Raw genomic sequence first — 72,089 nt, 5'->3', positions numbered from 1 at the left:
ACACCTTTGACACTATTTGAATCATCATCCATACTCCTACATGGGCAGGTCCATGGCTAACCAATGCCGCATACCTAAAAAGGTTTGAGGGTAATACCATTTTGCCATCTGATGCCCTATACAACCCATCCTGTTGAGTGATACCATATTTTACCCAACGACATTTTTCCTTCTGTGTTGTTAATGTTTGCATTACTTTTAGTGTCTCTAAGTCTAAGAGGTGTCTGGGCTCTAAATCATTGTCATGTAAAAGCAAATCATTTTCTTGAGCTGCCTTTTTTGCAGCCATATCAGCAAGGGCATTTCCCCTGGAGACAGGATCTTTTCTGTTGGTATGTGCGGAACATTTACATATCGCTATCTGAAGTGGTAGTTGCACTGCATCTAACAATTGTAAAATTAAATCTCTGTGATTTATTGGTTTGCCTGTCACAGTAACCATTCCCCTATTCTTCCATTGTTGAGCGAAAACATGTACAGTGGAGAAAGCATATTGACTATCTGTATAAATTGTCACTTTTTTACCCTCCTCTAAGGTACAAGCTCGAGTCAAAGTCACCAACTCAGCTGCTTGTGCAGAATAAATGTTTGACAATCCTTTTGCCTCCAAAACTTTAGTTTCTGTGGTGACTGCATACCCTACTAGTGTTTTTCCTACAGTGTCTTTCTTTGCTGATCTGTCTACAAACAAAACGAGATCAGAATCTACCAACGGGATATCCGTTAAATCTGGTCGGGGAGGCACTTTGTCATGAATGCTCTCTAAACAAACGTGTGGAGTACCTTCTTCTGGAGTCGGCAAAAGTGTCGCCGGATTAAGAGTAGTACATCTTTCTATGGTCATATGAGGCTGTGTCAGCAGCACTGTCATACATGACAAATGTCGACTAGGAGATAAAAAGGTTATCTTATCTTGCGAAAGTATAGTAGCTACTGAATGTGGAACCCGCAATTGTAATGGGTGAAACAAAACTAATGATGCTGAGGCTTGTACTGCCATGGTGACTGCCACTACAGCTTGAACACAATGCGGCAATGCCCTTGCAACAGGATCTAATCTGGAGGAGTAGAAAGCTATCGGTCTCTGTTTATCCCCATGTACTTGTACCAGAACCGAAGTCATATATCCTCCCTTACAATCAACCATTTGTACAAACGGCTTAGAATAGTTCGGAAAACCCAAAACAGAGGATCCTGCTATCAATTGCTTAATTCTATTAAATGCCTGTATTGCCTTATTTGTCCACTGTATATTATTTTTAGCTGCCATGGGAGTGTCATAGATTAGTGCGGTCAATGGCCCTACTTCCTCAGCATAGTTAGGGATCCAACTTCTACAAAAATTAGTCACACCTAAAAAGGACATCATCTCCTGCTTAGTTGTGGGCATAGGTGCCTCAAGAATTGCTTGTTTTCTTTTGTTCTCCAATTGTCTACCTGCCTGCGAAATTAAATAACCCAAGTACTTTACTTGTGCTTTCCACAATTGTAACTTTTCTTTATTTACCTTGTGTCCTTGCTCAGCTAAAAAACTAAGAAGGGCAAGGGTATCCCTTCTACAACTTTCTTGCGTAGGTGAGGCCAACAAAATATCATCTACATACAACAGAACCTGGCTTCCCTCTGGGGGAACAAACTGAGCTAAATTCGCAGCCATTTCTTGTGCGAATATTGTCGGACTCTCACAATAACCCTGTGGCAATCTGGTGTAGGTGTATCTTTTACCTTGATAAGTGAATGCAAACCAAAATCTACTCTCCTTATGTAGTGGTATGGAGAAAAAAGCATTGCTTATATCTATGACAGAAAAATATCTGTTCTGCGGTAGTAAATCATTAAGTAGTGTATAGGGGTCAGGGATCACCGGTGCTCTTGGGATCATAGCCGAATTAACTGCTTGTAAATCCTGAACCAACCTCCATGACCCATCTGATTTCTTTACAGGAAACAACGGAGTATTGCAGGGCAAATCTGGACATTCAACAAGAATTCCTACCTGTTTTAGCTGCTCAATAATTGGCTTAATTCCTTCCTCTGCTTGTTTACTTAGCGGGTATTGGTGCTTACGAGGTCTAAAACCTGACTTTGGAGTTATACAAACTTCACCTGCTGTTTTCATCGGTCCCACATCCCCTTTACCTTTTGACCATAAATCTACAGGTAAGGCACTTAACTCACTATCTTCCTCTTGAGTTAGCAGGATTTGTCATGCCATTTCTGTTTTGTCATCCCTGAGGTGCACACTTGGTTGTGCCCAAGTCACCCAATTTAATCTTTGTACCTGGATCTATTGATCTTTCAATTGACTTTTGGACATTGTGTCCCAATTCGTTACCTTTTTCACCAAATCTACCCATGTGTCCCCACCGCTTTAGTAATTGAAATATGTGGGCTATAACCTGAGCGATATAAAGAACTCATTTCCTTGGTCAAAGTACAGGTCACTACTGTATTAACTTGCGTATCCCAAAACATATCATTCAAAATTATCCTTGCACGTTTGTGCTTAAAGAATTCTTTTTCAAATTCTTTATCTGGTCCAGGGGCCTTTCTGTAGAACATTGTACAATTGTATAAAAAGAGAAGTGTTGTACAATGTTTTTTATTCTGAGGAAGGCTGTCGTAGTGAGAGCCGAAAAGCGCTTCAATAAATCTGTTTAACTACTTGTTCATCTCCCTGGTGTTCCTGTGTCGACTACTGTGGATTTTTTTTGTATTTTTGGAGTTGTTTGTGGATTCTATTATTACTTGTTTCATGGCGTCCAATCCATCTTCAGCCGACAACTTGAACAATACAGGTGGTTTATTATTTGAATCCGGTGCACCGGGTAAAGTGTCTTACACTGACTCTGTTACTGACTTAGAGCCCGTAAATTTTGGACTCTTGTTAACTAAAATTGATGCACTATGCAAACGTCTTGACATTGTCGACGTCAACCAGCGATCTTTTAAGGAATTTATTGACTCTAGGACTAATGCGGTTATCCCAGCTAGCTCTAACGCTAGTTTCTTCAATGGACAGCTAGGTGCTAGTTCCGACGTTAGAACTAGTGACGAAACTACGCCACCTCCAGGGCAAAGGTCACCAACTCCTGTTGTTTCATCAGCCAACACTACCGATACTGCACTTCGCAGTGGAATAAACGGAGCATCTAACGGTGCATCAGTTGTTGGCATTAATGATTCAAACAATGGTACTGGAAGTTTTAACCGGGAGCACAGTTCTGTCAGAACAACAGTAAACTCGCCAAATATATCTGGAATTATTAAGGATTGTTTCTCGTTTGGCAACAATACATCTGGACTTGTCCGTTCCTGCATTGTGAACGGAAACAAAAGCCAAGACAACATTAATAGCCCTGATATTGTAAGTAATTTAAAAGCACTAGATAACTCTTTATTAAAATTAAAAAAGACACAATTAGAGATTGCTTACTTTAAAGAGTGTCTTAATGTTAATATCATACCAAAAGGGCTGCGTAGAACGCAATACCCTACAGGGCTGATAAATCAGTCACCATTTCACAAAGAACTGATACAATTATTTGAAAAACAAGGTGCTGATTTACTTAATTTAATGATTAAACATTATTCTGTCTTTGTTTCTGAACTGACTGAAACAGTGTTGGATTTGGACAAACAAGTTACGCAGAATGCAGAATTTTTCAGATACAAATATGACTACTCTAGGTCTATCTCCAGTATTGACAAGTATTTACTTAAACTTCAATCTAACAAATCTAAAAAACTGGAGAGAGACATTAAAGCCTATAAGGAAGGCACTGCTTATCCTGTGCCTTCCCCAGCTCAAGCATGGCATTGACTACCCTTAACTAATTCTGTTGTTAAAGCAACGAACTATGTATGTAATGTATGTAATACTTGTCCTTCTGAAGATCTTTTGAATAATGACACTGTAATGTGTGATAACCAGATTGTTAATAATGATGAGTTTAATGACAATTTTGAGGATGTTGAAGCAGAATACCCCACTCTTAGAAGAAGTGAAAGACTTCAAAACACTGGGAACAACAACCATTACACTAATCAGGGTCATAATTGTAATTTTGGGGCAGCTTCTAGTACATCCTCTAACTCTGGGTTTAATGGGGCAAGACCGAAACAACAAAGGAACACACATAAATTTAACACTAGATCTAAAAATTTTCATTAGAGGAGGCAACTGGTTTTAGTGAACTATCAAGTCACCCAGTTTCCCCCTCCTCTGACATCATAGACACTTTTGATGTTAGTATAGACTCGGTGGTAGTTGCTGAACCTGAATTGTTAAGGGTTGATTCAGAGACTTTGGAAGAGGAAATAAAACCTGTTATAATGCTCAATGATAAAAATGATTTTAAAGTTTATAATTTTTCTTCTTGTATATTGCCTAATGATCTTGTTGATTTATTGTCTAAGGGGACTACATATGTCCCATATACTAAACTTAATGTTACTTCTGTGATTATGGATTTAAAAAAATTCACTAGAAAGTTGAATTTTCAATATTTAATGGGCAATATCAACAATGTAGGCCCTACTAATAAGTACAGACTACCTAGTACATTTAACCCACCACTTCACCCTAGCATACAGACTTTTGAAAATGTATGTGAATTGGATTTGAGATTCCTAGTTAAAACAAAGAAACAGTTATTTAACAATCAAGATGAACTAGAGTTGATTAAATTTGTCCACTCACAAAAAATTAGACTGTGTAAACCTGATAAGGGGGGTGGGATGGTCATCTTTGACATCGATGACTATAATCACAGGATACAAGCTTTACTTGAAGGTGATGCTTATGCCATAAGTTCCAGGTCAGAGGTAAACTCCGCCTATGGTTTAATAAAATCTTGCATTAATGATTTATTTATTGAGGGATATATAGACAGTGAACTCTTAAATTATCTAACTACTTCATTTCCTGTTTACCCTAGTCTTTTTGGAATCCCGAAGATTCACAAAGACTTACATGAACCACCTATGAGACCATTGGTGGATGGTAGAGGCTCACCATTATATGTATGTGCAAAAGTAATAGATGTTTCATTACAGAAAATAGTCATCCAAGAAAAGCAAATTTGCAAAGATTCCTGGGCCTTCCTGAGTGAGATTAATAAATTGAATTTTGACAGTGATAATAACTTTTTAACTGTGGACGTCAAGGATTTGTACACCTGTATACCCCACGATGTTGCCATCAAATGGGTTACTTTGATGATGTACAAATATAAACTCCCAAAAAAAGAAATTTATATAGTTTCTGAATTGTTAGATCTTGTCCTCTCTTACAATTTCTTTATGTTTGAATCTTTATTCTACAAACAAAAAAGAGGAATAGCCATGGGATCACCGTGTGGAGGTAGCGTAGCCAATTTGGTCATGGCCTTTTGGGAATCTGATTTAGTATTTAAATCTGATTTGTACCAGCAATTAGTTATTTTTTATACTCGGTTCCTTGATGACATTTTTTTTGTTAATCAAAGGCGACGACCAAACTGCATCTAACTTGGTGAGTTTTTTCAATGAGTCGACTGATTTCCTTGAGTTTACACACACATATGACCATTTAGCTATTCCCTATTTGGATATTATGTTATCTAAAAATTTTGATTTAAATTGTTATGTTTCTAGTATCTATTGTAAGAAAACATACTCCAACTCCTTCCTCCACTTTTCAAGTTGTCACCCATTCCATCAGAAGAAAGCTGTTTTAAAAGGACAATTGGTTAGAGCGGCCCAGATTGTAACTCTCAAAAATTAATTCGACAATGAATGTCTATATTTAAAATCAGCCTTTTTGAAGAGAGATTACCCGGTTGAGCTCATTGATGAGATCATAGCCGAGGTCAACTTAAAAAGAGAAATCAACTATTTTAGGCCTTTATTGGCTATTCATCGTACTGGTCCTATAGAAGACTCAGACAACTTGGAGAGTGGAAGAATTGACCATTCTCTTTTGGAGTCAAGGTTTGCTACTGTTGAGGCCATTGAACTAAGTGACCTGTCAAATAGAGGTTTAAATATGAGCTCTCTCCCCGAAATTCAACCTAATACTTCAACTCAATTTTTAAACAGTGTTGTGTCATTCACCACTGTTTATACTAAACTGAGTTCAGAATGTATTAATATTTTGAATAAAAATTGGAATTTACTGAAAAATAATACTTCTCTAATAAAAGAACTCGGCCACAAACCGAATGCCACCTTTAAGCGTGGATTGAACTTAAAAGACTCTTTGAAATTTCAGCCAGATTCACTGAGAAAATCAATAGGGATGTTCAAGTGTGAGGCATGTAATATGTGCAAACACGTAATGACTAGTAGCACATTCACTTTGGATAATGTTTTATACAAATTAAATGGTAAATTTAATTGTAACTCTAAGGGGATTATTTATTTGGCTAAATGTGTACTATGCACTGCCTTCTACGTCGGTAAAACCGAGCGTAGGCTCAGAGACAGGATATATGAACACATCTATGCTGTTAACCACCAAAAGACTGAGAATGCACTAGCAAAACATATCTTGAGCTTCCCCGACCATCATTTTAAATTCATGATTATTGATGCATTAAAAATTGATCCTAGAGGAGGACCTTATTCATTAAAGTTGCTTGAACTGGAATTAAAATGGCAAATTAAATTGAACGCAGGTAATTACCCAGGCTTAAATGAAGCTTCATCAATAGGAGTCTTATTAAAATTAAAGAATTTGGTGACATAATAATAAGGGCTGATTTAATATTTAATTTAAATTAACATTTTTGAATTTATATTATAAATGAATTGGTGAATAAATCAATATCAAAATTCAGAGCTTTCTTATTTTTGAACTTTTTGGAATTTATTGAAATCTATTTTATTCACATACATATACAACATTTATTGATTCTCATTGGGCATTAATATTTAACTCTTGAATTTGGTTAAGTATATATACATGTTAAAGGAAGTTTGATTGGCAAACAATTAATTATACATGATAGGTGTTTATACATTTAGTTATTACATTGAAGTTTAATATTCATAACTTACAGCATTTAGGTTTTAAAATATATATAAAAAAGTAGCCTTTATATTTGTATTCATATATATAATATTGTATTGATATTATTGAGTTTTAAATATAGGTTGAAGTTTTTGACGATTTTATTATACAACTGGGTTTAGGTTATAGTGCATCAGTTTTTGTAGTTTTTGTAGTTTCTGTATTTTTTAGTTGATAGGTATACCCTTTTGGTTTGTATGTCTTTAAGAAGATGTTGAAGGTTTTAGTTTTATTGATCTTAATTAATTGAATTATTGTTTAATTTTTGCGCCTTTTCTTGTATAAAAAGAGAAGTGTTGTACAATGTTTTTTATTCTGAGGAAGGCTGTCGTAGTGAGAGCCGAAAAGCGCTTCAATAAATCTGTGTAACTACTTGTTCATCTACCTGGTGTTCCTGTGTCGACTACTGTGGATTTTTTTTTTGTATTTTTACAATGTAAGTGCGCCGCAACCTGTGGTGACCCGCTCCTAGATTTACTTAAAGCTAGGTTGATCAAATCTGTATCAACCCTCCCCGGCCCGTTTGAAATCAAGCCCTGGCTATACCAGTAAAACAAGTCTTGTACTCCTTGTACCACCAAGCCATCCGCTAACCTTTGCACCTCAATGCCTTTAGGTGTGGGAATTGCCGCTATTCCTAACAAATGCATCAAATCTCTTCCCAGCAAATTAACTGGACAAACCTTCGATATAATTACCCTACACCTAACAGTCTGGTTTGTTTGTGGATCTGTGAACAATAGAGGATGAGACAGTGGTTCCTTATACATTTTCCGGTTTGCCGCTTTCACAAGGACAAACTCATCTGTTTTGCAGTTTGGAGACAGAACTGCTGGACCCAAAAGTGTACGCAATGCACCTGAATCACATAAAAACTCCACTTTCTGTCCCTCAACCAAAAACTCTATCATGGGTTTTTGATCTAGATGCATAGCAATACCCAAATTTGCCAGGTTTATGACTTTACAGTCACAATCCCGCCCTTCCTTCTCAGTGTTCTGACATTCATCGCAGAGAGTGTCTGCCTCATCATCATCACAATCATTCTCACTTTCTTCTTCTCTACAATAATCACAATAATGAATTTGGCACCTTCCTTTACTATCATAGAGTCATGCGGAGCCCTTGTTCGTAAGCTGTGGGGGGTGTTGCCACTCTTCACAGTCGGCAGCGAAGTGCCTACGTCTACCGCACTTAAAACATTCTCCACGTTTTAACCTCCCCTCATATTCCTCCAAATGTCCACCCGGTTTATTTAACATGTCCCATTTCGGGACCCCATGTTTTTTTACGCCACCACGGCACCCTTGCCCCCTTTGGTCCTGTACCAAGAATATACCACCATCATCCCCTACTGCTAACACTTGTACTTTCTTTTTCTTTTTTAAATTTAAATGTCACTCAGCATGCCGTGCATATTCAAACAAAGGTTGCAGTCTACATGTTCTATGATCTACCATATGCTTAGTTATAAAACTACTTATCAGAGCCCTTCAACCCTTAAGAAAAGCATTTTTCAATTGCTGTTCATGCGGACTATCATTGGTCTGATCCTGCAGAATCATCATTCCACAATGGTTATTGAACACTTCTGTCAATCTTACAATATAGTGATCTACAGATTCATCATCATTTTGGATGCACTGATTTATTACTGTCCAATCTGCACTTGGACACCACTTATCAGAAATTCTCTTTAACAGATCAGTGACTCGCATGTCTAACACCCCAGAATTATGCTTTAATGTAGTGCCGTCATCTGCCCTACATGTCCAAGTACCACAAACTAAGTGCCAATCTGGACCCAGGATTTGTCGCACTACTTGTTCTACTTCCAAACCATTTAGATGATAACTTAAACGCATACCAACTATGTCCTCAGAAAACTTTTGAAAATTAACCTTGGGATGAGGAATACCATCTGTAGCTCGTTTTATATCCTCTCTAGCCCAGGGACAATAAACTAAAATAGTTGGCTCTTGTCCAACATCCCCTGCTTGTGGGTTTGCAACTTGTATTAAGGGAAGAGCTTCTGAGTAGTCAGAAAGTTTAATGACCCAACATCCTTGCCCTGCTGGTCCTGATCTTAACTGCATAGGTTGGTCTACCTGTTGCAAAGCAACCTTGGGTACTACAGGAATTTGTGGGTAAATTGGAGGGGTCACAACATTTCCTTGAGAAGCCAATAACCCACCCTGCTGTACAGATCCCACATCTTCAGACTGATATTGAGGAGGTTCCGCCGGAACGGCAGCAGCAATTTCCCCATACGGTGGGGCAGTTGCCTGCCTTTGTACTGCACAAACTGTATGCTCATCCTCCTTATCTAAAAATAAAGCTACTTCTCCACTTGGCACCAGTGATCCCTTTTGATTTATTTTTTTTCTTTTTCCTGGCACTGTTTTTCTTTTATAGCTCATTTATTTGCCTCTTCTAACCATTTTTGTGCTTGGGGAAATCCCAATTGTCTTTGCTTTTTAGTTCTAGTTCCTGCATCTCTTTTCAAATCTCTAACCAATTTTGCACAGGCATTCTTATTCAGGGTACCATCAAAATCATATTTCAACTTCCACTTTTTCAGAAATTTAACATTATTTTTGTTTAAACCTTTCATATACTTAGCATCAACATTTAAACAGACATTACTCTCACACTTGCAGCAACTCGAACCCATGTTTCCCCTAGACTTCTTATTTTTAGGACTGTATCAAAGTTACTTTACAGGGCTTACTGTAAAATGGGGCTATCTTAATGGGTGATCCTAACAAAAGAATCTTAACAAGTAATCCTACCCACCCTTAACTAAAAATAAAACCCTTGTCGACAAGATTAAATTAAATTAAAAGAAAATTTAGCTTTCATCCTACCTGAACCAGATGAGACTCCATTTCCCCCTTTTGGTTCAGAAACCGTCCCTCAGATAGGGATCAGAGAGCAGCCGGCCTCCTCTCAATGACAAATCAGTTGGAGGGCTTTCAATCGAGGGAATCTTAAGATGAGAAACCCTCACCTGCACAGGTTTTTCGGTCTCTCTGTCGGTCTTATCCGTATCTTCGTAGAGGTTTCCGGTCCAAAGGACCAAAATGTCAGAAGAAAAATTCAGCCGAGTCACATCTGCCTCAGGTGATGAAAAACTTCTTTATTAGCAGCTAACCAGATTACACAACATGTTGGCCAAGATGATCTCCTCTGGTCAACTTGTTTACTGACATCAACTTTTATACTGCAAACAAAACAACTTTTTGTTACATTTCTGACCGTTGACAGTTGGCTATGAAAAACACCTGTGATAAACATGTTTATCACAAATCACCTCAAACCAACAGTTAGTACAGAATGTTCAAGAAGTACAGAATGTTCAACAATGGTAGCTCAAAATTTCCAGGACACACAGCCTGCTTCAGTAAATTAACTCTTACTCGCCGTGCGTACTTATCCCAGGCTTCACTAAGCTATAACCAAATCTCTTTATTCTGAAAAGCAGAAAACAGTTATTATTCAGGTTCATAAGCAATGCTGCATTTTGTTCACAGATGAGGCCCACCTTTGATAGGCATATCCCAACAAATAACATCTTCACTTTGCAAGAAGAAGAAAAAGACAAATAACAGTATGTTTTTAAAACTTTTTCTCTTAACAGTTGGTACCCGAGTAGTTTTCCCAGTTACTGGCAGGGTAGTTGAAATCACCCAGTATTAGGGTGTTTGGTTGTATCTTAATATTTTCCAGTATGTTTAGAAAGGTGTAATGAGAATCTTGGGGCATGGTGGGGGATCTGTAGCAAGCTAAAATTTGGATTGCAGTCTTACCTAGTGTTAGTTGCACCTGGAGAATTTCAGATGCATTGTGTTGGGCAACTAGCCTGGAGGTGTGAATATCCTTGGTGAATATAGACACTCCTATACCTTTAGTGTTTCAGTCTTGGTTTTGTGGCCGAAAAGTGTGGTAAGAGTTGTAGCCTGGTATTGCAGGGGTGCTCTCTGGAGCCTTGAACCAGGTTTCGGTTACTGCACAGATATCGATGTTCTCCATTTTTAGGAGTGCCTTGAGAGAGTGCATTTTGAGGTTTAGACTTTTAGCATTGAGTAGCATTACCTACAGATTTTGCATGCTTGTGTCTGTTATGGTGGTGGTTTTATCCTTTAAACCTTGCCTAAAAATGGCACTATAGGGGTGGCAAGAGCTTTAGCCAGTAACCTGAATCCCAGGGGTGACAGGTGCAGACCATCTCTGGCAAAGCATCGTGGTTTGTCGATCATGTCTTCCCAGGCAGACAGATACTGGATCCCCTTTGAATGACACGAGAAGCTTAGCCAATTGTTGAAGTCAATCATTTTGTCCTTATACTGTGGTATCATTCTGTGCAAAGGCAGAATGCTACTCAGGGCTAGGGTCATATCTGCCTGGGCCACATGATCCAAGAGCTCTTCCATGTCTCTTTTCATGTAGTCCAGGGAGGTACATCTCAAGTCATTCACTCCAGCATGGGCAATGACAGAGTCGTATTTGTACTTGTTGTGGAGTGATTTGAGTGCATGGGTTATGTGGCGGATCCTGGCACCCAACAGGCAGCTGACTGTAATTTTCTCCTTGTTCAGCCTGTTGAGTGGGACATCAGTGTGCCTGACTATAGAGTCACCTATGACTAAAGTGTTGGGTACATTGTTTTGCCTTAGGGGCTGTTGTTGGGTGGCACACTGGTGTTGTGAGCTATGTGTCACTTTGGTTGTGACTGGTGTTTGTTTGCTTTTCAGCTTTGGAGGTCCTTGTTGCTTAGGCAGGTTAACGTTAAGGGCCTCCGTATATGTGGGTTTAGTGTTGCTATGTGTGGGTGTTGATGGTGTGGGTTTTGAAGGGCTATGAGTTGCTTGAGGTATAGTGCAGGTGTTAACCTTCTCCTCTTGACTGTCTAACACAATCTTGGCCGGAGAGAGCTTTGCTTCCAGTCTGGCTATGTAAGTGCATCTCTCGCAGGTTGTAGTGTTGGGTGTTAGGAGGAGAGGATTGTCTGTGTACATGAGGCAGTTGCTGCATTGCCCGAGTATGCCCAGATTCACCAGGTGGACAGGAGAAATCACCAGAAGCTGACCCTTGGACATGCCTGTTTAGGTGCTTTTTTTGTAAAGTTTAAGAGCTGTTTTCCCTTACCTTTGCAAGGTACTTTGCAATTATAGGCTGTTTAGTGCCTACGATTAATTTCTCCTTATTGACAAGGACAGTTGAGTGTTTGTATCAGTTTCAGGCTTCCTAGTGTTTTCCAGCAGGTTCTAGAGCAAGTGCTAGTCACAGGGGTTCAGATTTTAGTGTTACTACTGAGAAACCAGCTAGTTCTAAGGGAAGATTTGAAGAGCAGACTTTCTGGCACCTGGAATAGTTTAACTGTAGCCTTGCAGTGCTGCATGATGTGAAAAATGTGCAAACACATGCGTTTTTAAGCCAGAAGGTTGAAAGGGATAGAATCAGCCCAAAAAGGCTAATAAAATTACAATTTCAGAGCTGGAAACCACTCCTCTAGCGTTAGGCAATACAATGCTCACCAGTCCCACTGGTAAGCAATAGGACTTCCCTCTACCACAGCAAGGTCTGGATAGCTCTGAATACAGAAAATAAAGTCCTGAGACAAGCAAAGCCTGGGATATGGACTGGCTAGGAAAGGTGGGAAATGAGCAAACAAGGTAGTATTTTTTTTTTGTTGAAACAGGCTAAAGAATGCAATAATACAGTAAATAAACACAGAAAAGGCTAACACACTTGAGTGTGTAGTCCTAAACAGTAAATGCAATTAAAACTCTACAAATTAGCAATTTAAAACTTTTTAAATGAAGCAAGGCAAGTACACAACTGAAAAATGATTTAAGAGGCAGTAATACAGCAGAATAAGTAGCTAGTCTACATATACAGAGGAGTCTATATATACATACACATCCCTGTGTTCCTAACAGATACTAAGCAGTGAAATGTGAACATTTCATCTGCTCATGATTCACTATTTCAAGAAGTTGGCTCATGTGTTGAAATGCTGATGTAAAATGAAATGATCATATCATGGAAAACAGTCTATAGAGTTGAACTGAGCTAACAATATTCTTTTGCTTAGTATAGTTTTATAACAACTGGGCAGAATTTACTATCATGATTATTAAACATAAAATATGTCAAGGTAAACTTTAATTTCATCCGTAAAAATGCGTGCCTTTATACTGAGATTGGCATATTTGTAGGAAAACGTACTGGACTACAATGAGATGTGATTAAAAAATGGTAACATAGCAGCACATCTAAACACATGCAAATCACAGTGTACTTTATACTGGGAAGTGAAGAACTGAGTTGCCATAAAATGAACGGCACGTGGCAGGTAGATGTAAGAACAGAACAGCCTGCAGTAAAAAAGAAATGGACATTGGCAAGTAGAATTCCAGTGAAGCAAGCAAAAGCACAGTATCATCGTGGGAAAGACATTGCTGGACTGAGAGATTACTGTTTTAATGTCAGCTAAAATTTTCACTACGTAATTCGCTATGCACTACAAAATTGCTCTTTTAAACTTTAATGCACTGAACAATGTTGTGCTAAAGAACTGATTTATATTTTAATGCACTGATGAATTGCTGTTTGGCTGTCACTAAAATTATTTCACCCCTAAACTGTTGTTTATACTTGCAGAGTTGCACTGCACTGCAAAATTATTAGTTACCATAAGTATTGCACTAAGAGATTTCTGTTTCACTGTCAGCAAATGTTATGCTACTGACATTGTCCTCTGCTTGTACTGCTACAACCTCTGACAACTGTCAACATTGTTGTTTTTGACCTTTTCCTTGTTAATGTTAAGGACCAATTAACTCACCAAAGTAATGAAGTCATGACAGCTTTGGTAGATAAGTTTATGATATTTAGGACAGCTGTCCACATCAGAACTATATCTCTGAGTAGTAGCTTTTTGCTTGCCTTTAGACTGGTTGCACTTCAATTGTTATCCCTGAGTTGCAGAATGTTAAGGTACCAAGTAACTTTCACACAAGACAGTTCAGCAGAAAATAACAATCTCCTTTATTGCACAGAAAGACATATACATGGGAAAGTTGGAAATTTAACAAAACTTTTTAATCTGTTTTTGCATGGGTGGAAACAAGCCCTCTACAAAAGCTGCTGACAGCCCGCTGGCTGATGCACCTTCCATATTCTCTGAATATCATTAGAACATTTCAAATGCATCTATAATTCATTGCATACATGCATCGATAGATTTATTCTGTCTTAGTACAATAGCTTTTATTCTTGCCCAGTAATGTGCTGTGGTAATGGTTTTTAAAAGTTGTATTTTTTCTAGCAGCTTGAAAACTATCATCTCTTTGTTTTGAAATATTGTCTCCTGGGTTAGATTTTTCCAGTATTTTCCTATAAACAATGGGATGTGTGGAGGATTTAAGTATGACTCAGCTCTTTGATGGTAGGGTTTTTCAACTGTACATGTCTTTGTAAGATTTTTTCATACTTTGCTAAGTGGGTTTGAATGAGAGGGAGCAGATCTACAATGGTATGAAAATGCACTGTAGTCCATGGTCGCACTACTATTACAGTAGGTTTAGCCCACTATTTCTATCTGTTGTGGTGTTTTGTAAAGGGTGCATCTGTGTAGAAGGTATATCAGAATCAGTAGAAGAGTCCGAGTGTCTCTTCTCCTGTAGGTTGAATTGCAGGGCATGTCCCTGATATTCCTCTCCATCAATAATGATTGGAAATTTTGCGTAATAATGTGCTTAATTTTACCCAAAGTCTTATTTTTTGATGACCAGCTTTTGTTATAAAATCTTTTTACCCCCCCCCCCCCATATTTATGTTTGCGATACAGTTGTTTTTGTTTATTAGCTATATACATTAATGTTTGGTCTGAGGGTATTACAGTTTGATATTGTTGATGCAATCTAGTGTTATGACCCAACCCATCAGGGAGACTGGAAAGTGCTAGAAGTAACTTGGGCTGTATCTGGGGAAGTGGTAGTTGTTTCTGCCCAACTCTCCTCCACCATCCCACTTGCAGAGGGAGAACTGTCAGCTTCTTGAGGCACAGGCGGGATATATGGTTAAGGGGGTGCAGAAGGTAATGGATGCCAGTCATCATAGGATGAGTCCACCTGCACGAGTGATATTTTCTCTAACTGTCTTAAAGGATACATATCCCAGGAATGGGACCTTTCTTCTGCACAGTTTTGTAAAGTGTTAACTGTTCTATTAGCTGTCTGCAGCTGTGTCTTTTAACTTAGCTGAGTTATAATTTAACTTCTAACAACAGATTCATTTTCTTTATTTTTAGATTTTTCTTGCCAGTCATTAAAAACTTACCCCACTATTTCAGTTTATATTTCAGATTTTATAAAAGTTTCTTATCCAAAAGTACCTTTTTCCAGAAACTGTAAAGTGATATAATTTCTCATGATTTCAGACAATTTTACCAAGTAATTATAGCGGGCTTTAGGCACCAGCGAACCCTGCAGTTGCTGGAGACCCTCTGTTCCTGGGAGGCTTCCGATCTCAGAAAGTTATATTAAACAGATATTGTATAACATGTCCGTCAAACCAACAAAAGCTAGTACCGCAATCCTGTATACTTACTAAACCAGGTGGCAAATAATAACTTTGATTTATATTTCCTCTAAAATTCAAATATATTCTTGTTATATTAACAGTGTTTTATCAAGTAAGTGGCTTCACAAATCCATTTAATATTTTACGACTGACATAGTGCCCCTAGTTTAGTTAAACCCTACTGGTGAACATTTTCTCCAGTAAAATGAACAGCATAGGCAGCTTTTGGTAACTATAGTACTCATGGCTGCAGAGCTCCCTTATTCATCCTTAACTGTGTGGGACCCCCATAAAAGCTGTTGCTAGTTGTGGAAAAACGAGGAAAAAATGTACCAATTTCCTGATTATGCTCTTTTGCCATAACAGGCTGTGATATGACCGCTTTAGGATAAAGCTGATAATAAACATAAATAAGGTAAGCACTAGAGATCAGCAGCCCAGAGTGACTGATCTCAGTGCACACCTTGGATTTTAAAAAGAAATTATGTTTCTGATCTTCAAGGATGGTTTTCTCTTTCAGACAGTTTTTTTAAAAACTGGCAGAACACAAGATACTATAATGTTCAACTTCTTTGCTGAAGAATTCTGCACAGTGCCAAAAATCACAGCAGAGTAATGGGTCAAAATCAGGAACATGTTTTAAGAATTACTCAAATTCACTTAAAAAGTTAATAGAATAACATCTTTTGTATCGACATGCATTTTTTGGACAATACGAATTATAAAACTCTGATATCTAAATTTATTGACTGTCTCTACTCCTGAATGATTTTCCAGCAAAGCAAACTTTTTACGAAGGAAAGAAAAAAATTATGAAGCAAAATCAGGGAAGGTCTTTGAAATCTGCAACAGTGACAAGGTATGCATGACTCTTCACTGAGGTAAATAAAAGTGACATTCCTGCTGTTGTTTGGTTACTGCTAAACAGCAGTTATTGATCTGCTGTGGCAATACCAGTGTTGCACAATGTATTGCTATTTACTGAAATAAGTACAAAAGTAGTATTGCTTTGGCATATGCATGTTTTTTTTTTGTGTGTGTGTGTGTGTGTGTGTGTGTGTGTGTGTGTGTGTGTGTGTGTGTGTGTGTGTGTGTGTGTGTGTGTGTGTGTGTGTGTGTGTGTGTGTGTGTGTGTGTGTGTAAAAAATCTCACAGATTTTTACCTGTGCACACACCCAATAATGCCGTGGCACATGCATTATTTTGGGTATCAGTAAAAAATGCAGCTAACAAGAATATTCAGGCACTTACATATTTGAGGATTCTGGTGGCACCCTATTCCCAGACTGTATAAATAGATACAGCAAGGCCGCCTTAATCATCCTTGACTGTGTGGGGGCCCCACAAAAGCTGTTGCTGATTGGGGAAGAATGAGGTGAAAAAATGCATTCATCTTCTGATTACACTCTTTAACCTGAACAGGGCTGTGATATGACCCTGTTAGGATAAAGCTAATAGTGGCCTCTGCTCTCAACTGCACTCATTCTAAAACCAGCCCTACTGAGATGTGTGTTTACAGAAAGCTGATATAGGTCATGGGGGTGCTGGGGATTGTGTGGTTATTACTACTTTAATTTTCATCACAGTCAAACCTTAGAGGTATGCATAGGAGGCTATTATAGCTTGAGTTTGGGCTGGGGACAGTGTGGAAATTGTTTCTTTTACTTGTCTCACAGATCTCAGAGGTGTACAAAGAAGTTACTATAGCTTGTGTAGGGGCAATGTACTGTCTAGGAGCAACAAAGTAGAATACATTACTGCTTTTTCACTTTCCTCACAATCACACATCAGGCACATATACAGGTGGCTGCCTTTAGGGTTGGGGAGAGGAGGCCTGCTATGTATGTCAGCTGTCGCTTGAAAGACAAGACTGTGGCAATTTGAACCTCTGCTTTCATCTCAGTCTAACACCAAAGGGATGCATAGGCTTTAAATGTCTTTTTTTTTTTTTGTGAGGTTAAGGATGCAGGCTGTATTCCCAGATAGGACCTGTGTATCCTCCAGCAATTGTCTTGTTAGTTTATCATGAGCTCCTATTTTCTCAGCTTTGAACATCAATCCTTGGGCACAACTTAGGAATTCCTTGAAAGAAAAAAATAAGACTAAAATTCGACTTATGATTTAAGTATAGATGACTGTTGAATTAAAACGTTGGGAAAATGCTCTAAAGTGCATCCCAGAGAATCTATATCCTTATCGCTTCTGCGGCACCAACTTAACTGAGTTACTTCCTAAGTAGTTATTACTGCTCTGTCTTGGTCAGGAAAGGTGTGCTGACAGGTTGCAAGGAAAACTAAACCTGAACTACACTGAGTTTCTTTCCATAGTCATAATTTCTGGTCAAGCCATCATTGAATGAAAAGGTTGTTTAAAAAGAAAAAAAAATAAAATGTACATCAGAGCACATCTTGAAAAAGCTGAAGAGTAAGGGTAGCAAGATGGGGGGGACAGAGGTGACCCCTGGAGTGTGTGTGTGTGTGTGTGTGTGTGTGTGTGTGTGTGTGTGTGTGTGTGTGTGTGTGTGTGTGTGTGTGTGTGTGTGTGTGTGTGTGTGTGTGTGTGTGTGTGTGTGTGTGTGTGTGTGTGTGTGTGTGTGTGTGTGTGGAGGGGGTGCTGAAACAGTAAGCAGTGCCTAGGGTGCAATTTTATCTAAGTCCAGCCCTGTATATAAAATTATTGTAACATATCATTGTTGCAACTAAATACCAGTAACTGTGAAAGTCCATTTGTGAGATGGGCCAACATAGTATGGTACACAGACATTTAATAATGTAAGAGCATTGTAGCTACAGTTCATTCTGTGTGTATCTCTCTTAAAACTCTGCAGCATAAATTAAAATGTTGCTTAGGACAGGTGGGAATGACAGGGTGATCTTATAGTAAAAATGAAGGGGGCCTCCAAAATGCTAACACCCACCCTGCAAGTAATTACAGCCATCTCTGCCATACTTATTAGACATAAACCTGCTTGGAGTTCCATACTCTGGCCCCTTAAAACCACATGTACTGGCACCCATTATAAAAAAACAACTCATACCAAAGGGATAAATCTGTAGTTCTTGGTTCCTTATATTTTTCATTAGAGCCTGCTGTCACTCCTGAGATGGATATTTAGTCCTTCTACCAGGAAAACAAACTCCCTGTGACAAGGATACTCTGTCCTTGTATATATCGATTAAAACTCTACAAACACACAATTATACCTGAAGGATGTTAGTATAAGTGATCACACATACATCCAATTTCCTTGATTCATACAATTTACCCACTCACATGCAATTAAAACTTCTGAAGAAAGTTTTAGTAAAGCTTACCTGTAGACTTTAAACTCTCTTGAGATTTTAAAATTTGCATACCATCATACCAGAAACTTGACTGATAGAAGTACTTGTCTTTCTTTAGGGCCCTGTGGTCATTTCTAATGCAACAGCACACAAACAGCTCAGAACTCCAAGCACCATGACACCAGACTGTTAAGGTATCAAATAACTTTCACTTGAGACAGTTTAGCACAGAATAACTATCTCCTTTATTGCACAGAAAGACACATACATGGGAGACTAGGATATCAAAATCCTGTCTCCCTGAAGTGCAAGAATCATGGTATTTTATCTTTTTTCATTAAAAGTTACATTATTTTAACAATCCTAAAACTGTCATGGATCAATTAAAAATGAACACTGCAGTTTTAATTTTGCTAACAAAGATCTTATGGCTGCTTGTTTATGTTGTTGTTGTCTTTCGGCTTTTCCCGGTTAGGGGTCACCACAGCGGAACTCCGGTCCGCTAATGATTGGCAGTAGATTTTCACGGTGCCAAGTTGCCAGCTCAACCCCCAACCAAGGCACGCCCATTCACGCATGTCTTTCGGAATGCCACTCAACCCACGGGGGGAACATGCAAACTCCACACAGAAGGCATTCCCTACACTCCAGACGAGAATCGAACGGGAGAACCTCTTGCTGTGAGGTAACAACACTACCGCTGCACTACTGTGGCTACTACGTTCCATATTTGGCATGAATTCTAAATTCCATTTTAGAACTTTCTACTCAGAACAAATCTTATACTTTTCTAACCCTGTCAGCACATGCTAGTGTTAGACAGGAAGCAAAAAGATTACATACTGAATCTATGGTTAAATTATTCCCGGCTACGGTTAAATTATTCCCGGCTCCACTAAGTCTCCTCTTCAGTTTTTCCCTTGAAACTAGTCTAACTCTCAACCTAAGCACTCAAAAAGCATCTTACAGCCCAGCACTTGCTCAGACATAATAGCAAGCACTAATATACCCTGACACTGATTGACCAGCAGGGCAAGGTTCTTTATTCACCCCTCACCAACCAAGCGACTAAGCAGCTCACCCTACTATTCAGGCATGACCAAAGGGCAACTTCAGGTGCAGTCTCCAGTCCAGCTGGTGAATCTGGCTATTGTGAGGCAATGTTACAACTGCCTCATGTACACAGATAACCCTCTCCTCCTACCACAAAACACTAACATATGTGAGAGATGCAGTTATACAGCCAAACTGGAAGATAAGCTGTCTTCACCCAAGACTGGAACAGACAGTCAAGAGGAGAAGGTTAACACTTGCACCACAACTCCAGCCACACACAGACCTACTAAAACAGCACTGGCAAAAAATACACATAAATACACAAAATCATACTCGGAGGCTCTAAATAAAAACCTGCAAAAGCATCAGAGACCTCCAAAGCAGACACCCAAACAACCTGCACTTCCCGTCCCAAACCAGACAACACATAAAACACAAAATCAGTGTGCCGCACAATCACAGGCCTTATGGCGAAATAACATACCTAACACACTAGTAATAGGTGACTCTATAGTCAGGCACACTGACGTCCCACTCACTAGGTTGAACAAGCAGAAGGTTACTGTTAGCTGCCTGTCAGGAGCCAGAACTTGCCACATAGCACAAGCACTCAGGTCACTCCAGAACAAGTACAAATATGACTCTGTCATTGTTCATGTTGGTGTGAGTGACCTGAGACGTACCTCCCTGGACTACATGAAAAGAGACATGGAAGAGCTCTCTGATCGTGTAGCCCAGACTGATATGATCCTGACCCTGAATAACATCCTGCCCTCACCAAGAATGATACCTCAGTATAAAGAAAAAATGATCAATTTCAACAATTGGCTAAGCTTCTGGTGTCATTCAAAGGGGATCCAGTGTCTGTCAGCCTGGGATGACATGCCCGACAAGCCGCGTTGCTTCGCAAGACATGGCTTGCACCTGTCACCCCTAGGCTTTTGAATACTTGCCAATGCTCTTGAAGCACCCATAGTGCCTCTTTTAGGCAAGGCTCAAAAGTCAAACCCACCTTCGTAAACAGCACAACTAACAAAAAACTGAGGGTTATGCTACTCAACGCCAGGAGTTTAAATCTCAAAATGCATGTAGTCGTAGCACTCCTCAGTATGGAGAACATTGACATCTGTGCAGTAACTGAAACCTGGTTTAAGGCTCCAGAGAGCACCCCAGCACTACCAGGCTACAACTCATACCACACATTTCGGCCGCAGAACATGGACCAAAACAGAAAAGGGGGGGGTGTATCCATATTCATCAAAGATACCTACACCTCCAGGTTAGTGGCGCAGCATGATACCTCTGAGATCATCCATGTGCAACTAACATCGGGCAAATCTGCAATGCAAATTGTGGCCTGCTACATATCACCCTCCATGACCCAGGACCACCACTCCACCTTTCTGGAGACACTGGAAAACATGAAGGTCCTACCAAACACCCTGATATTGGGCGATTTTAATTACCCTACCATTCACTGGGAAAACTACTTGAGTACAAATTCCCAGGCCCAGTGCTTCCTGGAATTCATCAACTCAAATGTCCTGGATCAGCTGGTAAACTCCCCTACCAGAGGTGAAAACATATTGAACCTGGTCATCACCAACATGGGCGACAGGTGTTCCACACTGGAGGTCAAACCATTACTGGTTAGATCAGACCATAAACTAATCACTCTGGATGTCCACACCCCACCACCACCCCAACTAAGGAAACCACAGTAAAAAGTTTTCCAAAGCAAACTTTACCTTACTTAAGAAAGAGGTGGTAAATTTCACAGCCCCCACGCAAAAGGATAATGCTGCCCAAGATGCAGAAACCTTTACAAATGCACTCTATGAGCACCTACAAAGATGCATGGATCATGCCATCCCTAGCAAAACCAAGACTCACTCCTCAAGAGAAGGAAACCAGTTTGGTGGACCCTTGCAATAAAAAGGCTATACAATAGAAGGAGGAAACTAGTTCAGAAAAAAAGAAAATCCCAAGAAGGAAAGACATCCCTGATCACTATCAGTAAAAAACTGAGGTCCCTCATGAAATCATCCAAGACTAACTTCGAAAGAAATATAGCCAAGGATTCAAAAGATAACCACAAAGCCTTCTTTAGCTATGTTAAGAATCTAAGTGGCAACTCGCAGATATGCACTGAACTTGTGCAAAATAGCACAAAATATACTGAACCTACTGATATTGTCAACATTCTGGCAGATAGATTCAGTGCAAACTTCACCGCCCTCTCACCTCCAAAAGGGCCCACAATAATACCAGAAAAGTGTAGTGTCCCAAAAATCACAGACGCACAGGTGAAAACAACCCTTTCAAAAGCCAAAAACATAGTGCCAATGGGACCAGATGGTGTCCCAGGCTGCGTCTTGCATGAACTACAGAACAAATTAACCTCCCACCTAAACACTCTGTTCAACCTCAGTCTCTCCACAGGCTATGTTCCCATAGAATGGTGCATAGCAATGGTTATTCCTCTCCACAAAGGAGGGGCCACAACTGACCCTGATAACTATCACCCCATAAGCCTGACTAGCCTGGTCTGCAAGGCTATGGAGTGCATCATCATGAAACTCATTAACAAAAACATTGGGAACCTCGAAACACTTGACCCGAGCCAGTTTGGCTTTGTTAAGGGCAGATCATGTCTACTAATCCTGGTGGACTTCTTTGAGACAGAACCAAGGCCATAGATGAGGGAAAGGTGGTTCACACAGCCTACCTTGACCTCACCAAGGCTTTTGACACCATTCCCCACTCCAGTATCACAGAAAAACTCACCAGCCTGAACATAAACCCCTATGTCACGAGATGGGTTGCCAACTGGCTTACAGACAGAACTCACACGGTAAGAATAGCGGGCTCCAGGTCTGACTCTAAACCTGTCACAAGTGGTGTACCACAAGGCTTGGTCCTGGGACCCCTACTGCTTGGCATGTACTTCTCAGAAGTACAGACAAACACAGGATGAATATGGCTAACCAAGTTTGCCAATGACTGCAAACTGGGAGCCATAATTGCCTCTCCGGCTGACACAGACATCCTCCAAAAGGGCCTTACTGAGATGGATACCTGGTGTCATAGTCATGGCCTCAAGTTAAATGCCAAAAAATGCATAGTCATCCCATTTGGGAAAAACAAAACACCCACGAATTACCACATAGGTGGCAGCCCCCTTAATACAGAAGAGGTAATAAGAGATCTGGGGACCCAGGTAGATAGTAATCTCTCTTTTTACAATCATATTGCCAAAGTAGTTAGAAAATCCTTCTATGTGGCCCATCTAATTACTAAAGGGTTCACATCTAGAAATAAAGAGGTTATAGTGCCCCTCTACTCGTCACCCATTAGACCCATCATAGAGTACAATGTCCCATTTGGGATATATCTCACAAGACACTTCCAACAGATGGAAAGACCACAAAAGTACCTCACCAAGAGGATTACTGGCCTCAAACATATCTCCTATGCAGCCCGACTGAAAAAACTCTGGCTGTACTCAGTGGCATATTGCTTACTCAGAGGTGATCTCTGCCTGACTTACAAAGCCATGTCCAACTCAGAATTGATGGACATGCTCCATCTAAAGAAATCCAAATTACTGCGAGCCACTCGCTCTAGTGAGCTAAACCTCACCACAACAATAAATAGAACATCCTGGAGGGATAGATTCCTGTCACAGAGACTCCCCATGCTTTGGAACAAAATTCCAAATTACATCAGGAAGAGCCCCTCACTAACACTCTTCAAGAGAAACCTTGACAAGTGGATGGGTAACAGAAAATACATCCCTGGGATCACTTCATTGGCTCTGCTTGACAGAGGATCAGTTAATTAATCAATGGGGCAGTGAAAGCCGACATACTCTGGCTAGGCTTATAAATGCCCTCGGGCAGATAGCCTAGTACCTATCTATGAACCTATGCACCTATGAAGGACACTTGAGATTTCATTCTGCTATGAAAGTATATTAAAAATAAAATGCACGTTAACATTTTCAATTCTCCTTACTGCTAACCCTTCACATGACTACCACTCCTACTGGTTCAGGTGACATTTGTATGCGGGCACTGGCAATACATATACTAGACACATAAATGTATCAGCAAGTTGCCTTATGTATGCACAGCAAGCAAACATAAAAAATGGATCCTGTTTGACAGATAGATTCCTCTAAACACAACCTATGTTGGTTATAGTTTCTGAAACTGTTACTCAGAATGGAAGCTAACATGTACTCACTCTGGATTATCTACAGTACATGTTATTCTAAGTCAAAGCTGTTGATGTAATTTTCCTGTAGATTCATTGTATATCTATGTGCACTACCTTATATAACAATGATGTGCCGAAGAAATGCATACAGGTACTGCCACGAGAATGGTCCCAGTTAATGTTCTTGCACTATTTCATTCCTGTCTTTCCCCATTTTAGCCCTAATTGCCCTTTTATCCATGCAGTGCTCCTCCTATTGAAGCATTACATGCACCATGACATTTGCATTTAAGATGAGTACAATAGCCCTGTAGCAGGATTTTGAAAATAAGAGAGAATTGAAGATTGTCTCTGCTGTTTAAGGGAAGACAGTTAAAGCTTTTAAGTAAGTGGTTAACGTTTTGGAGAACAGAGAGAATCTCAAAAAAGAGGTACAACTGCAGCATGCTAAAGAGAAAATTAGGGAGTATCTGGATAGTATGCATGAGTTTATAAAGATTGCAGTTAAGTAACTGTTTTTGATGATAACTCCAGAGCATAAAAGATCTTAGCACAACAATGTAATCAAAGGAAAGTAGAAAGATTTGTTGCCAAAGCAAGAAAAATAACCAGAATATCCTGTATAGGTATCATAGATTTTTCTGAAATGTTAAGAGTGTATAAAGCAGAGGACTGCAAAAATCAAGAAAAAGCATAAATGAAAATATTTAAGGAAGGCTTAAGTATGCCATGTTTAGAGGTAGATGAGGCTCAACAATTAACAGTTACAATAGGAGAAGATGAGATAAAAATATTGATGTGAGAAAGTCTCCAGGAATATATTGTATTCCTGTGGAAGTTTGGAAGCTAGGAGCGAATAAAGTGATAAATATCTGGAAGGTTTTGTTTAACAGGATTTTAAAAGGAGGGGAAGCACTAACATTCTGGGAGAAAGCTGTGATGGCTGTCATAGCTAAATATGGTAAAAACCCATCAGACCCAGCTTGGAAGTGTTTGCATAGGTATTTTTATACCCCAGGCAGACTCCAAGGAATTTTTCCTCAGGTAGATGGCAAATACTGGAGATGTGATGGGGAAGAAAGAGGTGACAGGGAACATATGTTTTGAGAGTGTAATAAGTTGGCAGATTTTAAAGATTCTCTACAGAGTACTCTGTCAAAAATACTGGGTGAGAAAATGGGTGTAACTAAGGAAAAGATTTTTTGAGTTGGGATACAGGATCTGAATTGTTAGACATAGTAAGACTTTGTTAAGTTTAATTCTAGTGGCTGCCAAAAGGTAATTACTAGAAAATGGAAATCAAAGTCTAAATCAACTGTATTTGAAGTAGTGAATATTGTAACAGAGGTAAATTAACTGGACATGGGAAATTTTGGAAATGGAAGTAGCAAATTACATAGAAAAAAAATGGAACTTGTGGGAACAATACCTGCAGAATAATGTTTTGTAGGAGTGACTTTTAAGAGAAGGCAGGAATTGAGCAATATATGTAATGCTGGATTGATGATTGTATAAAAGAATGCATGTGATATATGTTTGTAACTGTGAATATGCTAACATGGTTTGTTTTCTTTTATATAAATTCATGATTACCTATGTATGTCTTAATTGATAATCCAATAAATGTCTTAAAAAAAGGTGTTATGTAAGTCACAGTGATCAGAATTTTTGAGAAACACAAAACAGCAAACCTTATCAACAGCAGTCTGCAGTGTGTGTGTATATTAGAGTTGAAATGTAAGGTTAGTAATGAGTGGCCACATTCAGTTTTTATGAATGAGTCAAAACATTCAATAAACACAGCTCCCAGCTCCTAAGAAAAATGCCCCATTTATTTCATTCGATTTAATGCATCTTATTTATTTATTGAAGTAATGACAATTCATCTACTTATCACATCCAAACATGACTACACATTAATTTAAGGCATGTGGATTTTTTTGTCTTCTCAATCAATGTCGCTATAAATACGCTTGGAAAATGAGATGCGACTAATGCCCCATTATAATCTTTGGCTCTGGTCCTAAATCTTAATAACAGAGGATCTGGGAACTACCTAGTTTAAAAACATCAAATAAGCAAACTCCTTATTAGTCTAAAATAGGAGATTTTTAATACACACACACACACACACACACACACACACACACACACTTTATTAAACTCATTCAAACTGAATACTAACACACCCAAACAAACAAAACACATTTTGCATATAAGGACAGATTCCCATAATCACTGGTTTAACATAGCACTCATCTCTTACTTGTCACAGTCCTTCTCATCAAACACACAACACACGTGACATACACTTTAGCAAACACTTTCAAACACATATCATCCTCCAGCATGTCCACACTTCAAGTTCTTTAAAATCAAACACTAACTACAAACTGTTCTTCTCACTTACTACAAACAAATGATCACTCAGTGTAGACAAGAAGCTATACTATAATACATACCACATGCTTCCAACCACAGACACACACACACATACACACACACACACACACACACACACACACACACACACACACACACACACACACATATGCACACGCACACACACACACACACACACACACACACACACACACACACACACACACACACACACACACACACACACATATGCACTGCAAACCTTTGGTCACTCATATAATACCAGAATTTCAACTAGTCCATGAAAATCACACATGAGCAAGCACGTATACACACATACACACAATATCACAGTGCACTTTCAGCTACTTACTCTAAACCATCCTTACACAGTATATCTAGCTGCATGCAGCCCATAAAACTCACTGACGGCTTCCTACTCATATGCACATCTATAAGACAGACCCAGCTTTTCTCCCTTATTTAGTAATGCACAGCCTTATGTACATGCAGTCTTAAAGAGTGCATATGAATCTTTGTGTGTATGTATAATATAGATAGATACAGATATAAATATGTGTGTGTGTGTGTGTGTGTGTGTGTGTGTGTGTGTGTGTGTGTGTGTGTGTGTGTGTGTGTGTGTGTGTGTGTGTGTGTGTGTGTGTGTGTGTGTGTGTGTGTGTGTGTGTGTGTGTGTGTGTGTGTGTGTGTGTGTGTGTGTGTGGATCAGCAGACATTATAGTGGAGGAATTAATGCAGTCATGTTGTCTTCCTCTCACAAGTGACCATGGGAGTTGGAGTGTGTCCCCCTCATAACCTGATGTCAGTGTCTCATCAGACTTTGATGATGATGGTGGCCATAGTGAGGCACAGGCGAGGTTGTTGGTGGCTGAATCTGTACCATTGGTTGATATCCCACTTCCTCCCCCAATGTCCCCGCACACAGTCAGTATGCCCACACATACCCAGTCCTAAACTGCCATAGATATCGGACAGTCAGAGTGCGGTGGCATTGAACGGAGAGTGTGGTGATTATATCATCTGTGACTGTAGACACTAGCCATAGCCAGACAGCTGGTGAGGTCCTACACAAGCAAATTGACAGGGGTGCTCGAAGGAGGACTGCTGCCCATCCAGCACCTGTCAGAGGTGTCACAGCACATGTCAACCGACGCATGTTTTGGTCCATCATGGAGGCACAGGTGCATTGTGAACGGTACACCAGATGGATGCTCAGGGTCATGGATGCCACACTGCCTGGCATGCATTACTCCATCTATGGCATTGATGATGCCTGACGTCATTTCGCTGATGTAGTGGATAGATGGTGGGGTGAGACCGTGTCAGTCCTTAATCATGCAATGTCTATATATACACACACTCAATAAGTATATAAGCTCAAAGTTTCAAAAGTTAGAACTGCAAAATGGTCAGCACCATAATATCAAAGTTTTGAAACTTCAAACATTTTGAATGAAGATCGCTGTACAGCGCGGAATGGGAAATTTACCATTTTCCTCACTGTAGTGCAATTTCAGAATTGTTATATTTATTTAGCAGCAAAAACATAGAAAAAATATTGTTTTTTTTTTTATTACAGTTTCGAAGTTTCAAAACTTCGATCTTATGATCTCAACTATTTGCAGTTCAAAGTTTTGAACTTCTGAAATAGATCCATATATATTCGAAGTTTCAAAACTTTGATCTTATGATCTCAACCATTTGCAATTTGAAGTTTTGAACTTCTGAAGTAGATCCATATATACATGTGTGTGTGTGTGTGTGTGTGTGTGTGTGTGTGTGTGTGTGTGTGTGTGTGTGTGTGTGTGTGTGTGCATGGACAGAGAAAAGTTTTGGTCATTGGATCATAAAAAACAACTGGAAAAATAGTTGTGTCAAATGCTATTTAGTGCTGGATAAACAGATGGATCCTGGATAATTTTATAGGTAGTAAGAAGTATATATGTTAGTTAATGGAGATAATTCTAACCAATATAGGCATTTTAGTGATATACAGTGATAGGTTTTGAAAGGAGTATTTGCAGTAAATTTTGCCACTTTATTATAGTTTAAATAAAGTTTTGATTTTTGTGGTGTCTGTGGATAGTAAGGATGGGAGTACCATAAAGCAGTGAGGAGTGGAGGTAAGTAATGGCAAGTATAGTCTTAGTTGTGATGGTGAAAATCTATTTGGCTCTTTAAAGTATCCCTAGTTTTTGGTAATTTTTAATACAATGTTTTAAATGTTAGTCAAATTTAAGATTATCATTTACTATCATCCCTAATAATTTGCTTTATGAAGTGACTTCAATGGGTGTATTAATAAGAGAGAGGATTTAAAATTTATTTTTTTAATGAGACGGGGATTTGGGGGAAAAGAAGTTGTTTAGGTTGTTTGGATTGATCATGAGTCGTGAGTTACAAAAACATGTTTCAGTGGCTGTTAAGGCTTCCTGGGTTATTTTTGGAGATGTGCCAGGTTGTCATATGTATGTATGAGTGTGGAGTCATCCACAAGTTGCATTAAGGAGGCCTGTTGTGTGGATGTGTGGAAGGTGTTAGTGAGAATGTGAAGGAGGGGGACCACAAATAGACTCTTGTGGTATGCCAGTAGTGACTGAGAGGTATGGAAAGAGGGTGGAATGCCATTTTACTGAATGAAACATATTGGACATGTAGCTTCTGAACCATAGAAGTGTGAGCTGAGCTAGACCTAGTGAGGACATTTAAAGTAGAAGTTTGTTGTGACAAACCATGCTACAGGCTTTACACAACTCTAGAAATAATGAGGAGACTAGCTTGCCATTGTCTCTATCTTTACTGGCAGTATCTAAAAAGGTTAGAAGTGCAGTGTTAGTACAATAGGAGGGACACAAGCCATGTTGTGTGGGGGAATAGGAGTTTGTCCTGCAGGAGATTGCTCAACTGTTGCTTTTGAATACATTTTACAAGTATTTTGGAGAGTGATAAGATTGCTCTAGGTATAAAGTTGTTAATGTCTGTTGAATTTCATCTTTTGTGTATAAGGATGATATATGATTTTTTCCCAGAGAGAGGGAATGTGTATTCATGGATTTACCTATTTATAAGGATTGAGACAGGATAGACTATGCTATTGGCTATTATTTTAAGATACTCACTACTTATAATATATTACTTTAGTACAATTTACACAAAATATTAGTTTGTTATTAACCTAGCTAATCTAGTACCCATATTTAATTGATCCCATATGATGAATTCAAAAGTTTTTCCAAATCCATTGCACATGATTATGGGTCGTATTCATGAAGGCTAACATGGAAAATAACACCGTGTTAGTCTTCATAACACTGTTTTCCCAAACTAAACCCCATTCCCTATTCAGGAACAGGCCTTAGTTTCCATGGCATGGTGCACAAATGTGCCGAGACTTGAAAACCCATGGTGGCATGCAAATGAAGTGCACGCCTACCACCCCAGCCTACTGTTATCTAGTAACAAAACCAGGTTGCGATTCAGCAACCTGGTGTGAGTCCGTATTAGCTCCATGTTATGTACGGGGAAATTTTCCCCGTACATGAGATAACATGGAAGTTGACCAAGGTGAAAGCCATTAAAAGTTGGCTTTCCTTAATTATATTTAAATTCTAGTTCATAGGTTCATAGGTTCATAGGTAGGTACTAGGCTATCAGCCCAAAGGCCTACGTAAGCCTAGCCAACAAGGTTCCCTGGTTTATGCCACCCAAGAAAGTTATTTTCCTGTGCCACTGTCGAGCAGAGACACAGAAGTGATCCCCGGGGTGTATTTCCTTTTTCCCATCCACTCTTCAAGATTTTTCTTGAAGAGTGCTAATGAAGAACTTTGTTTGATATAGATGGGTAGACTGTTCAAGAGTATGGGAAGTCTCTGGGACAGGAATCTATCCCTCCAGCATGTCCTGTTTATTGTGGTGACAAGGTTTGGGTCCCTAGACCATGTAGCATGAGGGATTGGGATTTCTTTAGGTGTAGCATCTCCAACAGTTCTGGGATTGACATAGCTTTATATGTTAGGCAGAGATCACCTCAGAGTAGGTGATATGCTACAGAGTAAAGCTGGAGTTTTTTGAGGCGATCAGTGTAGGGCATTTGTTTGAGGCCAGTAATCCTCTTTGTGAGGTACTTCTGTGGCCTTTCCAGCTGCTGCAGATGTCTTGTGAGGTACATTCCAAAAGGGGCGTTGTACTCTATAATGGGTCTAATGAGTGTCGAGTAGAGGGGAACAATGACGTCTTTTTTCCTGGATGAGAACCCTTTTATGATGAGGTGTGCCACATAGAAGAACTTCCTGACTACTGTCGTGATGTGACTGTCAAAGGAGAGACTACTGTCCACCAGGGTCCCAACATCTCCTAACACTCATTCGGTTTTAAGTAGATTGCTGCCTATGTGGTAGTTCATGGGTGCAGAGTTTTTACCAAAGGGGATGACACTGCACTTTCTGGCATTGAGCTTGAGGCCATGGCTCTGACACCAGACATCTGTCTCAGTGAGGCCCTTCTGTAGGATGTCCACATTATTTGGGGACTTGCCGATGGCTCCTTGTTTGCAGTCATCTGCGAACTTCATTAGCCAGAGGCCTTCTGTGTTAGCCTGTACGTCAGAGAAGTAGATACCAAACAGGAGAGGTCCCAGGATGGAACCCTGTGGTACTTCACTTGTCACTGCTTTAAGGTCAGATTGGAGTCTGCAACTTTTACAGTGTGGGTTCTGTCAGTGAGCCAGTTGGCAACCCATCTTGTGACGTAGGGATTTATACCTAGTTTAGTGAGCTTAGCTATAATTCCAGAATGGGGGATAGTGTCAAAAGCCTTGGCAAGGTCAAAATAGGCTGTGTGAACCACCTTACCCTTATCTATGGCTTTGGTGACTGCCTCAAAGAAGTCGATCAGGTTCAGGAGGCATGATCTGCCTTTCACAAAACTGAACTGGGTGGGATCCAGAGTTTGGAGGTTACCAATGTCTTTGTTTATGAGTTCCATGATGATACTTTCCATGGCCTTGCAGACCAGGCTCGTCAGGCTAATAGGTTGATAGTTCCTGGGATCAGTGGTGGCTCCCCCTTTGTGGAGTGGGATAACTGTCGCTGTGCGCCGTTTGTGCAAAGTGGCACAGAGCTTAAACTTGTGAAAACAAGCTTATTTAAAAAATATATTTTTTTATTAAAAGAGTAAACTGTTAACAGGGAAAAGTCCCCTTTAATGTGTAAGATCCATGCTATCCACCTTCAACATGGCTGAAGCCATGTTGTATCCATGTGGCTAGGATGGAGTGGGCATGGTGGGCAGTAGATGCACCTGAATCAATCTGGAGGTGTAGAAAACAGTGCTGCACCACTGTGTAAGCTAACACGATGGTAGGCAGCCATAGGGGAGTATGGGCAAATGTTATTTTATTTTTACTGGTGTTATTCTGTCATATTTTTTTGTTTTTATTTTTATTTATTTATTTATTTTTTTAATCTCTGGACAGTTTCTAAATATTGCCCTTACAAACTTAGAAAGATGATAGAATGACGGGTTTTGTATTAGCATGGATATTCATGAAGGGTATGTGGCCTGCAACTGACATACTAATATTTGATATATATATATATATATATATATATATATATATATATATAAATGTAAAATGGTTGCATGTTTATTTTTTCCACTGCAGTTGAAGTTATAGTGTAGCTCAGCAGGTTTGCGTGCCACAGCACTTTGCTCAGCACTGCTTAAAATGGTAGAAGAGCTTTATAAAAATATATAGCTAAGGTCCTCACTGGTGATTTAGCTCAGTGGTTAGAGTTTCAGCTTTGCATGCTGTAGGTGTACAGTTCAAATTCCAAGACAGGCAATTTAGCTTTTACATGGGAAAGCATTGTTAAATTATTTTTTTTATTTTTAATGATGTAGTAATTGATACTTATTAACCAGTCCAAAAGTCCAGTGTCAGTGGATATGTGATGTGAAATCCCCCATGTAAATACAAGTGTCCCAGACAGTACAGTCACATTCCAAAGTAATGTAATCAAAGCACATAGGGAACGTCATATAAAGTAAAATATATACACTTAATAATATGTCAATAAGGAGTAATTAATATCCAATTCATTCATTTCCTTTAAATGAAAACTGAGTAATGGTTAGTAGTGCTTAGCTCAGCTTAGCCAGTTTGAGCATTGCTAAGAAGTATAATTGTAATCAGCATTCAGCCCAGCTAAGCAGATTTGCGCACTGCTAAGCACTGCTCAGCATTTCTTAAACCAGCTAAGCAAGGGGGTGTGTCTGAGGCTGCGTAGCTGTGCTTGGCAGGCTTAAGGAAAGCTTAAGGAAAGCTAAGCATGCTCGAGTACAGGGGAGGTGCAGATCTGCTGACAAGTGTTTACATTTCAGCAGAGTGTTTGTGCAGCATGGCGTGGGGTTTAAATACACAGGAAATGAAAAAAGCAAACACCTTTAGAAAAGGGAATCAACTAGAAATTTCTAATAATCCCTCTGGCACTCACACTGGCTCATTCAAACCCCTCAGTAATGCAGCTGGCAGGTGGAATGTATTCATAATTAGCCAAACACACAGGCTGCATCTGCAGCATACCAGGATAAAGTATGCAGACACCCTTCAATCTGGTTTTCCCCATTGGAATACACACTTGGGAATTTTAACTGACAAAATGATAGGGGTTGCTGCCATTTTGTTTCATCTCTATGTGCTACAGACTGAGGGCGGTGATGAGGATGATGCTGACAACCGGCCCAGACTGAGGCGGAGAAGAGTGTTCAGACCCAGGGCAACCTTTCAGGGATTACATGAGCAGGAGATAGAGCGCTACAGGATGGACATTGGCATACTACAGCAACTCACTGAGCTCTACCACCCTCACTTCAGACCCCAGAGCCAACAGAGGGGAACCCAACCTAGTGGAAACAAAGGTATGTGTAGCCTTAAGAATACTAGCTACAGGTACTTTCCAAAGACCTACTGGGGACATCATGGGGGTCTCACAGGCATCTGCAGCCAGGGTACTCCACCAGTTCCTGGATGTCATGCTAAGACATGTCAGTGAGCGCATTTATTTCCCCAGCACCACTGAGGAGAGGACCAGCAATATGCATCTCTTCCACCATGTAGCACACTACCCAGAGGTACTTGGTGCCATAGACTGCAATCATGTCCACATCAAAGCACCACCTGGTGAAGAAGGTAGAGTGCATGTCAGTCTCAAGGACTTTCACTCCATCAACTGCCAGGTCATGTACAATGCCCAGGGCATTATCATGAATGTGTGCTGGCAGCCCCAGCAGTTTTCGTGACTCCCACATCTGACATGCCTCACAGCTGTACCAGGCATTTGCCAGGGGGACATCCTGTATGGCCATCTTGTGGAGGATGCTGGCTATGCACTGAAACCATGGATGATAACATCCATCAGAAATGCACACACACACACACACACACACACACACACACACACACACACACACACACACACACACACACACACACACACACACAAACACACATTGAAGAACACCATAATGAGGCAAACGCACACACTAGGAACATTGTAGAGCATGTGTTTGGGCTGCTGAAGTCACGGTTTTACTGCCTTGACATATCTGGTGGAGCCCTGCAGTACTCTCCAGCCACATGTGCACACATGCTCATAGTATGTGCCATGCTACACAATATGATCCTGTGGAAACAGCTGTGGCAGATACATCACAGGGAAGGGGCACACAGCCCCCCACCATTGCCAAGGTATCCACAGGCACAAGGGGACTAGGAGGAAATGTCCCCTGAGTCTGCCCCTGTAGGCAGATGTAGTCATGCCCATTACATTCCAGCCTTGGCAAAGAGACAATGCGTAGCACATACACTGACAGCCTAGGGACCCAGGGACTGACACCTGTCTCTGACTCGCACACACAGTAAAATGGATGCTAAACACATCACACTACCTGTACCTTACCATGTATAGGCTGTGTTCTGCATGCATCTGACAGAGTCAGCCCTCAAGCACAATCCTCACAACTGCTGCAGGCACAAGGTTAGTCACTCTTCTTAACAATAAATGAATGGAGTAGTACATTGTGGTAGCATATCTATGATATCGCTGCATGCATGCAAAGGAATGGGGTGGCCTACAGGGATAGCAGCAGACAACTGACAGCTATGTGGAACAACAGGAAATGTCCACCCAATACTGACTTCCCCAGAGTATGCAGTTGTACCCTAGGTGACAAATCTCACTGCAGTATAGGTGAGGGACTAACAAACTGGGGGGGGGGGGTCATAGGTTACATGCATGGATGTCAATGATTGGGTTCCATACACATCCCTCAGCCTCTCCCAGCAAGGCAGCTGTAGAAAATTGTAAATAAATGCCTGGCAAAGGCCCGCAAATAGGGACAATGATAAATACTCCTCTTACAGACTTACATACTGATATCACAGCAGGTCTTGCAGTTGCATTAAATGTCTGAATGGTAAGAAGTCTAAAACTCAAATGTCTGCCATTGCATTCTAACCTTCAGTCTTTAGTGATATGCCAGCATTCTCCAATGCAGGCACAACACTATGCTAAATGGAACCAAAATGTAAAGTGAACATCTCCAAAGTCTGTGCAAACGTGTACAGTTAACAGGTATGCCTCCCCAACCCACACATGTTCCCATAGAAATCCAGTAACATTTATGTTTATAGGATAATAACAGCAGAGCCACATTCCCAGGGCTGTCCCAATCAACTTGATAACTTGTTTCATGTGCATAATATGCAGGGGTCAATGAGCTATGTATATGCATGTTTAATACTGTCAGGATGTGGGCAGCACTTACTCTTGGCTGTTGTGGCTTAGTGGCCCAGGTACAATACTGTGATTAACAGGGTCCATGGTCCAAGACTTTTTATGTCAACTATTTTGCAGGTCATCTACACCTACGGTAGGAGTTGTACACACTGTCCAGAAGCCAATATCCATTACTGCAAGAAAGCTGGCTAAGTCAGGGACAGGGGCCACACATATGGACAGCACACAGCTCAGAGTAACCTACACAGTGCCTAGTAGGACAGCAGGTACCTGAAAGTCAGTGTACTGCCAGGTTATAAATGGCTGCCACTTTACTGTGTCAGCACTGACAACAAGTCACTTGCCACCATCCATGCCCCTGGAATGACAGGCTGTCACAAAAGGACAAGTATGCCTCATATATGTGTTCGACTTGTCCTAATATTGCATTTGCCTGCCAAACTATTTGCAAAAAAAGAAAGGTTTATGTCAAAACACAAATGGCAGACAGTGGAGAAGCAGACGTCATACCCATAAGAAAAAGCAAGTAAATACTAAACCGGTCTCCCAACTGTCTCTGTTTGGTAGTCATTATTAACACCCTATCCCTATGTGTGGGCTTGTGTCTGACTGTCATATATGGGCCTGTCCAGATGTTAGTCAGTGACAGTTTGACAGCTAGACCAACATGTAGCCTCATAATAACATAGCAACACAAACCATCTGAGGACAACAACAGATGTAATGGTGCAATGATGGACAACCTGCTAAATAGGTACACTCAGAGACATGAAGTCCATAACCCTGTGTGTGTTATGGCATCTAACCCGCTCACACCAGAAATACAAATACATAACAGCATCCACTGTGGAAAAAGCCTGTGACTGGACTACAGAAGGGCAAAGAAACACACATAAGGGGAAGGGGAACCACTGGCCAGACAAATGGAGAATGTGCACACCAGAACAAATTGTTCAGTAACATAGGTTCCCTGCAGTGCATGGAGTCAGTAAACATCACCATAACTACACAACACACACGCATGTAAGTGGAGGTCCTCAACAAAACAAAAACCCAAACAAAGGACACCTCAGAGGCAAAAACACATGAGAGCTCCACAAACCTCCACACCATAGACCATACATAGTCCACACACCCAGTGTTTCACAACCACTAAGGCCTTACCATAAACAAAGCATATCACTCATAGGAGACTCCATTGTGAAACACACATATGTGCCTCTCACCAGGCTGGATAAGGAGAAAGTCATGTTTACTTGTTTGTCAGGTGCCAGAATCTGCCATATCACACATGCACTCAAGTCACTCCACAGCAGGTACTGTTATGACCCTGTTCCAGTCCAGGATTATAGGAAGAAAGACATGGTTCAACTTGCTGAATATTTGTTCCATGTAGGTATGTCCCTAGGATTAAGCAGCATTCTACATCACCCCAGAATGATGATGCACTACAAACAGAAAATGATTGTCAGTAACAATTGGCTTACTTACTGGTGTCCTCCCAGAGGGATCCACTGCATGGCAGCCTGGAAACATATGATCGACAGACCACCTGCTTTGCTAGCGGTGGCCTGCATCTGTCTCACTTGGCCTGCAGGCCTCTGGCAAAGGCCCTTGCCTCCCCCATAATGCCTTTTGAGAGAAAGTCATGGGGTCCATACTACCAACATAAAACCCTCAACAAATGAAAATTAAAAGCCATGCCACTAAACGCTAGGAGTCTAAACAGAAAAATGAACTCATTGCAAGCAGTTGTAAACCTGGAAGATTGTGACATTTGTGCACTCACCAAAAACTGGGCCACAGCTGCGGAGAGCAACCCATCCTTACCTGGTCACATCCTATCACACAGACAGACCCCCAAAATGTGGGCAGCAAAGCCAAAGGTGGTGGAGTATAAATATATGTTAGACAGACACACACCTCCAGGCTGGTCAAACAGTCTGACACACATGAGACACTCCAAGTGCAGTTAACCAGTGACAAGACCCCTATGCAAATGACAGGTAGCTACAGGCCAACATATTTGACTTAGGATACCCACCCCACATATCTGGCCCTCTACAAATCTATCAAGATTCAACCCTTTACCTTGATCCTGGTTGACTTTAATTACCCAACCATTGACTGGAAAGCCAACCATGCCAGAAGAGAAATGCACAGAGATTCCTCCATCTTATCAATGTTAAATCCTTAGGAAAGTTATTTGATACCCCCACAAGATGCGATACATATGTCGAACTTGGCAGTAATCAAAATGTTTAACCAGTGCAGCACCCTTACAGTATCATCCTCCCTGGCAAGATCCCAAACAAAAGCGGTCACATTCAATATCACCATCTCTCCTGACCCCCCTCTAGCCATGGTAAAATGAAAACGTCTCCCAAGCTGATCACAACCACCAGAAGGATGGTATAAACAGCTGCACAGCCCCCTACCCCACTGGAGGAACAGGCACCAACGTCCAAATGTACACAAAGGTACATTACCAGCATATATATATATATATATATATATATATATATATATATATATATATATATATATATATATATATATATATATATATATATATATATATATATATATATATATATATATATATATATATATATATATATATATATATATATATATATATATATTTATGGGTCTACTTGATATGGTCGACATTTCACAATGTCAAAATTCATATCTTCAAGACCATATGATCGACATTTGAAATGTCGACTATACAAGTAGAACATAAAAAACAAAAAAAAAATTACCTTAACGCTGCTAGCAGAGGGGCTTTTCCCCCTTGCACACCCTGTGAGGGGCTCTGCCCCCACATCCCCCAGAACTTAAATATACCAACTCCAAGATCGCACTACAGTGTGGAAGTGGAAATTTTTCCATTCTGCACGAGAGATGCCGGTTCCCCATGGTAGACATTTGAAATGTCGATCATATGGACCCATATATATATATATATATATATATATATATATATATATATATATATATATATATATATATATATGCATGGAATCAAGCAATACCTGACAGGACAACATCATCATCCCAAAGGGAGAGTAAACCTGTCTGGAAACATCTGCAGTAAAGGAATTACATAATAAAAGGATAACATTGCTGTCCAGGACTGAGAAGAAGCAGGTGCACAATTGGAAGTAATTTCTCCTTAGCCTGAACAAACAAATAATAGCACCAGTGAAATCCTCTAAAGGCAACTCCGAGTCCAAATTGCCCACATCTAAGACAGGCAATCATAAGGCCTTCCTCACATATGTCTGCATTCCCAAAGGAAGCTCTCAGATCTGTGCAGAACTGGTGGTCAAGGACACCACATACACAAATGCTGTAGATATAGCCAATCTACTGGCTGAAATATTCAGCAGAAATGTCTCCCCTGTACCCCCCCTCAGTAAAGCACGACATCCCCAGTACCTGACCACCCAACCCTTATCACTGGGGAACAGGGCATCACTGCCCTCTCAGAGCCAAAAGACAGCCTCCATGGGACATGAATACATCCCAGGCTGTAACCTACATGTACTCAGGCATGAAGTGGCAGTACCATTATGCACCCTACTCAACCAAAGCCTGAGTGCTGCCTTTGTCACAGCCAAGTGGCGGACAGCCACTGTCATCCCTTTACACAAAGCTGGAGTGTTTATCGATCCAGGAAATTAAAGACCCATCAGCCTAACTAGCCTGATCTGCAAGGCCATGCAATGGATTACCATAGACCTCATTAACAGGGACAATGGCAAACTCCAAATAGTTGACCTCACACAGTCTGCCTTTGTCAAGGGGAGGTATGTCAGTGAAATCTGGTTGACTTTCCTGAGACAGCCACCAAAGGCATGGATGAGGGAAAGATGGTGCACACTGGCTACCTTGACTTGACCAAAGCCTCACACACTATTCCCCACTTGGCCATAGTACATAAACTCTGTCAACTAGGCATCAATCCATATGTTGAAAAAACAAATAAAAGCAGGGCTCCTTAACGAAACGCTCTTTAATTCTTGAAGTGCGATAATTACAATACACTTTTCGTTGGGAACAAACCAATCAATCCATATGTTACCAGATGGGTAGCAAAATGGCTTATTGATAGTACCCACTTAATCATAATAGGGATAGCCAACTCAAGCAGTACACCCGTAATGAGTGGCACACCCCAGGAATCAATCGTGTTGCCTCTGGTATACAGGATATACTTCCCTGAAGTGCAGGCCAAAAACACTGGCCTATGGCTGACCAAGTTGGCAGATGACTGCAAGCTGGGAACAGTCATCAGTTCTCAAAGTGATGTGGACATCCTACAACAGGGTCTCACCAAAACAAATGACTGCTGCCAGAAACATAGCCTCAAGCTGAATGCCTGCATATGCATCATCATCCCCTTTGGGAAGACTGATGTCCCCACATATTATCACATTAACAACAACGTCCTACTTACACAATCAGTAGTGGCCACCCAGGTTGATAACATCCTGAATTCTGACCACCATGTTGCTTCCATTGTACAGAAAGCTTCATAGATGGGGTATCTCAGCCAGGCACAAAGAGGTCATAATATCCATGTATTATAACTTTATAAGGCCAATTATTTTGCACAACTCCCTCTTTGACACACTGTCCCTCTACTCAGTTCCATACAGACTTCTCAGAAGTGACCTCTGTCTGGCATACAAAGCAATCCAGACCCTGCCTTGATGGGACTGCTGCACATGTGGAAGTCAAGGCCCACTCAATCAACCTGTAAGTGCAGCATCAACCTGGTCTGTAATATCAATATGAGACTTGGTGTGAGAGATACATGTCCTACAGACTTCCCCATCTGTGGAATACCCTCCCTGTTCACATCAAGCCGAGTACCACAAGACCTCTTGTGAAGTACTCTCTGTATAAGTGCATGAGAAACAGAAAATACATTCCTGTGATTCCACATGTGTCCCTGCTGGATAGGGGCTTTGGGTGCTCACATGTCATAACACAGGCTACACTCTTGTCTCCAAGGGTTATAAGGGCTTCAGAGCCAATAGCCTACTATACTCAATCAACCTATCAACCTATAAACAAATGTCTGTCAGTGGTTCACCACATTATTCCATACTACTCTGCTACTGACATACCAGGAAATCACGGTGCTATGTGGAATACACCACACATATTATAGACATCTCTGCTCAGTAGACTGCACTCTGTACCCACACCAGGATATGACTTTTCAGTTAAGAAAAATACCACACAAGCAGGAGATCCCAAACCAGTATATCACTGAGGCACTGGACTGTTTACACAGCTTATTTAGCCAATCAGCTGTAGCCACACCTCTAAACTGGCCGGATTGGTCGAGAATGTCAATAGTTTGGCTCATAAGTTTGGTCTGTGCATCATACATTTTGCATTTCTCAGGTAAATCACTGTGATTATCTGAGGATTTCTGTCAGTAAGTAATGACACAATACATTTCAGTGTCAGACATCATATGTCAGTAAAATGTCTACGAAAACATCCCTGTTACTCTAGCAACTTTCTATGTTTGTAAGAGCAATATTTACAGTATCTCCCTGTGTTTGGGTCATTGTCCCCCAATTTTGTCACACTATCTCCAGATTTCTTGCACTAACATGTTGAGAGGTATGGCTGTGGCACACAAAATCCCAGGCTGGAGTACATCTAACTCTGGAATGGAGTCCCACTCTTACTATAGAAGGTCATACTGGGCATGCCCCTACACTTAGAGAATTACAACCCATGTCTGAAGCCACATCAGACTATATAACTGTATTGTGCAAATATGTCTTTGCATACAGATAGCTATGTATACCTTAACTGTCTCTACCCATACCCATCACACAGGATGACCCTCAGCTATCTGTAGTTGGCTCATATGTGATATATCTGCATCTATTGCATGTGATACACAGACATATATATGGGCAACATATAACAATATTTCAAGCATACACACACACAGACATGGGGAAGAGACAGACAGTGATAGAGAGAGAGAGAGAGAGAGAGAGAGACAGGGAGACACAGACAGAGAGTGAGTCATAGACAGGGATACCCTGAAGCCATAGAGTGATGTCCTGCTGCGGAAAATTGCATATCAGTTGTAACCAGTTGCATGTGCCAACATGAAGGTGACCTCCATTGTTTAATACTAGTAAGGCAGGGGTTGTAATATCACATCACCTGCCTTTGTGTGTATGTGTGTTTGTAGGTTAAAGTATTATGGGGTCTTTTCCACCCAGTATACTTCCCATTGCCCTACTTTACAAGATCTTCTGATGTCATTCACCTTAGAAGTACCTTTGGACACTCATCACCCCTATAAGCTCTGTGGCATGTGATAACTGGAAAACTGCAGTGCAAATGAGTAGATAGGTAGGGGTTCTAGTCTCAATCCTGACAAATGTGTGCTTGCAGGTGAAAATATTTTGAGGCCTTTCCCACCCAGTACACTTCCCATTGCCCTACTTTAGAAGACCTGCTGATGTCATTCACCTTAGATGCACCTTTAGACACTCTTCAGCTCTATAAGCTCCATGGTGTGTGCAATAATTGTGTAACACTATAGTACAAATAACTAGATAGGTAGGGGTTGTAATCTCAGTTCTGGCAAGTGTGTGTATTTGTGTTTGTAGGTGAAAGTATTTTGAGGCCTTTCCCACCCAGTACACTTCCCATTGCCCTAGTTTAGATGATGTGATGATGTCATTCACCTTAGATGTACCTTTGGACACTCTTCAGCCCTATAAGCTCCATGGTGTGTGCAATAACTGTGTAACACTGTAGTACAAATAACTAGATAGGTAGGGGTTCTAATCTCAGTCCTGGCAAATGTGTGTGTGTTTGTAGGTGAAAGTATTTTGAGGACTTTCCTACCCAGTATGCTTCCCATTGCACTACTTTGGAAGACCTGCTGATGTCATTCACCTTAGATGTACCTTTGGACACTCTTCAGCCTTATAAGCTCTGGGTGCATGCAATAACTGCATAACACTGTAGTGTAAATGACTGGATAGGTAGTGTTCTAATCTCAATACTGATAACTATGATACTGCAAGTGTGTGGGTGAGAACCATATCTTCTGTGTGTTGGGTATACCATTTTAAGGCCTGTTCCACCCAGTACACTTACCATCACCCTACATTATAAGGGCTGCTGACGTCATTCACCTTAGATATACCTTTGGACACTTATCAGCTCTATAAGCATTGTGGCATGTGTGATAAATAAGCAGCACTATAGTACGTACATGTAGATAGTTCGGTGTTTGAATCTCAATATTTTACTGTGTGTGTTTGTGTGTGAAGCATTTCCCCTGTGTGTGTTGGTTATACCATTTTAAGGCCTGTTGACCCCCTCCCAATGGCATTGCTTTAAAGAGCCAGTTGATGACATCTGCATTACATGCACAGTCACACATTTTCTAACACAAAGGCACTGTGGTGCATGCAATAGTCATATCAGTCTGTATTGTACATAACTTGAGAGGTAGGTCATATAATAGGAAAAGTGTCAACTCTGTGTGCATGTGTGTTTAAATGCATGTACCCGTGCAGCTGTGTGTCTATGTTTCAGATGCTTATACCATGTTAAGGGCCTGTGAAGCCACCATTGGCAATTCTAACAGCCCCTGCAATTGCTGCCCACTTGAATAGTAGTGGCAGACACTGCAACACTATAGTAGCTCTGTGGTGTTTGTATCATGTATTCAGCAGTATCGTTTGTGCAACTAGGCAGGTTCAGGTTCTGCTATGTGCAGTGTGTGTGTGTGTGTGTATGTGTGTGTGTTTGTGCGTGTGTGTGTGTGTGTGCATACATCCTTTTTCAGCAGCCTACCTATGTTATGGCCAACAGCATACCTCTCAACCGCACACAAAAAGACATCTGGTTGGATCCATATGGAAAAATGGGGCAAACACCAAACATTGAGCACAATCTTCACACATTGCTGTGACATGCATGGAAAGCAGATACCAGAACAGGCTTTGCATGTGAACGCACTTTCCAAAGTGTATGTTTCATTACATGACAGCTGTCATTAATCTGCAATGTTAGTCTGTCATGATTTTCCCACAGTTCACCAGAAAACCACATTTTATGACAGACAGAAAGAAAGTATGTGTCAAACATCAGGACAATCTGCAGACATACGCAGATATCACAGGTATGGCCACCATCTGTTCCACCCTGCAGGTTGCAGTCCATGTTTAGCAAGGTGTGACCTGTGACAACAACTGGAACAGTAAAGAGGTCCCAAGAGTGTAAGACAACAAAATGTCATACCATCCTGTACTGATGGCATAGAGCAGTTATTGCACAGCAAAAGCACTTCAATGTTATGACAAACAGTGTAAGCTAAGGTAATGTCACACAAAGAAAGTGTCATAGTAGCAAACCAAAGGAATTCCTGTGTGTTGTGCTTGCCATGCCCATGGTATGTTTTGGCAACTGTCACATTACTACAGGTTGTGTCCCACACTTCACATCTGATAATGTTGCAAAGCCATTGATTGTCACTTATGTGTGTGCAATATGTATACATGTGAAGGCCCTGTGACTACCTGGTGCCCCCAATAACCCACAAGTATTTAGGCATGAATGCTAATTGGCAACACCCACATATGTACCTAAGGCTGTGTGAATTATAAATATTTTGTACTCTGTCATTGAACCACAAACTGCTGTTAATACACTGTGATGAACCATATAGTGGGTATGGAATGCTCTCAAGGTCCCAGCCTCAAGCTGTATACAGACAACAGTGTCAGCATGCCATACAGTAAGTACATGTCCCCACCATGACCCACATCAGCACCAACCCCATAAACACACAGACTGCGATGATAGGCTTGGGTACCCAAGACGGCAACATAGTTGCATTCAGGCACCAAGTTTTGGCAGTCATCAGGAATCGCTTGTATATGGTTCACCACTTAGGTGAAGGGAATGCATCCAGCCAAAAGATAGACATTACCTCTGAATAGTCCTTAGTCAGTAAAACAATGCATTAGCAGCATGGCCAGTCTACTATGCATCTATGCAGACATCTGCTTAATCTGTAAAGTCTATGTTAACTCCCACAAAGGTCAGCCATGTCCCTCAACACACACACATGTAGCATTGGTACAGGATAATATGTGCATTTTGAACATTTATTTATATTTATTTATTTATTTGACATTTGTTGACCAGGTTGGTCTAGCTGGGCCAAAGCCCTTTTTCAGTGGAGACCCAGGGAGAAAAGCTCCACAAATACATAGTTACTACAAAGACATCAAAGCATAGTTATGTAAAACAAGATTTACAAAATTTAACAAAATTACAAATTAGAGAGTAAGACATAAGATTGTGAATAGCTTCTAAGACATCTCAAATCTATAGACTTATTGCAGTACAGAGTAAATATTGCAGAAATAGAAATGTTCACATTGTTTTAATTCAGTTCAGCTGAGAAGTAGACATGAGAAAGAACCAGTTAGGTACAATAATTTGTGTTTCTATAGTTAACTGGCAGTACAAGGTAGTAAGGGATTGAAGACGTAGGAGTAATACAGAGAAAGTAGATGGACGAGAAAGGGGGTAGGGGGATACAGGAGAGGGAGGGGGGAGGGAGAAAGTTTGAGAGAAGTGATGGTCAGTCTGGGGGATGTTTACACTGACATAGTCTTATATTGCTTAGGTGCTTTTTTAATGCATTTCTGAATTGATGCATGGGTTTAATATTTTGAATATCTAGTGGAAGTTTATTCCAGTTTCCAGCTGGTGCATAACTATAAAAGCTTTTGCCGAAGTTGATCTTTGACTTGTACATGATAAGGAGATGTTCTGAGCTCCGGACTGTCCTGGGTGATGAGTAGCAGGAGATAATAGAGGAAATACTGGGGCAGAAAGATGGTTGGTGCAGTATAGAGTGTATAATCGGAAGCTGAGAGAGGAGAAGGTTATGGGGAAGCTCTAACCAATTTAGTTTCCTGAGTGTTAGGCAGTGGTGGGAAGAGTATGGGAGTTCTGCAGCAAATATAGCAACCTTGTTATAGGTGGATTCTAATTTAGAGAGAAGGGTGGCTTGTAAGTTGGTGAGTACTTAATAGCCATAGAGAAGGTTTGGTAGTAGATAGGCATGGGATAGGGCTGACTTGGCTTTGCTAGATAAAAAGTGTTTGCTCCTGTAGAGGAGCCCAAGTTTTTGGTGTGTTTTCTTAATGTTACTGAATACATGTAGGTCAAAGTTTAGCTGGTCGTCTATATGACCCCGAGTAGTTTGGTGTGTGCTTCTACTGTGATGGGTGTGTTGTTGCAGGAAGAGATAGAGAAAGTAGGTTTTATATGATACATTGATTTTGGTACAAAAAGCAAGAGTTTAGTCTTTTTTGCATTTAAGATTAGATGGTTTTGGTTGAGCCATTTTTCAATAGACAGAAAGGAGTTCTGAGTTGTAGTATGTTGATTGGAAAGGATATCAGCTATTATGATGACTGTTTAGTCTTCATCATATTGTACCAGAGAAGACTGGAGAGTGGAGGTAGATAATTGATTGGTGAAAATATTAAATAGTAGTGGGCCAAGTATTGAACCTTGGGGAACTCCCATGTTTATGGGGAGTTCTGGGGAGATAGCAGAAAGCCATTTTACAGACTGGAAGTGATTTCAGAGGTAGCTAGAGAACCAAGCAATAGTAGAGGTAGATAGGTTGAGTTCAGAGAGTTTATTTAGGGAGGGTGTGAGTGATGGTGTTGAAAGCTTTTGAAAGATCAAGAAAGAGACTAAAGACTAGTTTGTTCTGGCCTCTGGCTTGTGAGATGGTGTTGATAAAGGAGATGAGGGCAGTATAGGTAATGTGGTTAGGGCAAAAGCCATGTTGGGTGGGGGTGATTAGCTTCTCTTGTATGAGATATTGTAGGATTTGTTTATGAACACATTTTTCCAGGATCTTTGAGAGGGGTGATAGAATTGCAATGGGCCTAAAGTTGGATAGTTCGGTGGAGATGCCATCTTTATGGATGGGTAGAGTGTAGAATTTTTCCAGATTGCTGGGACTTTGCCCTCAGTGACGGATCAGTTAATGAGGATAGAGATAGGCAAGGCTATTGAATTGGCAGCTTTCTGGAGAAAGAGTGGAGGGATATCATCTGCTGAGGAAGAGAATGGCTTAAGTTTAAGACATAGGGGTTTAATGTAGTTGGTGGATACAGTTTTCAGGAAGAATGCTGAGGAGGTGTTGGAAGTTTTGGGAGGGTTGATGGGTGGGGTAGTGTTTGTGCTGGAGATTGGATGGCTGGTTAGTTTGCTAATGGAGTCTATGAAATAGGAGTTAAAGTTAGTAGCAGTTTGGAGAGGAGTGTTTGTAGGGCTAGTTTGGGGGGAGGAGGGGTTTCCTGGATTGAGAATTTGGTTAACTGAATGCCAGAATTTCTTTGGGTTGTTTACGTGTGCTTCAGGAGGGTTTGTGTACTAGTTATTTTTATCATTGGTGACAGCTTTCTTAGTAAGGTTATGTAGGTGTCTATACTGTTGGAAATGGGAGGGGAGTTTGGTTTTAGTCTAGAGTTTACATGTTTTATCCCTCTGGGCCACTAGGTTGTGGGTGGCACTTGTTAATCAAGGGGATATGGCTGACTTTATTCTAATATTTTGTATGAGGGCTAGGGAGTTGAGTATATTAAGGAATATTTTGTTAAACTGCATTACTACCTCATCAAAGGGTATGTGGTTAAATAATGACCAGTTGATAGCTGAGAGCTGGCTGTTTAGTTTATTACAGTAAAAGTTGTTTAGTTTGCAGCATGCTTTGATCTTATGTGGTTTTTGCATGTAAGGAGAAGAAACGAGGACTTTAATTGGACAGTGGTCACTAATAGTGTCTGATAGGATTTTGGAAAAATGATATTTATGGGGGTGTGCTACTAGGATCCAGTCAATGAGAGATGAATGATTTGTATATTTAGAGGTATAAGTGGGTTTGGATATTAGTTGGGTGAAACCGTGTAGATTAATAGAGGTGGAGGGGTATTCTGAGGAGTACTGTACAAGCTGTGATACTACCCAAAGCACTGACATTCACAACAGGTGTGCACTTGTGTGCATTACAAAACCCCACCCTAAAATGCAGTTTGACCTGACATATACATCCAGGTATGCAAAGGCTGCTACTATGAATGCTACAGTATTGACGTGATGACCACTGGGGCCTTATATGTATGCTCCTCAGCTGTTCACTCTGTGCCACCAACCTCCATGATAAATGTGGGGATGTGTGCCTGGTAGGCAGTGGCTCCACCAAGGTTGGCGTTGAACTACTCTGATGGTGTCAGTGGTGCTTTTGTAGCAGGCCCCCCGCCAGTGCCAGCACAGTCCCTGGGCACAGTTGCAGCCTTTTGCCGTGCATTGTGTATTAAGTCTGCGGCACAGTTTAGGACCTGTTCATAGCCCCTGCCATGGTGTCCAATGTTTTGACAGTCTTCACCAGTTCTGCCCACAGGACAGTTTGTTGTTGCATCTGCTGCTGATTTCTCACAAACAGTACCCTGTGAATCCAAGATCGCCACAGTCTCAAACTGGTGTATGGTGGGTGACATCTATGATGCATCCCACCTGGAAGACATGTACAGGGGAACACATCACAGGACCGCATACATTGGCTACCATTGTGTACAGACCATACACATCTTCATTTGCTAGCACTGTCCACCGCTAACACCCACATTATACCCATGCCATCTATCAGTACAGCATGTGTGTGAGTATTGTGAACATACCAGCATTACAGCATGCATGGTCCCCTTATCCTGATGTGTCATGTTCACCCCACTGAGGACCATTAATGTGCATAATCCACCATTCATCATTCACATCACACAGCACACGCAGCTGCTGGGGACATCACGGATGTTCCCTACCACGAAATACCAAGCCATCAAACAAATACCATCCAAGGTCAACCCACTACCCAGTGCTATACATACTCCATACTCCTCAGGAGTGACCTCACTGTGTCATGTGAGGAAATCAAGGTCTCCACATAGTTGGGACAGCTGGCTCATGCTCCACTGTGTTAACACACGCACACACACACGCACACACACACACACACACACACACACACACACACACACACACACACACACACACACACACACACACACACACACACACACACACACACACACACACACACACACACACACACACACACACACACACACACACACACACACACACACCCTCAATCTTGTAAGCGACCTGGACTGGCCTTGTTGGCAGCTCACATGTGTGTCACACACAATCAGCCTGCAGTGGAATGGGGACCATGTCCACATCAGGCAGGGTAGCTACCAACACCTTTGCAGGTGTTACCTGGTGAAATGGATGGTTAATAGCACATACACCCTTGGGATAATGGGTCTATATTAGATCATCAAAGTGTTAATACTTCAAATTGTCTAATATCGACCCGAAACAGTGAATGCTGAAAATAGCAAAGCTGCAGATAACCAAATTTTTCCTAGGGAAAGAATTCGGTTGTTTGTTTCTGTGGCTTCGCTATTTTCAGCACTGTGGTGGAAGGTTACAGGCTGGGTTCAGGTAAGTGTGCGATTGTGTGGACGTTAGGGCTAGGGCGCGGGTGAGATGAGTGTGCGATAGTGACAGACTTTAGGGTTAGGGTGGAGTATGTGAGTTAGGGTTAGGATGTGGGTGAGGTGAGTGTGCAATAGTGACGGACCTTAGGGTTAGGGTTTGGGTTAAGGTAGTGAATAGATAGTACTGTATGTACCGTTTAGTGTAGAGTTAGATGTAAGATTTTAAGTGTATGTGTGTGGATTGCTGTTTTTTTTTGGTGTGCTTGTGTTGTGTGTGTGTGTTTCTTGGAACAGTGAATTTTTTCCCAGGAAAAAATTCACTGTTCTGAGCTTTCAATGTTTTTAGATTTCAATAGAAGTTCAAGGTTGTTGTATTCGATGATGTGTTGTTTGTTGAAATGATATAGACCCGGGATAACACCTGTGTCCCTTTGGGATGGGTACATCAGCTGCTGCCTTGCATATGCATGGGCTAACTTGTGGCCTAGGCATATGGCTGCTCATAGCTCATAGCCTAGTAACCTAAGATGGTAGCAGGACTACCAGAAATGGCTGTGACAGACTGTGTTATTATGTGTCCACACACATCACTGCCATCGTATGCTGGGTGCCCTCTATGGGCAACGTTACAGTACCAGGTCATCCAGCCTACATCTGCCAAATAGGTGACTGGTACTACAGGTGCATGTGGACATCCCAGGAACATCTGAGGTACACAGTAACAGAGGTCTGCGCATATGTGGTATAGGGTGACCTACTCAGAGGTGTCTGACATCTGCAGTACCAGATGTAATTATTTTCTTACTGCAGTCTTTCATGATTTGCCACTTATTTACCAGAAAAACAAACTTATGGAAAACATGGCCAAAATTGTGAGACAAATATCAGGGCATTCTGCAAAACCCTGTACAGTTCAGAGGGATGCTGCAAACATAGCCATCAGGGATGGCTGTAGGTGCCGGACAGCAAACTAACATGCAACATGACAGTCCCAGAAATGTTGAGAGCTACTGTTTAAATTCCTATTTCCCTTGACTGCATCCAGCCATCTGCATTCCATTACATACTTAATTGTTTGACATACCTGGTATAGTGCTGTACCCCTTTTTCAGAATAACTCCACAAAAGGTGCAGTGAATAGTCACAATCTGTCTTCTTGACAAAAGTATCAGACCTGTTTAGCATAGGCATTAGCTTCCCTTTTGTAGGTAATGCTCATGAAGAAGTGATGGTCTGTGCACCAATCTGTTGCTCCCATTTGATAATTACATCCAGAACAGCTGGGTTGCCTTCCTATTAGCCAAAGTCATGTCAACACAGCGCTATAATTAAGGCCTTCATGTGGGCCTTGCCCCTTTTCCTGGCCTGTGAGGAGGACATTATGGAGGTATTGGAGCTACAGCATCACAGAGGATAGGTGGAAATATTGTCCATTGTTTGTATTGATAAATTGTGTCCACAGTTTTGCATGCTATCTGCATACCTCTCAAACTCTTAGCACAAGAAATGTGGACACAGCACAACAAAATGTGTGGACAAAGGGTTACAAATAGGGATTTTAAATATTGGTGTCATAACCTTAGAGAATTGTTAGAGTAACAAGATTTGTTTTGACATTCAGTTTCTGGGGGATTTGAAGTTTGACACTCAAATGTGTATTATTATTTAGTGACTTCCATCCTGATATCATCCCAGTGATTTAGCAGAATACCACAAATGTTATGATGAACAACTCATAAATATGAGCCCTAACCCTGGACATTCTGTGGAAATCTGTACAGTCACATGTGACACTTTGCAGCATTTATTGGTCTGCGTACTGCTTCTGTGTCTGTGTCAGAGGCCCAAGTACACCGTTATTTTGGCCACTATATGGCAGAATACTGTGGGACTGGCTATTGAGGATGGTGTGGTCATATAAGTCAATTGCTGTACTCAACAGGTCAGTTGGCCTACTGGTATGTTGCCCTGACTGCAGTTCAAATGGTTCTGTGTTCATAATTTGGCAGTGATGTTTTTCGCCCTACAAGGTATATCCATGTACTGCCTGATATTAACTTTACAAAATGCATCCAACATACCAAAAACTGTACATATTTTCACAGAATGTCTGGAGTTTATTAGTGGAATAATTCTGAGGTCTGATAGCTACTAAATAATGGAATAGTTTGAGTTGCAGACTTGAATCCTTTAGAAAATGTATCGTAAAACAAATCATGTTACCTCTAGCAACTTTCTTATATGTATAACTGCACTATGTAAAATATGTGATTATTGTTGACTCTGTCTCCCATTTTTGTCAGTGTTAATCCAGTTTCTTTCACTAAGAGGTTAAGAGCTTTGTGCATCAATAATTAAATAATTTCCCGGCTTATTTGGTGCATTAGTGAGTAGCATATTTGCTCTGACTCTAGTGTAGAGGGTCCTGGATTCAAGAGTTGGTAGTGATATATTTTTCCTACTGCTAAATGACTCTAATGTATGATATGTTTTGAAAAAGCATCATGAGGGTCCCCGGCCTACAGCTTGTATGGTGTAGTGGTCCATTGCTCTGACCATAATGCACAGGGTCCTGGATTTGAGACTTAGTAGTAATATGTTTTTTTTCTAATGTTAAATGACTGGTAATGAATTACATGTTGTGAAAAAGCATTATAAATTTGCACAACACATATGGTGTAGTGGTATATTGCTCTGACTGTAGTGCACAGGGGTGCTTGGGTTTGGGACTGCCAGGGCTGGATTATTTTGTTGCTGGGCAAAACTGGGGGATACCTTGAGACAAGAGTGAGATTAAAGCAGTTTTAAGAAGTTTTACCCCAGCAGGTTTGTGTGGGTTTGCACATGATGCTAAGCAGCTGACAACAAAAAACTTTAGTTATTTTGGCTTCAGATAGCCTTGTTTATTCCTAATTTAACCATGTTAATTTCAAAAAAGAAAAGAAAAAATATGGGTGATGGGAAAATGGTAAAACAGGGGCAAGCAGGGAAGAGACAATGCTTGAAGGGCAGCTAGGGATGTGCAGGATGGGTGTAGGGAAAGGACCATAGCTCTGGCATTTCTTTTGCAGCTTATTAGCTGTGAATGATGTGGACAATTTGGAATTTAGAGCCTCACACCACACAGGAGGGTGTGGGTGACATACGATTGCTGAGTAACTCAGGGGTAAATTATTTGACATCAGTGTACTTGGGGGGAGAAATGGAGAGTTATGTATGGGAAGTATTTTTTGGGGGGAACAGATGTCCCATTTTTTTTCAAGGTGAGAGGTGGGATGTTTGGGGAAGGTTGTAGGAGTATGTTTGGGAGGTATAATGTTGGGTATGAGAGTTTTTTTTCACAGACAAAACAGACAAGACAGCAGACAGGGATAGTGTATGACACATGAGGGGGGGAAAACACCTTGGACGGGGAGGGTGGCTGGGAATCGGAAGCCCATGTGCCCCCAGATGGAAGCAGTGGGACTGAAGTCCCCATCCATGGGCAGTCACTCACCCCCCTTCTACAGCAACTCAAGTTGACTCTGCTGTGGACTGACAACAGGGGCAGGCTGCCCCTTGAGGTGCACCAGTCTGACCTTGATCTGGCTCAGGCATCCATCCAAGTCTGTATGGATGACCCTGCGCACCATACCTCGGATCTTTTTGTGGATGACAGGTTCCTGTCTATGCCCATGCCCGGGGGGATGGGCCCTGTCCCCTGAGGCAGTTCCACAAGCGGGTGGTGCAGGACCAGCAGAGGAGGCAGTTCCAGGTTGGGTCCCAGACATGCTGGAGCATGGTGCTGCAGCCAGGTGAGGCAGGTTACAGACGTATCCGGCTGGGGATCTGCCTTCCCAAATAATAACACTAAGATATTGGGGTTTTTCAAAATGTATTGGTTAGTCATAAAACAAAACATTTCAAAATTAGTTATAACAGCATGGGTGGGTCATTTCCCAATTAACACAGAACAATAGAAGTGAAACAATTGCACAGCAAACCAGAATACATGCATAAATGGAATAACAGTCAGCATTGGTAACAGCATGCCAGTTAAGACATTCAGCCAAAAGACCACCAAAATGGTATTTAAACAAGGTATGTTAATATGCAACCAATTAAATATATGAACAATAATAGAACAGAAGTACCAACATTAGGATTTGAGAACAACATACCCATAGTATATGAATAATAGTTATTGGTGCAGATAAGGGGTGGGGGTGAGAAGAACAGTCCATTAACAACTGTATAGGCTTCCATTTTTCACAACAGTACTGCTCAATACTCTACAGGTCTGCCCTCACTTTACATCTGCCTATGGCCCAGCTTCTGTAGCACATACATAACCGTTACACTGTCAACCTTGGAATGGTATGGGGCAAACTGTGGCAAAAACTCTGGGTACATGATAGAGGAGACCCGTACATGTCAGGGTTACATATATGATGAAGAAGGTGTACCCTGCACTGATGTTGAGTAAGTGTGCTACTGGCATACTTCACCTGGATTCATATCTGTGTCTAAGGTTATTATGCAGCGAAAGTGACCACTAGCTGTGACAACATGACACTTGGAGATACATGTATTGGGAATAGTGTATGGTGTATATAACCTATCCTCACTGTCATTTGCAGGCATGGGGTTGGACAGTGGAACAGTTGTACAAGGTTTATTAGACACCCTTCCTACAGCTACTACAAACATTTCTTTACTGTAAGACCTGTGGAGAACACATATCTTAAGTTAACACTACCTGACTGCTTCTACAAATATTCTAGGGTTACTTGAGTGTAAATATTCACAGATCTTAGTACCACTCCCTCACATTCAAACTGGTGTCTGGGTATGCAAAATGAGGAAACAAAGCTATACTCACATTACGCACTGAGCTACTGGCGGAACTGAGTGTAACTTGCTTGACTGATTTCTCTGCCCTTTATACTCCTTGGAGTAGATAGTCTGAACTTGTAATCTAAGTGTATGTAGTGTCATCAAAGGCTGTGGTAACAGTTGAAGACATAAATGCCCACAAGAGATTCATGTAACCCTTGAAGAGATAGTATGCTACATGTGTATTAATCCTTTGAAATAATAAGATCCTGAATGGCTATAAATTCTGTTTTTGCCAGTGGAAAAAAAAAAAAAAAAAGGAGAAAGTTTCACTAAAAACTAGACAAGCTATACTGTGCTTTTCAATGACTGACCAGAGGTTACAACAAACAAAAGTAAAAAGCTACAGCGACTATAAAGATTTCATGACCGGTAACATCTTCATATGGCCGAGAGAGGAAAGAGGAGAAATCCGTTCCAATGTCTCTTTAACTGAGACCAACCCGTCATATGCGGAAGTGATGCGAGGTAGAACCACGCTGAATAGCCTTTCGAAGAACGCAGAGACTTTTCGCTTGACCAACAGTAATGAACAATTAGTTAGGTCTAAACAAAGTAACTCGGTGGAAATAGTGAGTTCAAATTTAACTAGAGAACCTCTGGGAGAGAGGACTATACAACGTTCTGAATCAGAAGAAACAACGAACGTTTCTTTAGTAACTGCTGTTCCAAATGCAGTAGTTACCCAATCTAAGGACTTGGGTGCAAGGCCCAAGACAAATGAAGCAGTGCAGCAGGGTGAGCATTTTTTAGCCCAACTGCCAGCTCAATGAAGAAAAAAGGAGAATGGAAGAGAGCCAGCAGCGAAGGCAGAGGGGCAAAAAAGAGAAGGACATCAAATTGACTGGTGATAATATTGTTTATAATTTATCTAACTATGTTCCTAATGATGATGAATTATTTGTTTTAAACAAAGGTATGTCCTTCACTACCAAAGTAGAGAAAGCTGTTTTAATGAAATAGTCATGGATATGATGTTTTATGGTAGAAAAGTAATGTTGCAAAGTTTATTTAACCAACAAAATAGACAGCATATGTTGAGACAACCTAGTACATTCATCCCACCACTCAATTCTACCATGCAAATGTTTCTTAAAGTATGTGAAGCTGATTTATATAAATATTTGGAAGAAGGTAAAAATCAGAAATATTTTAATTTAACAAATACACAAAAACAAGCATTAATAAATTTACAGAACAATGATAATATCATAATAAAACAGGCAGATAAAGGTGGAGCGGTTGTTATATTAAATAAGGATAATTATTATTCTAAATTAAATAATTTATTAATAGAAGGTAATACCTACTTGAAAATTAGTCCATTAGAACTTAACAACATCATAATAGGAGTTCATAACAGTATTAAATGTATATTGGATAACAACACTATAGAACCAAATGAACCAAAACTGATAAACCATAAACATAACATTACATGAACCAGGAATCCAGGACGCTGAAGTTGGTTATTAAACAACACTATAGACCAAGATCTTAGTGAATTTCTATTAATAGAATATCCGGTAACACCCATTTTCAATGCACTACCCAAGTTACATAAAAATTATAAAGATCCCCCACTGAGACCGATAGTCTCAGGTAGAAAATGGGTAACTGAAAATGTATCTATTTGGTTAGAATATACTTTAAAACCATATACAACAAGAATAATAGAAATTTTGAAAGATACACAACAATTTTTGGAAGCCATAATAAATGTTGATATATGTGGAAACGAAGTATTAATGGTCACCTTAGACGTTGTAAATTTGTTTACAGTGATAGAAAATGAATATGGCATGAATGCTGTTTGTGAACTATGCAAAGAAATGGGAGAATCAGATGATAGGAAATTATTTATAATAAGAAAATGCTTGAATTTGGTTTTATCTAACAATGTATTTATATGCAATGACAATGTATATAGACAAACACAGGGGGTAGCCATGGGCACCCCTGTGCTAATACATATGCAAATTTGGTTTTGTCATTTTGGGAGAGATGTTTTGTGCTAGGGGGCCAAAACAGATGGAAAAAACATATATTTCTTTATAGATGTTTTGTGGACGATGCTTTTATTTTATGGGAAGGGGAAAAGAGAGAACTAGTACTTTTCATAGAATATTTGGAACATACCACAACATTTTTCAAATTTTCTCTCACATGCTCAGATGAAGCTATAGATTTTCTGGATGTCAGAATTAAAAAAGAAAGATCTGGCTTTGTTACTTCCTTGTTTCGAAAAGAATGCTGGAAAAATAATTTACTTACTTATGATAGTATGCACCCCAGACATACATATAAGAATATAATAAGGGGTCAGGTAAGTAGAGCCTCAAGGCTTTGTACTAAAGATAGTGATTTTGAGGAAGAATTGATGAATATGGGACATATTTTTAAAAATAGAGGTTATAATGAGAAGTTGATAGTAAGTGAATTAAGTCAGGGTACTATACATAGAAAATCTGTATCTTCATTAAAGACAATTTCATCAGAAGAGCAACATGGCCATAAATTTGCATTTAATAGAATGACATCCACGTATAGTAGTAATATACATGGTGTATGTGACATTATTAAGAAAAATTGGCATATACTTTTATCTGATGATAAAATAAAAGAAATAGTAGGGATAGAACCCAAATTTGGATTTAGAAGAAATAAAAATCTGAAAGACATTTTAACACAAGAAAAGAGTAACCACAAGAAAAGTTCCATTTGTCAAGTAGGTACAAAGCCATGTGGGCTATGCAAAGCATGTCACTGTATTAATAAAGAGATTGTTTTTAAGCATCCAGTAACAGGGAAATTATTTCATTTTAAAGCAAAAGCCAATTGTAGAACAAAGAATATAATTTATTTAGCTGAGTGTCAGCAATGCAAAGCATTTTACTTGGGAAAAACAAATAATATGTTTAAAGTTAGAATTCTGCAACATCTTTCATGCATAAGAACTAGAAATATGCACAATGCACTTTATAAACATATAGAAGTAAATAATGACCATCAGTTTAGATTTAGAGCTATTGCAAATGTATTTCCTAGCATAAGAAAGGGTAGCCTAGTAGATGCCACTGAGAGAGAAGAAGCAAAGTGGATAATTGAGCTTTTAGCCCATAGGACACCAGGACTAAATGAATTTGTTCTTATGAAACCCGCCCTCAAAGATAGGAGGGTGCAGTATAAATTTTGATTGGTTGGAAACTGTTTAGAATTAGGTATTTAAATGTGACTAAGATTGTTTTTATTTCATCTGAAGAAGGGCAGAGCCCGAAAGCGCTTATCTGTGTTAAAAACTGCTTGTTGAATTTTGCCTTGTCATATTAAATTAGTGTTTTGTCGAAGGATTGTGGTGGTCTACATTGGTTTGTTCGCTAAAAACTCTTAGCACAAGAAATGTGGACACAGCACAACAAAATGTGTGGACAAAGGCTTACAAATAGGGATTTTAAATATTGGTGTCATAACCTTAGAGAATTGTTAGAGTAACAGGATTTGTTTTGACATTCAGTTTCTGAGGGATTTGAAGTCTGACACTCAAATGTGTATTATTATTTAGTGAATTCCATCCTGATATCATCCCAGTGATTTAGCAGAATACCACAAATGTTATGACGGACAGCTCATAAATATGAGCCCTAACCCTGGACATTCTGTGGAAATCTCTACAGTCACATGTGACACTTTGCAGCATTTATTGGTCTGCGTACTGGTTCTGTGTCTGTGTCAGAGGCCCAAGTACACAGTTATTTTGGCCACTATATGTCAGAATACTGTGGGACTGGCTATTAGGATGTGTTCATATAAGTCAATTGCTGTACTCACAGGTCAGTTCGCCTACTGGTACGTTGCCCTGACTGCAGTTCAAATGGTTCTGTGTTCATAATTTGGCAGTGATGTTTTTCGCCCTAAAGGTATATCCATGTACTGCCTGATAACTTTACAAATGCATCAGCATACCAAAAACTGTACATATTTTCACAGAATGTCTGGAGTTTATTAGTGGAATAATCTGAGGTCTGATAGCACTAAATAATGACAGAAGTTTGAGTTGCAGACTTCGAATCCTTTAGAAAATGTATCGTAAAACAAATCATGTTACTCTAGCAACTTTCTTATATGTATAACTGCACTATGTAAAATATGTGATTATTGTTGGGCCTCTGTCCCCCATTTTGACAGTGTTAATCCAGTTTCTTGCACTAAGAGGTTAAGAGCTTTGTGCATCAATAATTTCCCACGGCTTATTTGGCATAGTGGTATGTTGCTCTGACTCTAGTGTAGAGGGTCCTGGATTCAAGAGTTGGTAGTGATATATTTTTTTCCTACTGCTAAATGACTCTAATGTATGATATGTTTGAAAAAGCATCATGAGGTCCTACAGCTTGTATGGTGTAGTGGTCCATTGCTCTGACCCATAATGCACAGGGTCCTGGATTTGAGACTTGGTAGTAATATGTTTTTTTTCTAATGTTAAATGACTGTAATGAATTACATGTTCGAAAAAGCATTATAAATTTGCACAACACATATGGTGTAGTGGTATATTGCTCTGACTGTAGTGCACAGGGTCTTGGGTTTGGGACTGCCAGGGCTGATTATTTTGTTGCTGGGCAAAACAGGGGATAATTGAGACAGAGTGATTAAAGCAGTTTTAAGCAGTTTTAAGCAGGTTTGTGTGGGTTTGCATGATGCTAAGCAATGACAACAAAAACTTAGTTATTTTTGGCTTCGCATAGTGCTGCTTATTCCCACTTAAATCCATGTTAATTTCAAAAAAAGAAAAGAAAAAATGGTGATAGGAAAATGATAAAACAGGGGCAAGCAGGGGAAAGACAATGCGAAGGGCAGCTAGGGATGTGCAGGATGGGTGTAGGAAAGGACCATAGCTCTGCATTTCTTCTGCAGCGACAGCTGTGAATGATGTGGACAATTTGGAATTTAGAGCCTCACACCACACAGGGAGGGGTGTGGGTGACATACATTGGTTGAGTAACTCAGGGGTAAATTATTTGACGTCAGTGTACTTGGGGGAGAAATGGAGAGTTATGTATGGGAAGTATTTTTGGGGGGGAACAGATGTCCCATTTTTTTTCAAGGTGAGAGTGGGATGTTGGGGAAAGGTTGTAGGTATGTTTGGGGAGGTATGTTGGGTATGAGAGTTTTTTTTCACAGACAAAACAGACAAGACAGCAGACAGGGATAGTGTATGACACATGAGGGGGGAAAACACCTTGGACGGGGAGGGTGGCTGGGAATCGGAAGCCCATGTGCCCCCAGATGGAAGCAGTGGGACTGAAGTCCCCATCCATGGGCAGTCACCACCCCCTTCATAGCCTCAAAGTTGACTCTGCTGTGGGCTGACAACAGGGGCAGGCTGCCCCTCAAGGTGCACCAGTCTGACCTTGATCTGACTCAGGCATCCATCCAAGTCTGTATGGATGACCCTGCGCACCATACCTCGAATCTTTTAGTGGATGACAGGTTCCTGTCTATGCCTGTGCCCAGGGGGATGGGCCTTGTCCCCTGAGGCAGTTCCACAAGAGGGTGGTGCAGGACCAGCAGAGGAGGCAGTTCCAGGTTGGGTCCCAGACATGCTGGAGCATGGTGCTGCAGCCAGGTGAGGCAGGACAGACGTATCCGCTGGGATCTGCCTTCCCAAATATGCTAAGATATTGGGGGTTTTCAAAATGTATTGGTTAGTCATAAACAAAACATTTCAAAATTAGTTATAACAGCATGAGTGGGTGGTCCGATTAACACAGAACAATAGAAGTGAAACAATTGCACAGCAAACAGAATACATGCATAAATGGAATAACAGTCAGCATTGTAACAGCATGCCAGTTACATTTACGTCAAAAGACCACCAAAAATGGTATTTAAACAAGGAATGTTAATATGCAACCAATTAAAAATATGAACAATAATAAAACAGAAGTACCAACATTAGGATTTGAGAACAACATACCCGTAGTATATGAATAATAATTATTGATGCAGATAAGGGGTGGGGGTGAAAAGAACAGTCCATTAACAACTGTATAGGCTTCCATTTTTCACAACAGTACTGCTCAATACTCTACAGGTCTGCCCTCACTTTACATCTGTCTATGGCCCATAGCTTCTGTAGCACATACATAACCGTTACACTGTCAACCTGGAATGGTATGGGGCAAACTGTGGCAACTCTGGGTACATGATAGAAGGGACCCATACATGTCAGGGTTACATATATGATGAGGAAGGTGTACCCTGCACTGATATCGAGTGAGTGGGCTACTGGCATTCTTCACCTGGATTCATATATGTGTCCAAGGTTATTGGCAGCAGTGACCACTAGCTGTGACAACATGACACTTGAGATACATGTATTGGGAATAGTGTATGGTGTATATACCTATCCTGCTGTCATTTGCAGGCATGGGGTTGGACAGTGGAACAGTTGTACAAGGTTTATTAGTACACCCTTCCTACAGCTACTACAAACATTTCTTTACTGTAAGACCTGTGGAGAACATATCTGTTAACACTACCTGACTGCTTCTACAAATATTCAAGATTACTTGAGTGTAAATATTCACTCATCTTAGTACCACTCCCTGGATTCAAACCGGTGTCTGGGTATGCATAAATGAGAAACAAAGCTATATCACATTACACTGAGCTACTGGGGAACTGCTGTAACTTGCTTGACTGATTTCTGCCTTATACTCCCTTGGGTAGATAGTCTGAACTTGTAATCTAAGTGTAGTGTCATCAAAGGCTGTGGTAACAGTTGAACATACATGCCTGAGATTCATGTATGAGAGATAGTGTACTGTGTATTAATCCTTTGAAATAATAAGATCCGGAATGCAAAGGTTAACACAAGATAATGCTGCAGGGGACACACTATAATACATTAAACATTATTATTCAAGGTTCAGATGTTAGTGCAGGACATATTTCATATTTCATTTATATCTTGTTTTACAACTCCACAATTTACAGTTTTGCATAACAGCTGGTGATCAGAACAACCTCAATTAATGCATGCTGTCAAAGCTATATTTGCTGTGAAGCACCTGTATTCATTCTATTTCTTCAACAACATACCAGATGAAACACAACAGTTTGGCGTATACATTTTTATTTGAGTAACATGGCACAGTATTTTATTAAAGTTGAGATTCTACATTCAGTAGTACTGCATATCCTGTAGATCAATATTGGTCTGACAAACTTTATTTATTCAGTACACTCAGAACACACTATATCTACTGGCAGTAAACAATGTACTCCTTCTTATTTATTGCACTATATACTGCAAGATAGATTTGTACTCACCAGACTCTCAGCGCAGCCTCACCAGTCTGTCTGCATGGGCTTCCATGTTGCTAGCCATCTCCTCTGCAGCTGTAGGGGAAAACCACCCATTATGCATACCTGTCTATCAAATGCTCAGGCTAGAATTTTGTACAGCTATGGGTGAAGTACTTACAAACTACTGGGGCATTCCCATCTCGAGCATCTTGGATCCATTGGGCCAAGAGCACCTACTTTCTCCACTGTAGGTCATTGTAGTGATGTTGTACCTGCTCACCAGTTTGGGGGATTTCAGTGGCACTGGTAAGGCCATGTGCCAGATAGTCCCAGGCCTCACATTTGTAATGGGAGCCCTAGTACTGACCCTGCAGCAGTCTGTCATCATGGTGTTGCACAAGGAGCCCAGCCATGACCCTGGACTCCAAAATGCCCCAACACTGTAACCCAAAAGTGCACTTCCTCTCCATCTCCAGAAATAGTTCTTCAGTGATCAACTACAACATGTTCTAGCTGTATTCCCACCTGTGTGGTTTAAATAAGGCCATATTCCTTCCCTTTGCCATCATTGGAACATTTTTGAAAATGCTGAGCATAGCTCAGCAGTGTGCAAACCCTTTAAGCTGAGTTGAGCAGTGCTTAAAGGGGCAAATGCTGAGCAGTGCTTAGCAGTGTGCAAATCTGCTTAGCTGTGCTGAATGCTGCTTACAATTATACTTCTTAGAAATGCTCAAACTGTCTAAGCAGAGCTAAGCATTTCTAAGCATTGCTCAGTTTTCATTTAAATGAAATTAATGAATTTGATATTAATTACTCCTTACTGACATATTATTAAGTGCATATGTTTTATTTTGCATGATGTTCTCATATGTGCTTTTATTACATTACTTTGGGATGTGACTGTACTGTCTGGAACATTTGTATTTACATGGGGGATTTCACATCATATATCCACTGACACTGGACATTTGGACCAGCTACACTACCCTGGTTAACAAGTATCAATTACTACACCATTAAATAAATAATAAATGATTTCACATTGCTTGTCCCTGTAAATGCTCAAGGGCCTGTCTTGGTATTTGAACCATGAACTACTGCACGCAAAGCCAAAACTCTAACCACTAAGCTAAATCAGCACTCAAGTTTGCAGCTATACATTTCTATATAGCTCTTCACAGACATTTAAGAACTGTTGAGCAATGTGCCGCGGTGCACCCACCCACTCAGCTACGCTTAAACTTCACATATAAAGGGAAACAAACAGTAGAATACAACCATTTTAAATAGATTTTTGGATTATCCTCACTTTGCAAGGTTTAGCGCCACTGCCCATCACGGTGTGCCACACAAACACACACTAAGATTTAAACAGGAAAAAAAATGTTAAATTTATTACATTTATGTACATTTACAGTACATAATACTTATTTCTACATTAAAAGTAACTCTGCAAACATAACTAGCATTTGGTAAACCATTCAATTAATGGTTTACCAATGCTAGCTTCCATCTCCAGACACTTCACTGCTTACAAGGAAACCTGTTCCGTGCAAGTAGCTGAAAACTCCTTTATGTCAGCACATGAACTAGTTGCTCACACCGTGTAGAGTGCACAAATCCCATTAATAATGCAGAGATCATGCACTCTATACAGTGCTACAGGCAGCATGAAAAACTTCCTTGTAGGCTCTACACAGAGCCTACACTGACTTTCATGAATACTGGCCTATATCTTATCTTTAAATTATTTTCAATTTTATATAGACTTCATTTATAAACAATAAACTGCCATAGATTGTATTTTATACTGCATAGTTCAGATATACTTAAAATGTTGTTTATCCTGATAATTCCTTAGTAATGTGTCCTGCTAATTTTACAGAATGGCAGCAGAGCAGAGACAATAATATCCAGTTATTATTGCCACATAAGTCAGCTTTCATAGGAATAATTGCACGTTTTGACATATTAAAGTCATCAGTTTCTGCATTGTTTCAGTGCAGTGTTATTATTAAATATCCAAAACTTTCTAGAAAAGTCATGAAATATTCATCTGATGTACAATGCATGCCAATATCTTCTTTATCTGCAGTTCAACACATTTTATCATATATTTTTTAAAGGAATTACATGTAACATTAATGTTTAATACTTTCTTACTGATGTGTCATGTCTGCTAAGAGCATAAATTAGTTTTAGCCTTTTGTCCAGTATTTTAATTATATTTAATGCCCATGTATAAATCACAAGTCAAACTCTTTTAATGCTGATGCATTATTTTCCATGTTTCATCATAAAGCCTTATTATGCATGTTTTCATGCCTGTCTTCATGTATTAATATTTAAGGTGGTTTCATGCTTCATTGCTCATTTTAATGCATTTTGCTTTATTTTGTTTTGTCATTATAATTGCTCCTTTGAACTGAAACCTACTTTGTAAATACTGTTTATGAAACCCTTGTACTTTAACACATTTGTTCTTACTACTTTAATGCAGTGTTCTATATTTTCCCAAATATGTCAGCATTTATTTTCTGTCATTATATTGTTGTGTTACTTATAATGGCCTGTACAAAATGAGTGTGTGTAGAGCCCTAAAGCTCATTTCAATCAATAATACTCCTGCGGTAACCATTATTAACATCCTTTATTCATTTCTACTGGAAACAGTTAATTTCATTATTATACTATTGAAACAACTTGTTCATTTTAACTAATACTCCCAGTTCTATTACATAAGGCACAAAAATCAATAGCATTCTGCCAGCCATGAGTTTAGATGCTGTGCCATACTTAACCCTTGCACCTTTAGCCTTATTGAATCCTCTCCTATGAACAAGAGTTTTGTTAACATATGAGCATCACTCAAAGTTTCTATTCCTTCTGCTCTAACCTTATGACATCAGTGTTAAAGCCCACTATCCCCATTATTGCAGTCTTTTTTGTACTGAAATAGTCAGATAATAAATTATATTGTACAGTTTCATTTTAATATCAAAATAAATATTCCCCTTCTCTTTTCTATCTTTATTAATGATCTTAAAGCTAACACTCCACAAGCCACCTGTATACAATATGCAGATGATTCAACTTTAATCTGTTATGCCAATTCTATTTCCTCACTCCAGACCCATACTCAAACAGTATTTAGTAACGTTGAAAACTGGTTTATGCAACATTGCCTCCTTTTGAACCCCAAAAAAAACAAAATTGTTGCTCTTCACTCCTACCCAAAAGTCTCCACAATGTCATTTTACAGTGACCTGTAACAATGGAACTACCATATCCCCAGACATTACAACTCGACTCTTAGGCATCACAATAGACCACCACCTTAACTATGATGATCATATTTATACTACTATAAAGTCAGTAAACAAAAAACTAGGCTCCCTTTATAGAATCAAAATCTTCCTTACAGCACTGGCCAGAACTACCATTGCCCAAACCCACCTTATCTCCACCCTGTTTTATGCCTCTGCCATTTAAACCGACCTATCTAAAAACAACCTGAGCAAACTAGCAACCAGCTACAATAACATTGCCAGATTCGCCACAGGCGCCCCTTTTAGAACCCATCACTGCCACAACCTTAAACAGCTGGGATAGCTAGAACTGCAGAACCAACTTCAATACTAACTGCAGAACCAACTTCAATATCAACAACGTACTATCACCCAAAAGAGTCTCTATCACCCTATGAATATTCCAATCCTCTCTAGTCTGATTACTCCATACAAGAATCTGGAAACACTACGCTCAGCTAATAAGCTACTAGTTTCCACTACTAAACATAATAACAAGGCTGGAGATTCAATATTCTCTAACACAGTGGGAAAAGCCTGGAGCCAACTACTTAATTAACTCTCTTCTCTTTAGAAGCTCTTCAAAAAATATCTCAAAGAATACCTCATAACACACTGGCTATGGCCTTGCTCTAACTCCGACTAACATCCCTTTCGCTATCCCACACTTCCTTCACTCATCCCCTCTATTCTGTCCTATGATGTCTATTTGGTTTAACTAAAAATGCCAACCACTACCTAAGTATTAAAGGAGCCTGCCTCTCAGCTCTATTAAATGAATGACTTACTCTAGAAGTACTCACCTTCAACTTAGCTGTAAGCAAACATAAGTATGTATGCCTGTAACCAGGCCTCTGATGTAAACTAACTAATCTTGCTTATTTTTTATTTTTTTCATATTATATGTTATCTTAAGTTTTTTTCTCTCTTGCTGACTCTGTACACTTTTTTATGTCTGATCTAAATCAATTTTAATGTCACTTCCTGCTATTGCATATATTGTATGTTATGATACTAATGCATTTAATGTATAATTGCATATATCTGAGCTTTTCTCCCTGGGCCTATACTGAAAATGGACATATATCCAGTTAGACTAGCCCGGCCAACAAATGTAAAATAAAATAAAAATAAATAAATAAAATAAAATATCCTATACTATTCTTGAGTAAATTGAGAATCAAATAACATTGTCCTGCCTCTTGCAAATAAGGGTATTGCATATTATTTTTTCACTTTTAATAAAAAGTTCAGTGCTTTAAGGTCATCCTCTCTAAAGCTCCAAGTAAATGAAGTACTTTCCATTTCCCTTTGTTCCATTAATTTCAATCCAACATAAAAATGTTTCCAGTATGCTACAATAATCATGCTTCTCTTCAAAGGTTCACTATATATGATCATTAATTTTTCATGTTTTTAGTCATACTTACAATGCATATTTTAATAGCCTTAACAAAATATTTCTCATATGTATAAAGGCTCGAATCATGAACTTCTTGCCAAACACTGTTCAACAAAAACAAAACAAAACAGAACATTAAATGGATCATGATACAATCAAAATAATAAATAAATAATAAGTACTAAGTGAATGTAAAGAAATAGATGAAAAATGTGTATCAGTTCTTTGGGAGAATATTAAGTGTATAAATATCAGTTTTATGTTGTATTATTATAATTTGGCTCTTCTTAATTTCAAAACACTGCTCAAATTCATGTTGTCATTAAGCCCTGGCGATTTTACAGCGTCCAGCCTTAATTGCCATATAAGCTCTTTATATTCTAATTTACTCTTCCAATCACCCCCTCTATCATCCGGTGTTACCTGCTCTAAAACAATAAATTTAAGCTCCATGTTGGGACAGGACAATGAATGCTTATAAAAAGCATTAGATTCCTTCTTTGTGATGTCATACAAATGTTCATAAATTCTTCTCTTTAGTGTCCTTTCTGTTTTCCCTACATAGAAACTTTGACATTTTAAACAAAAACCTAAATAAACAACATATTTCATGTTACAATTAGAATAACCACTTGACCGACATACAAATTTCCTTGATGGAATATTTAAAGTGTCACCATTGAGAATGTTTGGGCACTGTTTGCACATTCCACACTTAAATGTTCATTTCTTACGTCTAATATTAACAGTTTCTGTTGTTTGCTTTTTCTCAAACAACTCTTTCAGATTAGTGTCTCTTCGCCTAACTAATTTGGGCTGCTTTGAAACCATCTCCGTTAACCCTTCATGTAATGAAAGTACAGGCCAAAACCTTAGTACTGCTTCCTCTATTAACCTAGAATTACTGGAAAAAGTGTGTGTGTATACATTCTGCTCAAACTTGTGGGGATCGGTATTCAGCTCATCCACTTGCATGGTAATAGACCCTAATAAAGGTAGGTATCTATCTTCCCTGTGTGTACATACGTCTAAAGCCAAAGTGTTGACCAATGTAACAGGATAACCTCTTTCATAAAACCTCTCTTTCAAGAAGTTCACCTCTTCTAAAAAATTTTCTATAGTACTGGTCATTCTGGATGCACGTATGAGCTGCCCTTTAATAATTCCTTTCTTTTGATAAAAAGGGTGACTGCTCTCAAAGTGCAGGTATGAGTTGGAATATGTTGGTTTCCTAAATACCTTTGAGCCAAACCTGTTATTGATGGTGTCTTTAAACAGGGTGATGTCCAAGTAATTTAAACTTTGATCACTAACAGAATGTGTGAAAACCAAAAATGAAGTGGTAGAGTTGATGTAACCAATGAAATTCAAAAACTCTTTTGTTGTTCCACACCATAAAAGACATATGTCGTCCAGGTACCTGACATAATGTTTAATATGTTTCTCCCATGCCGTTGCAAATATAAAAGTCTGCTCCCATTTGTGCAGTACAATATTCGCGTAGGTAGAAGCACAGGGAGCACCCATCGCCACACCCATCTTTTGTTTGTAAATTTCACCATTGAAACAAAGGAAATTGTTGCTTAACACAATTTCCATAAGTTCTACCAGTAAGTTGGAAACATTTGCACCAAGGTTAGCCTTGTTTGCCAACACCTCATTAAACCAATTCAAACCCGTTGAGTGGGGTATGCTCGGAAATAATTGTACAATGTCAATAGTTGCCATCAAAAGGTCAGGGTGATACAATTGGAATCCTATGCCTTTAAGGAAGTCCCAGGAGTCTTTGCATATATATTTCAAAGATGTAACAAATCCCTTGAGCACATGATCTATAAATTTACCTAAAGATTTAACTGGTTTTATATGTAGCCCTTTTAGTACTAAGTACATGCAGGTGATATTTTATCAATTAGTTTTTAATTTAATTGATCACATGATTATTTTTAGCATTTAAATAGGAGCAGTTGTTACATGGTGTTCATCTTGATAAAGCTCAGTATTGCACTGAGCGAAAGCGCTTGAGGGATTTATTACTGTGTAATAAACTTGTTCGTTGAATTTTATCTACTGGACTTTTATTCACCTTTTTTCTGCTGTGGATCACACTTTTGAGTTTTTTGGCTTCAGCCAGTCGTTTGTGTTCACTGTTTTTTATGTTTTTGTGCTGTTCCATGGCGGAAGAAGCTGTGCAATGCGACTTTATGGACACTCTACAAATGTTAAGAACATCCGATGATAATGGTCCGGTCACTCGTTCAGAGTTCAATAAAGTGTTGGAAATGCTAACACAACTTTCAAACAAGCTTTCAGCAAGTAACTCCGATTCAGTCTTCACGTTGCCAGGTAACCAGCAACAAGGCCTGGAACTTAAAAGAAGGCGTGTTTCCGGCGAACGTTCTCCCACGAGTAGTGGCGTTCTGCCTGGCAGTACTAACCAGCAGGCAACCACCAAACGGACTAATAAATCTAACAACCAGTTGGCAGGAGACACAAGTGGACAAGCTAACGTATTTGATTTTAACGTATGGGCGGGCCAGCAGTTCTGGTTCCAACAAGGTACTGTAAACTCTAACAACAACGCTCATATTGAGCAGGACTTTAACACTTTATGGGACAAATTATATGCTTTTAAAACCAATCAATTAGAAATTGATTATCTAAAAGAATGTGTGAAAGTGGAGAGGGTCCCAAAAGGATTGAGATGTTTTAAATTTCCAAACAATGTACAGAAGGGGATATTATAAAAAGTTATGTAACATTTTTAACTGAGCAGGGATTGAGATGTTAGAGGTTATGATATCAGAGTATGAAGCGAAGGCTGATACTCTGCTTAAGGAGTTGAATGGTTTAAACAACACAATGGTTAAGGATATTAATTTTACTTCAGTAAAATGAAATTATGACAACATTTTTGATGAAGTAGACCAGTTTTGTAATAAAGTGTTGAACCGCAAAATACACAAACTTGAAAGAGACCTTAGGGAATATAATGAAGGAATAGCCTACACACTTCCAATGAAGACCAGATGGGCTAATCACAACCCCTCACAGCTGTTTAGTGTCCACAATAACAATGACATTGACACAAATGTTGAGGTACCCAGAAGGAGTGAGAGGTTGGCAGAAAAAGAAAGAAAAAATTCACATCAGGATTTTACATTTCCCCCAGACAAATCAGGGGGGAGGGGGACCAGATTCCCACCGAGGAGATGGAACAAATAATCGAGAATGCCCATTCACAGTTGGACCCAGAATTTCACAGGAACTCAGATAAGTTTTCCAACCCTTCCGAAAAATTCACTGTGATAACAGAGAACAACTTTTCTGTCTATAATTTTACGGACATACACATTAGTGAAGAGCCTTTTGATTTGTTCACAAGAGGTATGCACTTTGTACCAGCACGACCATTTAATTTAGAAGCAGAGTTAATAGATCTCAAAATGTTTGTTAGACAGTTGAACTTGTTACTGTATTTCAAAGGACAACCTCATTCTGACAGAGCACTCTCAAGAAAGAGTACCTTTAACCCTCCAGCACACCCTACCATCAAAGTGTTTGAGGAGTTAGTGGAAAGAGAGATAAGGGTTATTAACACCAGAAAACCTGCCAAGGCTTCCAACAACCTTGGTTTAAATGAAGCTAATTTAATTAAGTTTCTTACCAAGGAGGGCTGTAGGGTGATGAAGCCAGATAAAGGGGGTGGTTTGGTCTTGATGTATAACACAGACTATGACACACATATTCATTGCATGTTACAGGATTCCGAACAATATGATACAGTATCTAGAAATGAGTTACACATAGCATACTCAAAAATAAACTACATGTTGATGGATCATTTGCTGCAAGGTACCTTTAACGAAAAGTAATACAATTATTTATTTGTAGCCAAACCAAGAACCCCAGTGATTTTTGGTAGTCTGAAAACCCACAAAGGGTTGGACCCATTACAATTTAGACCAATAGTTTCTGGTAAAGGAGGTAGCCTAGAACCTTTAGGTAAATTTATAGATCATGTGCTCAAGGGATTTGTTACATCTTTGAAATATATATGCAAAGACTCCTGGGACTTCCTTAAAGGCATAGGATTCCAATTGTATCACCCTGACCTTTTGATGGCAACTATTAACATTGTACAATTATTTCCAAGCCTACCCCACTCAACGGGTTTGAATTGGTTTAATGAGGTGTTGGCAAACGAGGCTAACCTTGGTGCAAATGTTTCCAACTTACTGGTAGAACTTATGGAAATTGTGTTAAGCAACAATTTCCTTTGTTTCAATGGTGAAATTTACAAACAAAAGATGGGTGTGGCGATGGGTGCTCCCTGTGCTTCTACCTCTGAATATTGTACTGCACAAATGGGAGCAGACTTTTATATTTGCGACGGCATGGGCGAAACATATTAAACATTATGTCAGGTACCTGGACGACATATGTCTTTTATGGTGTGGAACAACAAAAGAGTTTTTGAATTTCATTGGTTACATCAACTCTACCACTTCATTTTTGGTTTTCACACATTCTGTTAGTGATCAAAGTTTAAATTACTTGGACATCACCCTGTTTAAAGACACCATCAATAACAGATTTGGCTCAAAGGTATTTAGGAAACCAACATATTCCAACTCATACCTGCACTTTGAGAGCAGTCACCCTTTTTTATCAAAAGAAAGGAATTGTTAAAGGGCAGCTCATACGTGCATCCAGAATGACCAGTACTATAGAACATTTTTTAGAAGAGGTGAACTTCTTGAAAGAGAGGTTTTATGAAAGAGGTTATCCTGTTACATTGGTCAACACTTTGGCTTTAGACGTATGTACACACAGGGAAGATAGATACCTACCTTTATTAGGGTCTATTACCATGCAAGTGGATGAGCTGAATACCGATTCCCAAAAGTTTGAGCAGAATGTATACACGCACACTTTTTCCAGTAATTCTAGGTTAATAGAGGAAGCAGTACTAAGGTTTTGGCCTGTACTTTCATTACATGAAGGGTTAACGGAGATGGTTTCAAAGCAGCCCAAATTCGTTAGGCGAAGAGACACTAATCTGAAAGAGTTGTTTGAGAAAAAGCAAACAACAGAAACTGTTAATATTAGACGTAAGAAAGGAACATTTAAGTGTGGAATGTGCAAACAGTGCCCAAACATTCTCAATGATGACACTTTAAATATTCCATCAAGGAAATTTGTATGTCGGTCAAGTGGTTATTCTAATTGTAACACGAAATATGTTGTTTATTTAGGTTTTTGTTTAAAATGTCAAAGCTTCTATGTAGGGAAAACAGAAAGGACACTAAAGAGAAGAATTTATGAACATTTGTATGACATCACAAAGAAGGAATCTAATGCTTTTTATAAGCATTCATTGTCCTGTCCCAACATGGAGCTTAAATTTATTGTTTTAGAGCAGGTAACACCGGATGATAGAGGGGGTGATTGGGAGAGTAAATTAGAATATAAAGCGCTTATATGGCAATTAAGGCTGGACGCTGCAAAATGGCCAGGGCTTAATGACAACATGAATTTGAGCAGTGTTTTGAAATTAAGAAGAGCTAAATTATAATAATACAACATAAAATTGATATTTATACACTTAATATTCTCCCAAAGAACTGATACACATTTTTCATCTATTTCTTTACATTCACTTAGTACTTATTATTTATTTATTATTTTGATTGTATCATGATCCATTTAATGTTCTGCTTTGTTTTGTTTTTGTTGAACAGTGTTTGGCAAGAAGTTCATGATTCGAGCCTTTATACATATGAGAAATATTTTGTTAAGGCTATTTAACTGGTTTTATATGTAGCCCTTTTAGTACTAAGTACTTGCAGGTGATATTTTATCAATTAGTTTTTAATTTAATTGATCACATGATTATTTTTAGCATTTAAATAGGAGCAGTTGTTACATGGTGTTCATCTTGATAAAGCTCAGTATTGCACTGAGCGAAAGCGCTTGAGGGATTTATTACTGTGTGGTTCTCATCTAATAAACTTGTTCGTTGAATTTTATCTACTGGACTTTCATTTACCTTTTTTCTGCTGTGGATCGCACTTTTGGGTTTTTTGGCTTCAGTCAGTCGTTTGTGTTCACTGTTTTTTTTGCATATTTTAATAGTTAATGCTTATTTCCCTTTTCTTAATGTTCTTATTTTTCACCTTTC

This window comes from Protopterus annectens, chromosome 6.part0 (genome assembly GCF_019279795.1).
Source record: "Protopterus annectens isolate FY-2018-M chromosome 6.part0, PAN1.0, whole genome shotgun sequence".
Classification (NCBI taxonomy): Eukaryota; Metazoa; Chordata; order Ceratodontiformes; family Protopteridae; genus Protopterus; species Protopterus annectens.
The sequence above is the reverse complement of the archived record's forward strand: the minus strand, read 5'-3'. Positions refer to the sequence as shown.